General features: G+C 38.1%; 3 protein-coding genes and 1 long non-coding RNA gene across 4 annotated transcripts in view; 3 read left to right on the top strand and 1 right to left on the bottom strand.

Moving 5' to 3' along the window:
• Positions 1-4,943: 4,943 nt before the first annotated feature.
• On the bottom strand, positions 4,944-14,122 carry LOC117304492 (mitochondrial enolase superfamily member 1-like). Its single transcript, XM_033788990.1, has 14 exons — positions 13,978-14,122; positions 11,658-11,798; positions 10,958-11,066; positions 10,251-10,366; positions 9,926-10,039; positions 9,628-9,668; positions 9,436-9,506; positions 9,182-9,264; positions 8,396-8,518; positions 7,934-8,068; positions 7,246-7,417; positions 6,687-6,786; positions 6,083-6,164; positions 4,944-5,664 (listed from the first exon to the last, which is right to left on the bottom strand). The coding sequence occupies exons 2-14, from the start codon at positions 11,742-11,744 to the stop codon at positions 5,557-5,559; spliced, it is 1,341 nt and encodes a 446-aa protein (XP_033644881.1). The 5' UTR covers positions 11,745-11,798; positions 13,978-14,122; the 3' UTR covers positions 4,944-5,556.
• A 12,412-nt stretch (positions 14,123-26,534) lies between these two features.
• LOC117304857 (thiopurine S-methyltransferase-like) lies at positions 26,535-36,449 on the top strand. The gene is made up of 7 exons (XM_033789479.1): positions 26,535-26,770; positions 31,640-32,013; positions 32,548-32,640; positions 33,203-33,332; positions 33,708-33,835; positions 34,507-34,637; positions 35,161-36,449. The coding sequence occupies exons 2-7, from the start codon at positions 31,679-31,681 to the stop codon at positions 35,274-35,276; spliced, it is 933 nt and encodes a 310-aa protein (XP_033645370.1). The 5' UTR covers positions 26,535-26,770; positions 31,640-31,678; the 3' UTR covers positions 35,277-36,449.
• A 10,150-nt stretch (positions 36,450-46,599) lies between these two features.
• On the top strand, positions 46,600-48,733 carry LOC117304646 (class E basic helix-loop-helix protein 23-like). Its single transcript, XM_033789204.1, has one exon. The coding sequence runs from the start codon at positions 47,344-47,346 to the stop codon at positions 48,190-48,192; it is 849 nt and encodes a 282-aa protein (XP_033645095.1). The 5' UTR covers positions 46,600-47,343; the 3' UTR covers positions 48,193-48,733.
• Positions 48,734-64,067: 15,334 nt separating this feature from the next.
• Positions 64,068-72,089, top strand: part of LOC117304290 — a 17,721-nt gene continuing 9,699 nt past the window's right edge. Inside the window, exons 1-2 of the long non-coding RNA XR_004520581.1 lie at positions 64,068-64,317; positions 69,800-69,804. This is a non-coding gene — a long non-coding RNA (uncharacterized LOC117304290). The remainder of the gene's footprint in view (positions 64,318-69,799; positions 69,805-72,089) is intronic.

Raw genomic sequence — 72,089 nt, 5'->3', positions numbered from 1 at the left:
GTCCCGATGCCGCTGACTACCGTGGAAAGGTTCACGTTACGGTGAACATTTATACCTGTCAGCATTGGGACTCTGATTCGCCTCATGAGGTCGACCCAACCTACAGGTAAAATAGTCTAAAAATAGTGGCTATTTATAATGCGCCATGTCTTTCTAAAGACACTCCTGGCGCACGGGAGATGCAGAAGCAACTATAGGCATTGAGTTACACAGATTTAAAAAGACAGTGGACACCTTTGGTAATATTGTCAAAGACCAGTCTCCTCAACAAAATTATGCATAAAATACTAAACCCGTGAAAAGTGAACTCAATTGGTCGTCGAAATGCGAGATTGTCTGTGTGCTTTCAGATGCTTGATTTCGAGACCTCAAAATAAAATTCTGAGGTCTCAAAATCAAAGTCAAATATTTTTTGTGAGAAATAACTTCTTTCTCGAGAGCCGTTTCTTACAGTGTTGTATACTACCAACAGCTCTCCATTGATCGTTAACTAAGTTTTTATGCTAACACTGATTACCAATAGTGTCCGGTACCTTAAAAATGTGAATACATTATGAGGGACTACGGTTTTTTTTTTTCGTACAGAGAGAAGTTCGGTCAGGATTCGAACTTCTGTCGTAACATCCCGGGGTCGGGAGAGGGCGCTTGGTGCTACACTACCAACCCAAACGTGGAGTGGGAATATTGTGACGTAGGAGAGTTCAATGATGAATGTGTGGCAAAACCAGACATTCCAGATTTAGGTAATATTTATTGCAATGATTATTAATGTTAGCCCTACAAACATAATCGCTTTATGAATATTTACAACATTTATTTGATATCACCTTTTGTCATACGAGTAAAATTCTGCTTTGAAATTCAATTATTTTGTAACTACGGTACTTCTTAATTGTTAAGATTTTAAAATAAGTAGGCATTTTATTCATAATTTGTTCGAATTATTTGAGGTCAAAGAAAACATTTCTAGAGTGGGATTTGAGCCAACAACCTCTGGTTGATAGGGCCGAAATGCTCAGTTGCTATGAACGCCGGCATGTGACCAGAGGTCGTTGGTTCAAATCCTGCTACAGTCATTATTTTTGTCTTTGTTCAACCCCAAATTATTTGAAAATTTACCCTGTCCGCTCCCCTTGTGGTTTATAAAGTTGAATGTTGTTTTATTCATACCAAACTTTTGTTTAAAGATGATCATTTTCTTCAATTAACAACCTTGGTCTTGATCCCATTAACGAATACTTACCCAGGTGAGAATGTCTGCGACGGACAGGTTCCGGAGTGTTACACAGACCGCTATGGCAGTGACTACTTGGGCCATGTCAGCGTGACCGAGAACGGGCGCACGTGCCAAATGTGGAACATCGACTATCCGCACAAGCGGAAGAATAAGTACAGGCCGGCTAGCGATTCCCAGCGATTTGGTGATCACAACTACTGCCGGAATCTCGGTTATTCGACGGGTGATGGCATGCAGTGAGTATGGCACTCAAAAAGTTGATCGTAGAGTATTTCTTGTTTTGCCCCAATAGCTTATTTCCTGAAGGGTCTGTATGCTTCGTTTTTGAAAAAGGAAGGGCACCAAGACATTTACTCCTAGGTAAGGGCACCCTATAAGGAAAATTGTAAATTTCTACTGGAGCATTTCAAAGGCACCATAAGGGGGCATTGAGGCAATCGCCTTCGCTGCCACTGTGGGGTATCAGTGGCAAGACGTTTTGACCATAGCAGAGTCTTGCAAATTTACATATGAGACTTTCTTATCTACCAACCCACACCCTATATAAGAATCATACACTACTTTTGATTGGTTCACTTGCTTGCTAATTTACATATTACTAGGCTTTCCAACCGACGCCGTCCATGGTGTTACACAACTGACCCAGATGTATTGTGGGAGTACTGTGATGTTCAGTTGCCCTGTGACGTATGCGAAGGGAGGGATTTCGATGAGAATGCAGGTCGGTATTGTAGATCTTTAAACTTAATATAAACAAAAAATTAATTAGTGATCTCTGTCCTTACTCTATGGTGAAACTAGTTTCGAAATCGTGTACCTTCAATTCATTTTGCTGGATTGTTTGTTAAGATGATCTTCCCTGCCAATGGAACTAAGCAAACTCACACAAGGGGATATAAACGCCAAGCGGACAACAGCCAATCTCTCTCTTACAAACATTGGTTTAACGTCTATATTGCAAATCAAGAAATTGTGATTGAATAAATTTATAGACGACACATCCCTGCGATGCCCGGCCCTGTCAAGTACAACCAGAACCCAGTGGAATCGGGACAATGGACGTGCGCCGGCGATATCCGTGGGGTTAAAAAAGTCGCGGATACTTGGCCCCTGGCACAGCCCTGTTTTCAACAACTGTCATAATTCCCGACAACGGCAATCTTTGTTCAATTAAACTATTATTTACGCTCCTTATTTCGGCAGATGTGCTGTACGCAGGCTCGTACCCAGAGTGTTATCTCCGAGCTGATGCAAGTGACTACCGTGGATATGTCAACCACACCCGGTCCGGTAAATAAAACTGCATCCAGGTGCGGCTAGGTTGGCGAAGTGGTGTCTTGCGATGTATTCCACCTCTGGAACCCCGTTTAAAATCGCACTGCATGTTTGTGGGGTTTCCCTGGGATAATTCTCTTGGGTTTTCCTACCAAATCTAATCTAATTGAAACTTCCCTCCCTGTCTTCTCTGAGTCTCTCCATTTTGGTTATTGTCTATACAATTTTAAGGATGAAGTTCGCTTTTCTGAGAATCCTGTCTTAAAAACAAGAATGAATAAAATTATTATTAACTTAAGATAATAATATTTCTAGGTATTCCATGCCAACGCTGGCTCGACCAGGTGCCACACCCTGTTGCTAAGGGCAACGTAAAGTTGTTTGGTCACCATGACAACTTCTGTCGCATCAAGAGACACGCCTACCGCACCGGGAAGAAGCCATTTTGTTTTACGACGGACCCGGATGTTGAGTGGGAGTACTGCGAAGTAGGAGACAGACACGAGATCTGCCTGAACAAACAATTGAAACCCGTTGGTAGGTACATGTATATGGAATTTATATGCATTGCATGGTGAGGTATCAATAAATACTTAGTGTGCAGTAACTCTACTTGTTGCCTGGTAGATAGGTTCTTTTCTTTTGAGAACTTGTCTTGCTTTATATTCTACTACCGCGGAGTAGATTTTTGGAATTCGGGAGACTTCTCAGTTCTGAAAAGAAAAGTTTTCGGGAGACTACTCAGAACTGAAAAGAAAAGTTGTTTCACTTTTTTGTAAAAAACCCACCCGGTTGCCTTTCAAAAATGTGTCAGGCGGCCATTTTGAAAAAAAAAAAAAAATAAATAAAAATAAATAAATAAATAAAAACAACTCCTCCCCCCCCCCCTTTTTTTTTTAGAAAGACAGAAGGCTTAACATGTTTTTCTTATTTGGTGCTTATGAATCCTTAATTATTTTAAATCATGTGATACGTTCCATGAGCAGATTGGCTTTTTTCCAGGGCTTATTTGAGTGCGTAAAAAGGTTGACACCATAAGTATCCTAGCCTCTTGAAAACGAATCAGACATCATTCGGACAACTAAACTTGTTATTTTATATTTCTAAATTCTTTCTAGCCCCCAAGATGGGTTTGAACCCCGAATGCTACACCGAGAAGGACGGCATTGACTACAAGGGTTTCGTCAGCACTACGGTGTCTGGGTACACGTGTGAATTTTGGCGGGATCGAGTCAACAACAAACGATTCCAGTAAGTTCACTCTCTCCTTGTATTTGGGTTTTTGGTTATGTTAATGAGAATGGACGATGAAGTGTATATTCATGGATCAAGCCGAAGGCGAGCCGACGGCGAGTACATTCTTGAAACGAATCTACACCTTCGAGTCTATTCTCTGACTTGAACTATTTTACCCAAAACTTTGACCTTTGGTTTAGTGCTTGCAACATCATCGAGTACCATATTTTAATCAGATTACAATAATTATGTTTTTACTAAAGTAAGTTAGTTAACACCTTTGAGCTGTGGAGCGGGGAACGGCAAGGGTATATCCAAGTCTTTCGGCTGGATTAAAGGTTCTATTCTTTGATTGTTACTCTGAGGATTTGTCTTTTTGATGTGCAGGAAAGCCTTCCGCAACGAGGAGAACTACTGCCGTTCATTGGGGATACTAGCTTCCCCTTACGGTAAACCTTGGTGCTTCATCGAAGGTCACCCAACCCTTGCCTGGGAGTACTGCGATGTAGGACCTCGGTACCGGACCTGCCGTGATGACGATGAACCATAAACTCCGCATGCAAACAGCTACCATCGCTTCCACATTCCAGATGTTGCAACTATTTCGTAACATTATTAGTTTAGTTTATCTGTACGTTTGGTAATGACTCTGGAAATTTATGGCAATACATGTACAAACTTTCTTGGAAAGAAGTACATCAGCATTGGATAATGTTATGCATGTTGAGAAACTTTGTCATCCCAAACTAATCAAGGTGTGTTTGACCATCTTAATTAAAATGTTTTGCCTCAAAATTGCTTCTGACAAAAAGCAAGATGACTTGGCAAATGCACTGAGTACAATGAAAGGGTCAGTTAAAAAAAATCGATTTGTCAACAAAAAATTGAAAGCTGATTGAGGATTTCTTTTACATGGTGAACAATGTGTATTACTTTTTCTTCCTGATCAGGATAGGCCATTATTTTCACAGGCTTCTCATTTCATGGTTGATCACACAAAACATGAACGCTGTTAGCAACTACTGTGTCAGCTACACTCAATCCTGTATATTACCTTTTAGCAGCTGCAGAAGTCAATGATTAACAACATTTATTTGCTAAGCGAAACACTTGGAACCAATGGTAGTGCATAGAGTCAATATGTATTGTTTAAAAACTAGTGTGCAATAAATGATTAGTACCTTTTTGCCTGAAATAAGTTTCAATATTGTTCTCTTTATTATAAAATTCATCTTTTCAACAGAAAAATACATAAAGTTACTACACAAATTGAGTATCAACAAATATATATAATTTCATTTTCTCATAATTTACAAACAGCACCATAAAGAATTACATTTTATTTTCAAGTTGTAACAACAATCTTAAATAGCGCCATCAACCGTAGCATGAGGCCAGTCATCAAACTCAAAACATCAGACTCAAAACATTTTGATTTTAACTTCTGTTAAAATTCTCTTGAAGACGATTAGATCATACTGACCGAAACGGCAGCATAACCAGGTTCCTTGGTCGAGTCATTTCACACGGTCGATCAGTGCGATTATAACGCAGTTGCAATTTTCTGAGGTAGGTCTCGATCAAGGTTATTTTTTAGTCAGGGTCCTTTGCTTTTTTTATATCTAGGATACCTTTCACACGAGTGGGTTTTGCTAATTTTTTATCCTGGATGCGAAAAATCGCAAAACACATTGGTTAAAAAACTCGCGTGTGAAATGGGCTTAAGGTTACCACGTATTTTTTGGTTTGAGATTTTCTAAAGGATTATCTTGAAATCCTCTCATGAAGATTATCCTAAAAAGGTCACCTTATAGACTTATCTTGCCCTCTCTGATGAGATCCTGCCATACTTGTCCATTTGGATATTCATAATCCCTCAGTGTTTCCGCTTTTAGCTCAGTGTTGTAGCCTGGCTCCTGTAGATAGATAACCATGGAAAGGTACAAGGAATAAGTTTTGGAACTAGAGTTCTTTGTTAGAAACAATGCTGAGCAAATTTGAGTTATCATATGTTATGACTTGACATGGCTCAAAAGTTGTGAAAGTAGAAACACCAAGAAATTCAATGAGAAAACATCGACACGTTTTTTTTTTTCAATACTAATTTTAACCCCTCTCTGATTTAAAAAAACTATTTCCAAAAATTTCACCTCTCCTGTTGGCCTATTTTGGCTTGTTTCTGCAAACTGATACTTCCGACAAACGGCTCAATAAGCTTGGTCGCATCACATAATGTTGGGATACACCAAGTGATAATACTGGTCTTTGACACTTACCAAAGGTGTCCAGTGTCTTATAAGCATGCTCTTTGAAATTGAGCCTAGCTGCACTTACCTTAGGTGGTATGTAGCATGTGTTCTTCATGATGACTGGGTACTTGGCATGCTCATGAAGATGGTCCACATACTCTATCACTCTAAACAGAAATAATGATTATACAATCAAATTCATCATAATTTTACAAAGTTTTTTTAAACTGAGTGTTTTGTTTCATCTGGGCCCAATTTCATACGGCTGTTACGCAGAAAAAAACTTATTGAGCAATTTCTGTGCTAAGCAAATATTGAGTTGGGCACCAGTCACCCAATGCACACTTAGGTTGGTAACCTCATTCTGGTAAGCATAATTTTGTTGTGCTTAGCTACTTTTTGTGCTAAGCAGTTCTATGGAATCGAGCAAGTCATATATATTCATACATTCATTAATAAATTGAATGGACCTTATGCATTGACATCCTCCCGCCGCAATCTTAGAGGTAAACCGGTGAAAAACATTGGAAAACGTACATATTTGTACACGAAGTGCACAGGATTGGCATTTGTACAACCTTTTTCGGTTTTTTTTACCTCTAGGTGAGTGCAGTCCTTATCAAACTATGACATGTGCGTAAGGTTTATTATAACAACATTCCAAAAAAATAATGTTTTGTTGTTGTCACCTGTTTTCCTTGGTTGCTGACACACACAGATAGTCAAACATACTGATGTGTTGAACTAACTCGCACAGAGACACGCCCCCAGCGTGGGGACAAACAGGAACTGCGCAAAATAAACAAAGTTTTCAATTAGTACAAAATAATATGAGACACTTTAAACTTGTTTTTAACCATCTGGTAATTTAAAACAATTTGTAGTATTCGTCAAATCTGCAGAGTTGCAAGTAAGTTTGCATCTATAGGTATTTTACAGTTTCAAGGAAGCTCAATCACAATGAAACATTAAAGAGTTTAAAACAAAAACAAAGCAAACAAAAATTGCACAAGGAAATATACTTTTATTAAAGCATAAAATAAATGCATTAATTAGAAGCATAATCAACTACTGTTAAAATTACGGACAAGGGAAGGCAAGGAACTGTTTTTCTGTCTTTCAGTTTCAGTTTAACTCAGGAATTTTGATTTTCCGCCTAAGCGTTTTTGAGTAATGGGTTGCTGGCAAGTATCGTAGAAAGGATTGAAGCAGGCATTGTCGGAAAAAGAAAAGATACCTCGGACTCACCATCAAATTTCTTGGCCATTAGTATGATTGACAGAAGCTCATTAACACTGCCAACTCGGCAACTATCAATCTGGCAGTACTGAAGCGCTGAGGCCTGCAGGAACTGCTTGAACATCACACGATTCTGACAATGTTCACCAGTAGCTACTCCGATACCAAACGGCTTCATGGCCTGGGGTGCAAAAATAGACAAAAAAGAGGAAACTCTTATCAAGAGTTGTTGTCATTAGTTGAAACGCCACTTTTGGAAGATATTAGTAATAATAATCATAAAGACTTGTAATGCGCACGTCTCCACCCTGCTGGGTGTTCAAGCTGCAGCAAAAACAAAAACAAACTAAAGATAACAGACACAACTAAATTAGTCCTTGAAAACCTGTGACATAATATAAGTTTTGAGATAAAATTTGAATAATGTTGTAGAAAGACATGATCTAATATAAGTAGTAGAGAGTTCAAGATGCATGAAGTAGTTCTGAGATATATGATTCAATGAGCATCAGCTTGAAGATGATTCGTTGAGAGATAGGGAGCCAGCGAGGTTGTTTGAAAATGGAGGTGATAGAACAAGATTTCCAAGACAGTGTCAAGATGCAGGCTGGATAATCAGGCAGAAGTACCCTGGAGTGAAGCTAGCAAGGGTAGCAAAATTATGATGGCTGAGTTGTGAGAGTATTTTCAGACTAACCTTCGAGATTGTAGCATGACCTAAGACGTCGTCTGGGGAGGTTGGCTCCTCAATCCATAGAGGTTTGAATCTTGCTAGATGAGACATCCACTGGATGGTCTCCTCAACTCCCCATCGCTGATTGGCATCCATCATCTTTAGATTGAAAAGAAGTGAAAGTTTTCTTTAGTTTATATATCAAAAATTATAAACCACAATTCCGCTATTCTTTAGTTTTAGCTTAGTTTAGTTTATTGCGTAGAAGCGCAAAAGGGATTAACGTGCTGGCACTGGTACCTCCGAAAAAAGACATTGACAAAGTAGGGAGACCGCCAACAAAGGGCTAGATAGCTCAGTTGGTAGAGCGCCGGCACGTTAACCCAATGGTTGCAAATTTACGTCATGCTTGAGTAAATTTTCCTGTTGTTCTAACAAAAAGAAATGTATCATAGCACACAAACTTAAAAGGGAACTGTTACACACCAATGTCTTATCGTAGCCAATTTCCTTACGAAGAAGTTCCGCTCTGTGAATATCATCTTGAAGATCTGCTCCCACTTTCATCTTGAATTTAGTCCAGCCCTCCGACAGTGCTTTACGGCATCGCTACAAACCAAGAAAATATGAAAAACAATCAGTTTATAAATATTTTTTTTTTCACATAAAGCTCGTTCAAGGTATTAAAGGGAAGGTCTACATTTGGTTATCACTTTTAAAATTAATGGCAATAAAAACTGTTGTTTAGAACCTTTGTATTCAAGATGTTTCACAATGAGGTGTTATCTATTGTCTGTACTTGAATTTTTACCTGTGAAATTAATAAATGAAAATGAAATGAAATTCTTGGTTATTCAAGTTGAAAACACCAGACCGCCGAACTTGTCCAGTCAAAAGTTTACTGGCCCGGCATTAAAGCTACTGGGCTTGGGCCTTTGTAAAAGTCAAGCCGTGCTGTTTCCGAGTTGGAGGCAAGGGCTACAGCTTCGACTGTTGCTAAGAGTGTTGCTAAGGCAACCTAATACTTTAAATTGTGATGACGTGGGATACTTGCTGTAGCCGCCAATTCGGACTTGGGCCTAACTTCATAGAGCTGCTTAAGCACAAAAAGAAGCTAAGCAAAACAAAGCTAACCAGAGTAAGGTCACCAGCCGAAATACCATATCATATTTACAATTTGTTACTGGTATCCTGCTCATTATAGCTAAGCAGGGATTTTTCAAGCAGTATTTTCTGCTTAAGCAGCTCTATGAAACTGGGCCGAACACGTACCTGAAGTAATACTTCATCAGTGTACCCAAGCCAGGCTGTGGACGTGGTATACGCTTGGTAGCCATCTTGAAGTAAATTCTTCTCTAGGATGAAAATCAAAATCAAAATCAAAATCAAAATTAAAATCAAAATCAAAAATAAAATAAAAATAAAACAATCAAAATTAAAATCATGATGCAACAATATTCCTGCAGCAAATCTATTAATTGTTTTACTTCAATTATAAGAAATGTCGTGTATTTTTTCAGGCATACCTCTTTCTGACTTTGTGGCTTGGTTGTTCTGAAGTATTTCAAGAGCCTCCTTCTTTGTCAAGGCATCTGTGCTGAGATTTTATTAAGAAAAATAAAAATTGAAAAGTTAAAATAAAATCGTTCAAAACCAACTAAAAAGATGAAATAGCCATTTAAAGTCTTCTGAGAATGAAAGGAAGAAGTTATACTTACATATATCTAAAATCGATGCAGTTGACTAATTGTTGAGGTTCCTGAAAAAGAGAAGTTTGAAAGAAAATAAAAACCACACTTACAGAAAATGTTACTACTGTATTGTGAATAGAACTTATTTAATCAACCCGAAAAACCAATAGGAGACTTTCCAACGCTAGGCGGCAGCAGACATACCGGGTAAATTCCCATTGTTTACGTAGTTCTGAACATGCGCATAATTCTGAGAACAATGGATTTACCCGGTAAGTCTGCTGCCCTCTATCGTCCCAGAAAGTCTCTCATTGGGTCAACTTACCATGTCAGCGAGAAGTTTCCATAATGGTTTCCCTTCACGCTTTGCCCACAAGTCCCATAATGCATTGAGGATGGCTGCTGTTGCTAGTTGTATGACGCCCTTCTCTGGACCAATCTGGAATATAAACCCAATTTGGAATATTTAAAACAAAAGCTGTCGCAAGATGAATGTCACATTTACTTAGACCATTCCTGAATGAAATCTCCCAATCTAGAATGTTTACCCAATAAGTTTTGCAAGATAAAACAGCTTTCAGAAATGAAAATCCAGGCCTGGCTTGTTATAAAACATACAAAAGAGTTGAATGAGTCACACATTTACTTACCCATCTCAGCTGTGGTTCGCTCGTCAGTTGACGGTAGAAGTCGGCAAAGTTATCAAAGATATCGGAGAGTTTCTTTTCAACAACAAACTGCGCCAATGCCTTGACTGCTGCAACAACTGCACAAATGAAGAAGAAAATGACTGAAAATCACATACATTGAATTATTGTAAAAAATGAATAGCAAAAATATCAATAATATTGAGTTCTTTTATCACACCCGATGGGCGAAAGCACTCAGTATTTTTTCCTGCAAGGTTTTTGGAGCTATGTCTTGAAGTATGAGACCTATTGATAGCAGCATGTTAATGGAAACAAGGTGCTGTGGTTAATATGCTGCTGATCAGACAGCGGGGCGAAACCCTTCTCTTACCGATATTTTAGCAATGGATTCTTGTAATATGCATTACACAACACAAGGGACCTATGGCTTTACGCACATCCGAAGGACAATGCATAAATGATTTTGCCAAGGACACAAGTGCCACGACCGGGACTCAAACTCACACTCTGCTGATCAGAGGTGTTCTTATCTTACAGAAAGTCGACAATTGAGAAAACAACAAAGACCGCCGGACTTGTCCTGTCTTTAGTTTACTGGCCCGACACTGAAATCACTAGCCTCGGGCCGCTGGTCCAGTGCAAAATTTGAGCCCTGTGGCACTGGTAATGTATTGCTAAAATACTGTTAGGCCCTATATTTATTTTACCAATCTCAGTGCCTCGTCCGATGGTGAAGGTCAGACCATGACCACAGATACCATCTTCAGCATTTGTTGTGATGATGATGTATGCACAAGAATAATCTGGATCTGTGTGCTGAATTGTAATCAAAATATTACATACACAACTTTTTATTTTAACTAAAATAAACTACTCTCTACAAAAAGTACAAAGCGAACGTATACCCTTTTGGGGTTTGGAACCATTTACGTTTAAAAAGACTATATTTTTAATATTTTTAATATATAGATATAAACTACTCCTAGTCATGCTAGACGTAGTCCTATTTTACGATTTCGGTTTCATTCGGCTATCGTCTCCAAGTTACGGGAGACGATAGCCGGACGAAACCGAAATAGGAGTACGTCCGTATACAGTTATAAATATCTCGATTTATGAATAACTTATAAAACTAAACACATGAGCTAAAAGTTACAATACAAGTAGCCCCACTTGTGTCGCCAAGGCTCTGATTCAGCTAGCCTTGGCCACACAAGTGGGGCTAAAACAATACAAACAAGTCACTTGGAAAGTTTCCGTATGGCGCCACCACTTTATTTTTCATTCGATATGAAATCATTATAGTCCTATCTAATTTACCTCGATGAGATATCCCTGTTGTAAAAAATGAGTGAAAAAGTGGTGGCGCCATTCGAAAAATTAGGAATCCAAAAATTATCCTCTCACCATTGCATCAGACCCATGTTGCTCTAAAGATGTTGGAAACCGGATGTCCTTTACTTCAACTTTTGCAACACTTATGGAGGCTGCCATCTTGGATGTCGTCCTCAAAACACTCACGCCCCTTTTTGATCTCACAAGAGGGCGCTATTCAAGCATTTACCAGGGCCAAATTTCATTTCAGAAAAGAAAAAAGAAAAAGAAAAAAAGCAATTCAACAAATTTCTCAACCATTCATGTGAAAGTCATTTTTTCTTTCCTGTTTTTCAAATAAACGACATCGGCTTCGGCTATGGCCTTATTTTAAGTTTTACCAACGATTTACCAAAAAAGCTACAAATATAGAAGCCGATTACAATCCATTCATTCAGATTATGGAACCTCGGGTTGTGGATAAGAGGAAATTCTACTAAAAGTCCATGTAGGTGTTCAACATCATAAAACATGGTCCAGTTCTAAATGAAAATAATTATAGTACAGTAAACTTTAGGCTGTCGGTTTAAACTCCACAGACGAGTGGAAACATTTTCATAAATAGAGTGCATCCTCTCGTCCAATTACTTCTACCCACGCATTGGCAAAAAGATATTAAACCAATGTCAATTGTTGTTAAATTGAGACATGTAACATGGAAGGATGGATCCATAATGGCTGTACATCTTAAACACAGACCCTTGGTTAATGAAATTGAACTTTCAAATGCGTGGGCCCGTTTGGTTCATACTGAATAATTAAATTGTAATTAAACATTGGCTCACATGTGACTTTTTAATGTAAAGCAATGGGGATGTGCTCCTTTTCCAGGTACTTTTAATATGGGTACCAAGGACTAAACAAAAATACGAAAACAAGAGGACTCCTTTTAGGCACTGGACACGTCTTGGAGACCCAACAAAGCATAAAAACGTACTTGGTATAGAGCAAAATAATGTCAGTCCGTTCGTTCTTGTCCCCGTTTATTGTCTGTCCCCAGGCATCCCTATAAGTCTCGGCTTCCAGATGATGCCCCCATACTCTATTTACCTTTTTTTCTAACCCTCATTAAATAGCTTTGTTTATTGGTTATTCCTTAAAAATATTGTTTGTACTCTATTTTCATGAAGTATGGACATAAATATCAGTTTGAATGAATGAATGAATGGAGATCTAATGATGGGATTCTTTGTGATAAATGGCTCCCTCTGAAGAACGTATAGTTTTTGAGAAAGGGGTTTGGCATCTTAACAATATTGTCACAATATTGTGCAACAAGGCCATTTTTTTTTCAGCCTTGCAACTTCGATGGCCAAGAGTCCAAATCATTTCACAGATTTGTTATAGGTTTTCTTGGTCAAATTCGACAAATGAGCAGACAATTTTCGTTTTCATGCGATCGAATTAAAGTTGTTTTGCCTTTCGTTTTGAGTCGAGTCAAATTCCTTTAGAACTCTGTTCAATTGGCGTATCGTCATTCTTTTCCGTGCCTTAAGAAGCGTCTGCGAATTTGAATGCTGCTTTAATGAATTGCTAATTGAATGGTTATTTTGTTAAATTGAATGACGCAACATTACATTTTGACTAATCATAAAACGAAATCGAATGACCCTTTCAGTAGCATTCAATTTCGCGCGAATTAAAATAGGTTGGTGGTGAAATTTGCCGAAATTGACAGAGAATACCCATATTTTGTGCATTATGTTGGGACACCAAGGCGTGAGAATAGGCTTGAAATCTTTTAATATTATCATTTTGAGTGAGAAAATACCACTTTCAAAAAACCTCTGTTGTTTGGTCCAGAAACTATCAATAATGGTGACCAATGGTATTGCCCTTAATATATTTCAAAATAAATGAGTCAGTTAGCAAAGAAGCTAGCAAATACATGTACAAGTTTTTGACTTCAAGGCACTGGACATCTTCGGTAAAAGACCAGTGTTCTCTGATCACTTGGTGTATCCCAGCTTAGAACATAGGTCGTGAAATTTTTTAATAAACATTGCTCATCGAAGTTGCAAGCGATCAGAGAGTAAAAGAATACAAGACAAAATTCACTTGTTGCATACTATAATATGGGCTTTTAGATGCCTAATGAAAGGCTTCGGGCCTAATAGAACAAATATTTTGGTGAGAAATTACCCCTTTCTAAAAAACTACGTTTCTTCAGAGGGAGCCGTTCTCACGATGTTTTACCTTATTATCATCAACTCTCCGTTGCTCGTTACCAAGTAATTGTGCTAACAATTATTGTCTGGAGTAAAATACTAACATATTACAGTGGATGACCATTATGTAAAAGACACGAATAGAAATTGAAAAAAAACCCCCTCTTTTTGGACATGACACTTACCGTGTTTACAGGTAAACTACCATCACCCCAGGTTCATTTTTGGGCTGTACTCTTCAAAATCGTGTATAAATCTGGCGACGTGACTCGGCCGACCTCGCTTTTGTTGGTGCTAAACCTATAGTGTACCCCACTATACACAAAGAAAGTTTACGGGACAAACCCCTCTAATCGCACCTCATAGGAGCAGTTAGGTGCCGTCCAAACACAACAATGCACCCTTGCTCTCCCCGGCACGTACGCAGTGTTTTGTTTGGGTAAAAAGCGATTTACCGCCAAGGTGAAACGATGTTTTGACAATGGTAGACCGGAAGTTGTTTATGTAATCGGTCGCAAACAACTTTTGTTCAGGGATGAAATCTGGAATGTCTTAATACACAACTTGTTTACGATTTTTTAAGATGATTACAACTACAAGGGGCGGAATTGAATGTGTTTTTTAAAGAGGGGATGATATAAGACTGTACTAAGGGACCTTCAGGTTTGTGTTGTTGCAAGTTATATCATTTCGGTTAAGCATTATACACTCAGATTCCTTGAGGAAGCAATTTGTTCACCGAGGGAGAGAGACAGAGCAAGATTGGGGGGGGGGGCACGGATCATGAAGGATCACTGTTGTCACAGTGATAGATTTATAAACAATGTTCACAAAATAAACTCGTAAAATATGTTTTGGTTAGTTTGTTAAATTGATGATGTTTTCCGGAGAGGCTGGGATGAATGTGCCGGAAACTAGGCAAGAACCCCCCCCCCTCCCCCCACCACCAAGCCGAACCTTAAGCCCTCGAACAACTTGACAGTGACACCCTAATAATATCTATCACGACCTTCGGCCTTATGCAATAGCCCTGGTACCCAAAATAAACACATTCATCAAGTACAATTTTTGGATTGGTCTTCATTTTGACCACGAGTAGAATCCGGATACGGTTGTGTCTCTCATGGGTGAGCCCTTGAAAGCTCCTTGTGTGAACACTGACGCATAAAATTAAGGATATCTCGATAACTAATTAGTGTTAGAGGCCCATTAGGTATGGGGGGAGGGCATGGATCCTTCTTCTCTCGAAAGTTATCCACAACATCACAAACCGGATTTTCAATTGTAATTGCAAGGACACCGTTACGAGCTCACGTTTCATTCATAAATTTCAACAGTGTTGGCGAGATGTGGATTATGACGGCCAGTGTATACAAACATTACGTTTTACCCAAGGCCATCCACTATCATTCAATCACGGCTCACGTCAAAAACACATCCCTGTTGTTAATTACATAAGCCTTGTAGATGTGAGTCCGCTCACGTACACATTTCCACTCAGGTGTATTCAAACTTCGGACAAATCATTGACCCCTGGGGAACCTGCTTGTTGTCACCTTTTTGTCGAGATCTTGAGAGCGAAATTCAGACAATATTATCCTATTTTTGACAGTCTGGTATTAAATTCTTCCGTTTAGACTGCTCAAGTCTCGTGTGTTTTAAAATTACTTGGTGTGTCTCATGCATTGCTCCTTTCTTCCTATGCTTCAACGTGTGCAAGTAAATCACACAATGTAACGAATGTACATAAGGTTAGCCTGGTTGACAAGTCGATGTTTGTCACGTTAACGGCTCTCGTGTGATTATACCGTTCTCGCGAGTTTGAATTGCAGCAGTAGCCGCGAAAGAAGAAGTCTCGATCGAATCCGGATTTTCGGCGTTATTCTCCAAAAACGCGAAGTTGATTGTGATTATATCTTTATTAACATAGGATCGAAACAATCAAACGGTTCCAATATGGATACTTGCCCTTTAAGGCATCCAGTGCGAGATGGGAGGGGAAATATGGTTCCTATTTAAGGCAGTGGACACTATTGGTAATTGTCAAAGTCTAGCCTTTACAGTTGGTGTATCTCAACATATGCATAAAATAACTAACCTGTGAAAATTTGAGCTCAATCGGTAATCAAACTTGCGAGATAATAATGAAAGAAAAAACACCCTTGTCACACGAAGTTGTGTGCTTTTAGATGGTTGATTTCGAGACCTCAAATTCTAAACTTGAGGTCTCGAAATCAAATTCGTTAAAAAATACTTCTTTCTCGAAAACCATGTCACTTCAGAGGAAGCCGTTTCTCACAATGTTTTATACCATCAACCTCTCCCCATTACTCATTACTAAGAAAGGTTTTACGTTAATAATTATTTTGAGTAATTACCAATAGTGTCCACTGCCCTTAAATACTGCATTAATTACTGCTATTGCACTACAGGGTACATGACACAAAATTGTGGCGACAGAATGATGTATTTTTGGAAATTGTGTGTACTCAAGGGTGTCACTCGGCAGTCACACCGACTAATTTTTACAGACCAAACATTTGACTTCATTTTCAGCTTAAAGGGGAAGTATATCATTGGGTTTGCATGAGTACTAATATATGGTTTATATTTTTTTTATATAATACAAAAATGTCATCGCTGAATTGTCACATAATACACAATCGTAAAAACATTACAATATTATTGTTTAAACATCTACCTGAGCGGAAGGTTTTTAACGGAAATGGTATTTAGACTTGTTTATAATGCACTTGTTGACCATTTTAATGTAATTTTGATATGTTTACACTTCTGAGTTTTTCGTAATTATCGATTAAAAAATCAGGCCCCAACCTAAAGGTTTTGAAAAACTAAAAACACTTCTGCCGTTGAGAGCGCGCGCCAAAGGACAATGCCGCTGACGTCATTTGTGGGAGTTTGCTTTGTTATACCTCCACGCTGCAACAAAGCGGCTTTACAAATTGGAGCTCCCAACTATGATGTTTTAAGAGTGATTACGTAACGGGGCTTTTCGAAAATCTCTCAGAAAAGCACTGGATAAGGGTATTCAAAATGATTGTTTTTTTACACAATCAAAATCTATTTATAATCATATGACTCGATTTCCTTATTCATTGAAAACATTTTAAATGGAATTCAGCAAAGTTCACGACATGACATTTTCGTTCAAGCAGGTCTTTAAAACATTTCACTTAGAAAACACACTGCGAAAGCACGATGAAAACCCAATACAAAGGCCTGGCAGAAATGCAAACAGAGTATCTACAATTATCGGCAGATCACCGATCTATAATTATTCAATTCTTTATTCTTTATTCCCCTGAAGACGAGCAGAGTGTACTGTTCGATACCTCACGTAGACCTCACCGGCTTTCTTCAGAGCCAACACCCCCTCAAAATAGATCTTTTACTATTTTAGAGACACTGGACACTAATGGTTATTGTCAAAGACCATTCACTTCAGAGGGAGCAGTTTCTCACAATGTTGTATACTATCAACCTCTCACAATTACTCGTTACCAAGTAAAATTTTATGCTAATAATTATTTTGAGTAATTACCAATAGTGTCCACTGCCTTAAGTTCTTTATACATTGACTTTAATATTCAATGACTAATATCATGAGGGTTATGGTTGCCTGGAATTGCAATTAAGTCCATTCTACCCACATACCCTCGCTGTTGTTCCTCTCGCTCCGGATGAACCCAAAAAAGATAACATTATTCGTGGAAACCATAACAGTGACCTTTGAAGAAGATCGAGGTTGAGCTATTATTAAAGATGACGCTTTGTATGCAACGGAGTAAGGCGGGGTCGATGGGGCGAATCATTAAAACAACGTGTTTGTTTAGAATTAGGATTTAAAGCGATGGACACATATTGTATATTCAAAATAACTGTTGGGATATACAACTTTCTTGGTAGGGAGCAATTGAGATTTGTTTATAGTATAACACATTGTGAGAAACAGCTCCCTCTGAAGATTTAAAAAAAAAAAAAGAGGTAACTTCCCACTCAAAACCTCAGGCCTGATTGGGAAGCCTTTTATTAGGAATCTGAAAGCACAGTGTGCAACTATTTTTGTTTGCTTTCATTGTTCTCTTGCTACTTCGATGACCCAAAACTTTCCACAGGTTTGTTGTTATTTTGCATGTTATGTTGGGATACGCCGAGTGTGAATACTGGTCTTTGACAATAATTATTATCAAACGTGCCCGGTGCCTTAAAGGCACTTGTCAACTCAATTAGTTCTAAATTTTGCTGACTAGTAACCTTTCACAATTCCCTATGATAGTTACAATATGAGACATCGCACTTGTGGTTCAACCAACTGAGTGAAATACCGGAAACAATTTATACTGGGCTTTAAAAAACCAACACACACAAGACGATAAATTAGGAGCACCAACAATGTCCGAGTACCGGTAAGGTTATTACAAAGTTAATAAATAACCGAATTCCAACTTTGAGGGACACCAGGATTTTCGGCAAGGTTGAGTTGGACGTGGGTGGCGAGAAGTACTGTCCTTGAACTCATCATGATCTGACCACTGGTCACTCTGCTGACTATCATGGTACAATTTCACAAAGCCTCTAAGTAAGCACTGACTTGCTAAGCATGGAAAAGTATCGCTTAACAGAAACTGGTTTCCAGCCAAAATTACACGAATGGCAATATTTCATGTAGGCTTTTGAGCACATAACGTGCAAAGCACAGACAACGCTTAACAAAAACAAGGTTCCCAGCCAAAATTACATTAAGTTAAAAAAAATTATGACTGGTGACACACTCATTATTCGCTTAGCAAAAATATTTGCTCAGCAATATTTTTCTGCTAAACAGCTCTGTGAAATTGGACCATGCAGCCGATTTCACGAAACACGATCTCGAGTTTTAGGACGATAACTCGTCCTAACTTAATTCAATGCGTCCCAACATCTATGGATATGGAATTAAACTCGTTCTAAGTCCTAAGATTAATCCTAAGTTAGGATGATTCGGGTAAAGTCGACGACTGGATCCTTGTGACACGCAATGTTCGCCTCCGTGTTGAGCATTATAGCACCAGACTGTTCTTTTCAGCCTTGCTGAAGGTGGAATTCGTCTTGTGTAAATTTTTTTTGGGGCGTCCCAAATAGGGTCACTGACTAATACAACACCGAGAAATAGTTTCTAAGTTGGGCGGGGATTTCTGAAAGGGAAGCTACGGACTAGAGGGACAGGGGTGCGACTTGTTTCGGGGACGTTTACTGATTAGTCGATTTCCTGTGGTTTTTAACTGAAATGCCAGCGGATATTAGGTTACGCTGATTGCTTTTTGGATTGAGGTTGAAACTAAATACAATTAAATAAATACATTAAAGACGTTTGTAAAAGTGATAATGTCTTTATACATCATCATGCACCATCCCTTCCCTATCATCCTCGACATTTCATCTTCCTTTTCAGGCTGTGTCTCATCCCTTCTCGGATGAAGCCCTCCTCCATCAATGTCCTTTCTCTTCTGTCACTTATCTTGTCCAGTGTTGCCATGGTTATCATCTCTCCATCTCCCTTTTTGTCTTCCTTGTCAAATAGCAGTATTCTCATTTGGTGTATCCCAGCATATGCATAAATAAATCCAAAACTGGGAAAGTCTTCGGATTCAATTGGTCATTGAAGTTGCAAGGAAAAACAAACTACCCCTGTTGCACCAAATTTGTGTGTTTTCAGATGTTAAAAAGGCTATAGGGCCCAAAGTCTTTTAATAATTAAGTGAGAAATTACCATTTTATCAAAAACTACACTCAAAACTTCTCCACTGTTTTTATTTGGGTGAGAAATTACCTCTTTCTCGAAAACTACGTAACTTCAGAGGGAGCCGTTTCTCACAATGTTTGAAACTATCAACAGCTCTTCAATGCTCATTACCAAGTAAGTGTTTATGCTAACAATTATTTGGAGTAACTTACCAATAGTATACAGTGCCTGTAATACTAATTATGTCGTCACGACTGACACAACGGTCTAAGCTGGGACTCGAACCTACATCCCGATGACTGACCCTGACGAGTGAAGCTTCACTTAAATTAAAAACAATTAAATACATACTTTCTGTCTGGTAAGATTTTGATTATTTTGGAAAAACCACATACACGCTAAAAAAGGAAGAAATTAAAAAGGTTTAGGCAAGCGGAAAATGTTGACCGAACATGACCCGACAAATTAAAGCTGAAGATTTTACCCGCGTCAACCACCCCCCCCCCCCCCTCTCCGATCCCCCGTGTAGAACATCACACGGACGGCAACTGGGGTCACAATGCACTGTTGCGGGTTTTCCAACTTGCAGTAAGTAAATAAATTCATAAATACAAGCATAATCGTATACCCTAATCAGTCCTAATCCAACAAATTACCAGAGGTCAACTAAGGGTCAGCTGGAGGTCACTATCTGGGTCACTCTCCAACCACAACCCCCTTTATTAGAAGTGGAAATATTAATTAAATCAAAAGGAGCTGATATCGTCTGAGAGGACGTCTTGGATAATTAAATGTTGACATTGCACGGAATTCAACGAGCCACAATATCGATACAAGTCGAGACGTCTACGTTCGACGGAAGTATTAATAATAATTTTGGTATTTTAACATTATTTTAAAGGCACTGGACACTATCGGAAACTCATAAAACATTGTGAGAAACGGCTCCCTCTGAAGTAACGTAGTTTTTGAAAAAGAGGTAATTTCACACTCAAATATTAAAAGACTTCAGTCATGAAGCCTTTTATTATGCATCTGAGAGCACATACAGTAATGTAATGCAACAAAGCATTTTTTTTCTTTCATTATTCTCTTGCAACTTCGATGACCAATTGAGCCCATATGTTCACAGGTTTGTTGTTTTCTGCATGTTGTTTTGGGATACACCAAGTGAGAACACTGGTCTTTGACAATTACCAAAGTGTATATAGTGCCTTTAATGATTGACGGAGCACACACCAAACTGATCAATTTTCGTCTCTTAGGCTGTGGGTTTACGATCGCGTGTTGTTTATGTGGAAAACACCATTAGTTAATAGAGACTAATCAATGTGGTTGGGAGGGCTGAGGGATTTGAAACTCACCACAGTGGCGGATATAGGGATCATGGTAGAGTTCATTTGGGAAGTTTTTTTTGGGGGGCCGCAAATGAATATGACTTTTCCTGGAATGTTTTAAGAGGACGTAGGTCTACACACGAGAAAGCTTTGATAGTGACCTCATAAATTTGCAATGATGGGTGCCAAGATTTGACTAACTTGTAATTCTTGTAAATCTTTCTGCTGAATGTTTAAAGGCGCTGGACACCTTTGGTAGTTGTCAAAGACTGGTGTTCTCACTTGGTGTGCACAAGTAACACACCTGTGAAAATTTACCAAACATAAAATACCTGTCCTTTAAAGGCAGTGGACACTATTAGTAATTGTCAAAGACTAGCCTTCACAGTTGGTGTATCTCAACATATGCATAAAATAACTAACCTGTGAAAATTTGAGCTCAATCGGTCATCGAAGTTGCGAGATAATAATGAAAGACAAAACACCCTTGTCACGCGAAGTTGTGTGCTTTCTGATGCTTGATTTCGAGACCTCAAATTCTAAACTTGAGGTCTCGAAATCAAATTCGTGGAAAATTACTTCTTTCTCGAAAACTACATCACTTCAGAGAGAGCTGTTTCTCACAATGTTTTATTCTATCAACCTCTCCCCATTACTTTTAATCAAGAAAGGTTTTATGATGATAATTATTTTGAGTAATTACCAATAGTGTCCACTGCCTTTTAAGGCGCTGGACACATTTGGTAATTGTCAAGGACTGGTATTCTCACTTGGTGTGCACAAGTATTAACAAACCTGTCAAAAGTTACCAAACATAAAATGCCTGTCCTTTAAGGCCTTTACAGATGATAGCAAATTAGCTTTGGTCCCGTGCTTAATTGAAGCACAGTTATGAAATTTTACAAAAATGCACCCTCGTGTAACTGTCCACACAGGACGGCACATTTCAGAAGATTTCACCGGGGACCATTGACGGTCCAAATTTATAAAAAAAATCACAACCATGCTCAAATTATGCAAGGGACCCCAGCTAAAATTCTCGTGTGAAAAGAGCTTTAGGTTTTCACAGATCATACGATTTGATCCCCACGAGCTGATCATGAGTAACAAATTCTGTTTGATCATCTTACAAAATTGTCTACCTCACAATTGCTTCTGACAAAAAGTAAGATGACTTGGCGAAATGTAAAATTGAAATGTTAAAGGAACATTACAGAATTGCTAAGAATAAACTCGTCCAAGATCACATACTTACACAAAACTTACACTGTCTAATGATGATGATTGTAGAAAATCTCCCTTGAAATATTTATGTCTGAAATGTCATAATTTGATAAAACTAAATTCCCGGTTGGAGTTTATCGCCCAGTGAGCCTTTTATTCAATTTCAGTTTAATAAAAATGTGTAATCGGTCTTTCACTATTTTCAAACGTCTATAGTTTTTTCAGTATATGTTAATATGGTGGATTACTAGAGTGCTGTTAACAAAACTAATTCTGTAATGTTTCTTTAAACTATTGCCACATTAGTAAATCGCTTGTGACTTATTCCCTGCTATTTTGCTGAGCCGAAAAAAAAATCACCTAGCATTGCTAATTATTTTATGACCTTTAATGTAACTGCAGCTTGGGGAGATTGCTTGGTTCACCTTGAAAAAAAAAAAAAAAAACAGAAAAAAATCCCGGAATTTAAAAACTGAAATATTAGGGAAACATCGTTAGCCTTTTCACCCGCACGTTTTGCCATAATAACCTGTGACGTAGTTTGACCTGAACGACCAAAAGTGCAAATCGTTTCAATACCTATCTTTTTATTGGTATTTATATTTTAGATAAAAACCATACAAATTTCAACACAAAAGTGTCTTTTAAGAAGTTTGTCGGCTGCCTCTAACAACTAAATAGCACATTTTCAGAAATAGCATTTTTAATTCTTGTCCCTCGGACTCCGTAAACAAATTCATATAAATTTAAATTTATGTAAAATTCACTTAAAATGTTACACTGTTGGGTAAGACTTTTACAACGGACCCTGGACTCTCCAAAAATTAATGTCCTTTCACACGAGGATATTATTTGTGTATATATATACATACTACCTTGCTAAATTGCTCTCGTGTGAAAGGGGCTTTATTCGCAGACATCGCAAACCGATTCAGTTCGTGTATTTACGTCACATTACAACCTCCAGACATCTGACAAATCTATTTCGTTGAAAAACTATTCAATGCTTTATAGTTTTTACAAAATAAATATGTAAGCTGTTTTGATGAGTACATGACTTCAGGTGAAGTTGTAGGGGGATCGGCTCGTGTATTTCCTGTGCAAACATAACTGCAGGGTGAGCAAGTATATAGGTTTTATTACAATTCAATTTCGAAATGCCGATTATTGTTTGGCCTACAATAACCTGGGCCTAATTTCATAGAGCTGCTAAGCACCAAAATTTGCTTAGCATGAAATGTCTTCCTTCATACAAACAGGATTATCGGCTAAATTTCCATTTGTTGCATATTGCTTGTTACTGGTATTCAGCTGTTGTTTGCTTATCCTGAAAATCACGTGGAAATTTGGCTGGTTATCCTGTTTTTATCAAGGAAGAAATTTCATGCTTAGCAAATTGTTGTGCTTAGCAGCTCTATAAAACTGGGCCCTGGTCTGAGTTCATCAAAGCTCTAAGTGTAGCTGAAACCAAAACTTCCGTGTCAAAATTTACATTTCGTGACTGGTATCCTGCTCATTTTTGCGTAGCAAACAAATGTGTATACCACGATTTTCTGCTTATAAGTAGCTCTTCGAAATTGGTCAATTAAATAAATTATTTCGTCAACAAAGCTTTTATTTTTTGAGGTCGTTTTGACTCTTTTCATGTTCTGCTCCGTATACAAGTCCACAACTACATAGTAAACACATCAGCCTGTTGTTCCCATTTGTCAAGTACCCTGTATACACTACTTTTCACTCAAGGTAGAATGCTGACTCTCGATGTACCAAAATGGGGGCTCAGACTATTTTGCTTTCACCTAGACTCGATTTTGCTACATTGTTTTTAATTGCCAGGACTTTAAGATGGTCACACAATGCTAAGGGCTTTGAGCATTGACGGAAATCCAACATTTAACAATATGGATTTATAAAGTACTGCATGTTATATCAATATAATCCTTTAATTTCTGATAATAACTGGCATCTGACATTTGGAATTTCTGAAAAAAAGAATTATCAATTGATGACTAATTCTCAACTCTTTGTTGTCGAGCTCTTATACAGCCCGAACACGGAAAGGCTATTTTTTAATAATCTTCGGACAGGTGTTTTGCAGAATTGGAATTGTCAATATAAATTAGAAAAAAGAGAAATGGTGAACAGTTGTCTCAGAAATGGTTAAGTCCTACTGGTTTTCAGAATTTAGCTCTTAAAATATTGACGTAATATTGTTACGCATAATTTCAAGATAGAAGTATAATGGGTCTTTTTCTAAGAGCTAACAGAAAAAGACTCTGCTAGGACCGAGACGAAAACTATTTTGAATAATTATTTTATCTTTATTCTTATTTTTTGTTATTAATCGGTTTATTTTACAAATAAAAGCTTCCCAGCCTTAAGGAAGCTGAATTGAGTTTTTTTTTTACAACATTAAGAAAAGTGAAAAAAAACCTCAAAAACTAGGGTAGAGGTCGGGACCAAAAACCGAAACACAACCAGTAAGGATGCCGTACCCCAAGGAATTACTTTAATCATTGGAAGTGCAAGCATCTGTGTCTAGGTTATGTGCTATAGGGTGAATTTAAAAGCATCTCACATTTCCCCCAGACGCCCAAAAGAAGAAAAAAAAATCAAGCTAAACAAACCCTGCCATAGTTTATAAATAAATCATTGCACACTAGTGAAGTTATTACATAATTTCCCCGACTTTGGCTCCAGACTAAAACTAATTAAATTTTCTCCACAATTAGGTTATCACCATGGCAACACAGATGTTACCCCAAGACACATGCCGAAATTCCATCAACTCCGGATATTGGAGTTTCCCTCGGTGTAGCCGCGTGATCCCTGATGCGATGGCTGCCGAGGGGCTGTATCGATCAATTTGGCCATGAGACATTGACTGTTCCAAGGTTGGCGTAGACCCTCTCCAAGGCCGTTGCTGATGCGCAATGACCTCGACCATGACGCGCATGACGTCACATCCCCCAGTTCCAGCCGCCTCCCTTTACTCCTCCAGTACACTCAGAGTGACACTGACTTCGACAGTACACTATTGTAACACTTCAGAGTTGAGCATTACAACGCGTAAGATTACTTTGTAAACGTATACTTTTTTTTCACTGGACAAATTTTGCCTCCATTCACACTTCAAGAGACGGCTGATCCTGCAAGCTTTTCTTAAAGCCCATCGGATTATAGTAAGTGTTGCCTTTTCTGAGAGAATCTTGTTATTTATATTTTCTTGTATAGAGTAAAGCTAGTATAATTCTCACACGCGGAAGTGGCTAATAATTTAACTGACAAACAAATTATGATTGAAGTGCATTAATTTCTTTCGAAATATTATAATATCTATGAGAATGTTTTATCGTGTGGTCGTATTCAGCAACACATACAAAGTTTTCCATTATTCTGAATAAGTATCCATCGCGATTAAGAACTTCTTTCACTGCTGATTTGAGTTTTCTGTCCCCACTGTGATCTGAAAAGGGGTGAAAATATCAACTGATGACAACCCTTTACTCACAACAGCACATAGACTGAGGTTTCCACAATGTGCATCAAGTTTCGAGAAAGATAGTTCGCATCTTTTTGACTATCCTGGACAAATGTTGTTTGTAGATGCTGGGCACCTCTGAAAAACAGTGTTTGACTGAGAGGTTTTTCCCAGGGTAAATAAGAAATAAATAAATAAACAAATAAATCACCTATGAACTAACTTAATTTGCTCCGATGCAATTAAAATAACTATGTTAGTATTAAAGTTTGTTGTTTAAAACCTTTTCACAAATGAGTTGCTTTGGGTGAAGTGATCTTGAATAAACCAAACGTATTCCACGTGATGTTTTCATTCATAAATTAGTCTTACAATTATATTTTTTATTGCATCAGATGAAATTCAATTAACGTTATTGTTGTTCTAAAAAGTTAATGTACAGTAAATGTACACGAAATTCAGCCAGATGTCTCTACGTCTTTGTAAAGAAGATGTAAGCGAATATCGAAATAATAATATTTTTTTCATTTCTGAACTACCTTCCTAAAGAATGAGAATATCAAAAACACCTTGTTGTTTTACTTTCATGCCAAGAGTAAGTATTGCGGGCAAACACTTCGCCAAATTAAACGCCAGCAACTCATGTATAAGTGCCCATGACGTAATTTCCTGAAAACTGGTTCGCGAAGCACTTTGCCATTCTCCAACACGCAACCAAGCCTGCAGCATCGCTCTTTAGTAAAGCAGACGACCTAAAGTTTGGCGCTCGGTCATTCCATTCCATTCCAATTCCCAGCTGCCACCCGGCTTGTTGACACCCCACCATGTGACGTCATAATTTGTTGACATCATGATTCGTTAACAGCCAATCCACGTGTGTGTGAGCATCAAGACACACGCGTGCGAATCACACACCCAGCGATCCGCATCACTGCGTACTACAGAGACATCCCGAGTACTGCTAAACCAACTTTGCTTTAAAACCGGTGACTGGGGTCCTTGGATGTCCCAAACGTCATTTTGTGATCACTGGTTTTACTGTCTCTCTCTCTCTCTCTCGTGGTAAGGGCCATAGGAGACTATCATTTAGTCACCGCATCAGAGGAGTCAACAAGAAATAGCTGCTCAAGTTTGGACCGTACTGAAGACGTTTTAACAGTTCATAGTTACAAGGAGACTATACACAACACACGGTGAGTTTTATTGCTCTATTTTTTAAGAAGAAGATGAAGAAAAAAAAAACAATTTCTTGGCGTGACTTGTGATCATGATTACAACTCACTGTTTGATATCGCGATAGTTTAGAGTGGTACTCATTGTATGACATTCTACATGTTGTTAATTTGATCACTGAAGTAACAATTAAAACACAGACGACTGAAGATAATACAATGAGAGTCGAGTTGACTCAGGTGACGAGAAGATGGGGAAGTTTTCACAACAAAACATAATGGTGCATTTGGTAAATATAATGGTGCAAATGCATTCTGTATAAAATAAGAATTGAGAGCAAACTCAACTTCAAACTACACCGTTACACTTCATTCTCCAATTATATGGATCCATGACAAGCTATGAGATATGTTGGTATAATGTAGAATATTGTGTGGTGAGAAAACAGTTTTGAAACTGTGGTTTGCAACTAAAAGACACTATGGGATGACATACCTTAAGAAGCGGTCACTTTGGTGATTGTTAAACTGATGATGTAACACACAGGGGCACAAAATCACCCGACGAGTCAATTTCGAGTTGCAGCAACGGTAACATGACAACACAACAATCGGACGAGGTAGAGTCTGGTTAAATTTAACTGTGTGTAAATAATACAATCATTTGTTTTGTCTTTCTTATTGAACCAACTTCATTTAGACCATATTTTGGGGGTCTCAATGTTTAATATTTCGCGTTTGTAACAACAACATGAACCAAGACAAAACTCCGTCGAGGCAGTCTTGTTAAGTTTAATTGTCTGTAATTAATACACTCAATTGTGTTGTCGTTCTTATTGCATAATGCTATTGCTGAACCATGGTTGAACACACACTGTAATCCTTTATGATACTGAATAAAGGCTACCTACACGGTCAGTCATTTTAACTGTCTGAGTATTTTCCTCGTCGGGGGGGGGGGTCTACTCAGCAAAGTTCCACTTCATAGAGTTCGTGTAATAAGCTCTATACTGCGTCAGTCTGGCCGTCAGTCAGGCCATGGAGATAGAAATAGATTTTTACTTCCATGGTCAGATCTGGTACTTTAATAGTTGTCTAGGTTTATATTAGGGTTTTGTATTGTGATTCGATGGAAAGAATCACCAAATATAATATTAACAGGGTCTGTCGAGTCGATGGAGTATTGGCCAGTCAATGAAGTATTGGCCAGTCAATGGAGTATTGGCCAGTCAATGGAGTATTGGCCAGTCAATGGAGTATTGGCCAGTCAATGGAGTATTGGCCAGTCAATGGACGGAGTGTTGAATCCCCAGTGGTCAGTCTGGCAGCTGAATACGATGATTTAATAGGTCAATGAATCTCCACCTTCACACTGGGTAGAAATAGCAGGCATCATCGGCTATCTTGTCACATGCATGTCAAAAATCCCCAGTGGTCAGTCTGGCAGCTGTGCAGTCAGAATGGGATCAAATAATTTAAAATAGGTCAATGAATCCCCACCTTCACACGTGGTCAAAATAGCAGGCCTCATAGGCTATCTCGTCACATGCATGTCAAAAAATGTACTCATGTGAAAGGTGTATAAAATGCTGGTCATTTGATTCCTCAGTAAATTTTGACCGACGTAGGTAACTTTTTTTTGTAAGTCTGAAAATGAGAAAATAAAATAAATGTCAGTACATGTTTACCAGGTTTCAGCAAGGGTGTTTTTTTCTTTCATTATTCTCTTGCAATATGTTAGAGTACACCGATTGAGAATACACTGGTCTTTGACATTTACCCCAAAAATGTGTCCATGCATTTAAGTTTTTTCCGCTACCAGGTATACAAATATTAAATAAAGCAACACAAAATATTGTTACAAATGAGGAAAAATAGTTTTATTTTGACGGAAGGATTTAGAGTGTTATTTTGATGATGTGCCCCAGGCAAGGCGGATCTGAGTAGGATAACATCGTAGGCACTTACACAAGAAATAAATTGTCCCACCTACGTCATACAGTCCATTCCAATCACATATCCATTAGTTTAAGAATAAGAGCTTTAAGCAAAATCTCAGGACTGGAAGGTTTTGTCTTTATTCAGTACTTTCATATTAATTATCCTCAAGTAAAAGCACCTCAACAAACGGAACGAACCAACAAACAAACAAACAAACAAACAAACACCCCAATACCCACCTCCTAAAAAAATATAAAAAAAATATGATAATAATAATAATAATAATGCCGTGTTTAACTATTTTCCCTAATGAATGACAGCGCAGGTGGTATGGTATATTACCACGTCATCTCGATAACGTGTAGCCTGTAAAATGACACCACAACTCACCACCAAAAACTGGAAAGATGTCATTTATTCCGGACAAATAAAAAAATAAATTTTAAGAGGCGTTCATAACCCAGCGGCAGGTGGTAATCCAAACACGTGACCTGTGACGTACTCTTTTCTTTATCCTTTATATCCGTTAACACCACTTAATGTATGAGCTGGAGCGACCTTTCTTCCTAGAAGTGACTGCAGAGCATTGGAAAATATTAATAAAAAATTCAAGGTAGATACATGTAATTATATGATGTGAACATTGAAAGCAAATCTGTATACCTATGTATTACATCTTGACTTACTTCTTTGTTTTACGCATAGACAACGATGTTTGTAAGCACAGTACTTTCCCGAGCTCTGTGAAAAAAAAAATCACAAGCATATTACTCGGGTGGGATTCGAACCAACAACCTTTGCTATTCCAGAGCAGTATCATACCAACTAGACAAAATCCCATGTAATCAATCTTGACTGATGATAAATATTAATATTGTTATTTGTATTTTGTTTTCAGTCAACCTTTGGTGTTCATTTACAGTGACCAGAATAATTTTCCTTCAAACCTCGGTTCGGTTACATTAAACCTAATGCAACAGGTCTATTGCTATAATAGATGTTAAATTTGCATCGGGGATAAAGAATATTAATTTTGGTTTTTACCCATACTCCGATGTGTGTTAGCACTGTATACTCAGTACTTTCCCGAGTCCTGTGAAAAAAATATCACAGGCATGTTACTCGGGTGGGATTCGAACCCACGACCCTTGCAATTCTAGAGCAGTGTCTTACCAACTAGACTACCGAGATTGCCCGGCAGCTAGAGGCAGTTCGAATCCTATGTTTTTGGTAGCGGGTACCGCAACGATATTGCTGTTGTCCGACCCACCCCCCCCCCCCCCCCCCAAAAAAAAAAAAAAAAAAAAAAAAAAAAAGAGAAAAAAAGACTTAAATGTCACACTTATTAAATGGAGATCATTACTAATACGATAATGCATCCAGTAGTTCCGGCAAGGCTTAATGCGGTAAAAAGGTTGTTGCCCAAACCTTATGCTTACGGTACGTCATCGGTAATGTTGACCAAACCTTAGCAACTAGAATGCTATGGGGCTGTTGTTTAGGTTAGGAATGGCTCAATAGCCACGTGGAGAAGAATCTTCATAAATTTTGTGTAGGGTCTTTTTGAAAATAGATGCCGAAAGAATTAATTGAGTTGAATAAATGGACAAGTACTGTACTCACTTTAATTACTGCAACAAGCTCTTGGTTTTGGAGTGAATTATAGAGTAGATCTGACACCACTAGCCCCCCCCCCCCCCTCCTGCCAACAGCTGTAACATTCAGGAACAAAAAAGCCACTCCTGAGGAACAATCAGAAACAAAAGGCCACCTTACGACAAGGCGTCTTGCAGACTGAGTGTGGTGTCCATTTCCTCAACAACTATTGATTTTGTGGTTTGGTTATTGTACGGGCAAAATTGAAAAGAAAGATGAAATTAATTGTAAGTCATTCATTGTTGTGTATGGAGTTAACACTCGCGGTGGCGGGCTTACCACAGAGTGAATGTTGTGTTGTTGCAGTCGAGGCTTGCTTTAATATTCTCGATACTCGATACTTCTTGTGTTGTGACAACTGCTGGAAAAAAAATCAGTGTTTTATTATTTTTATTGTCGACTCCGAAATGTCATTATTGCTTGGTGGCTTTATCGTTTAACGCTAGAAGTGAAGCGAATAACTTAAAACAAAAATTAACAGGGACTTCCCACCTGTTCCTTTTTATAGTGTGATGTGCCGTTGTCGTGGTCGTCTTTGGCGTCGCACATACTAATTCCCACCCTCAAAAATGTTCCTGAGGTTTCGGTTAAAGATTCCCTTTTTGAATCTATTTAGAAGAAGAAAAAAATGTTCCCATTGAAAAGCACTTCGACAGTGGACGATTCTTATGCGAAGAAAGAAATTGTTTCCCGAACATTAAAGGCAGGGCACTTGTTGGTAACGGACGTCTTTAAATAATGTCAACTATAATAAAGCGAGTCCAGACTGGTTCAGTCAACTGAAAAGAACTCTTTTACATAAGAAGTGGATTCATACAATGAAGTCCTTTTCAGCAAAGAAAACAGTATTTCACGCAGCATTGCGTCGTTTGTATAAAAGTAATCCCCACTTATGCAAGGAGTGAAACTGACCAGACGTGATGAGTTTGTATGAAAAGACATCAGACCTTGGGGGGAAATATGCTCGCACCAGTTGGAGATGTCATGATATAAAATCATTCCTTTTGGTTTAAACACAGATGTGTGTTTTACTGTATTTATTACTCAGTGGCTCTCACGAGTTCTATTGGAAAACAATTATAGGCATATAACATGAATGTGATTGGAACTCACAACCTTTGTAATGCTAGAGCAGCGTCATAGCTACGTCTAGATCAGCGCGTCTACCAGTGTTGAAGAATAGCAGACGCGCGCGATGTAGCCGTAGCTGTAGCCGAAGTCGCCGTTTCGGACACGGCCTAATATACAGTAGGCCTAATGATTATTGTTTTGTTTGTGTTAAATTTCTTGTAGGTTTGAAACCATCACAGGTTTGAGTTGTTTTGGATCGCCATGAGCAAGACGGCAGCCAAGGAAAACGGAATCTGCAATGGTGGCGGAGAGGGCGCCACCTGCGCCAAGAGAATGAAATTAACAGACACACACATCAAGGCCATCTCGAAGAACAACGGCCACTCTAAGGTGAAGCAGAACAGCGCCGCCATCGTCCAGAGTGAAACAGTGAAGGTGGTTGAGAATGGACATCAGAATAATGGCTCGGATTGCGAGAAAGTCACGGTGAAGAAAAACCAAGACGGGGATATATCGACTGGTTACGTCACGGCGCAAGATTGGAAGAAGAAATGGGAGAGCGGGAAGACGAGGTTTCATAATCAAAAAGTTCACAGGTGAGAATGATGTCAGCCAAAGACGAACCAACAACAGCATTAATAATAACTTAATTTCCTTGTTTAGGCACAGGAAACCTTTGGTAATTTTCTCACTTGGTGGTGTTTCCCAACTTATGCATAAAACAACGAATCTGTGAACAATTGGGCTCAATTGGTCGTTGAAGTTGCAAGAAAATAATGAAAGGAAAAATTGTCCATAATGCAAAAACATGTGTGTGCTTTCAGATGCGCGAGAAAGGCCTGAAGTCTCCAGGCCTGTAGTCTTTCTCAGATTCAAACATTAAAGTAAAAATACTCCACTTCATGGGGAGTCGTTTCTCACAATATATACTATCAGCAGCTCTCCATTGCTCGTTACTAAGTAAGTTTTATGCTAAATATATATTTTAATCAATGGCCAAAAGTGTCCAGTGCATTTAAACAAAAATCATAAGCAAAGTAATTAGTCATATACAGTTTTGAACCTATAGCTCATGTTAGTCCCCCCCCCCAGTCACTAACCGAGTTAGCTTTTTGTTTCATTTCTTGCAGAATGCTCACAAAGCACATCCATAGACTCGTAGAAGGAATGAACGAACCGAGAATGCTCATACCACTTTGCGGAAAGACTTTGGATATGGTGTGGTAAGTTTCGTTATAGTTTTAACCTACCAATTTCAACAATAGTATACCATTAATTTTAGCACTAGACTCAATCCATTTGGTTTGGAAATGAATGTCCCCGTTGACTCAGCTTTCATCAGTCAAAAGGAGTTATTCAATTTCACCAGTTTAGCTTTCACTGGTCGAATAAGCTAATTCAAAAACTCAAAATGTTTGTTTTGTTATTCGCAATTTAAGTAGATATCACTTGGAGCACAAATAATATAAATGAGGGGGTTCGCAATTAATATTTGCTTCTTGCAAATCCCATCTTCATCTTTGTTTAGTCTTATCTATTTGTGTATGTATTAAAAGAATGTAACCCTGCTTCTTATTTCCTCCGCTGATGTGGAAATAAAATGAATGAATGAAATGCATTAGGCCGTAAGACACCTTTAACGTTTCTGCCACTTTAAATTGACACACTATTCTTATAATACTAATAGCACCATTGTAACTTTAATAATTTTGAATCGTTTGATTCTTTCTATTTGGTCATTATTGGTATTTCAGTAAAATGTGTTTTATGTTTGTTTATCATTAGGTTTTTGGATAGAGGATACAGCGTCGTGGGATGTGAAATCGCTGAACTTGGAGTCAAACAATTCTTCACAGAGAACGAAATTGAGTACACGACGGAAACACTTAAGGACACAGACGGGCTTGTATACAAAGTAATTATTTACATCAGTCTATACCGTAAAATTTTATTGATGAATAAATTATAAAATTGTAACGTGAAAATGTTCGCAAAAGGTGAACCTTTTCTATCCGTTATGGATAAGCATAATGTATGTGCCCACGTTCGTCCTGGAAAAAGAAGAAAAAAGAAAGAAAAAAAAAAAAACGCCACATCGGTGTTGACCCAGGGTAGCTAATCGAATGCACCCATTGTCTCACGTACTTCTGAGCATGCGCACATTATTAAGAATCGTTGCTTTGACCAGGTAAATCTGCTGACCCCATTGTCCCAAAAGTCCCCCATTGTCACAGAAGTTTTCATTATAAACAAGTTTAAAAGTATATCGGAATTTGTTCCATTTGTTTAGGGAAAGGACAAGGATGTCACAATCTATGTGACGGATTTCTTCACACTGACAAGCGCCCTCATCGGTCAGTTTGACTGCATATGGGACCGAGGCTCATTGGCCGCAATCAACCCAGACGACAGAAAAAGGTAAACGCAAGCGCACTCTGTAAAACAGTGTTCAGAAATTCAACATTATGTCTAAGCATAAGTTTTGTACTCACATTTTTCACATTTATACCCTCAAAAAATAATGTGGAGATTATGGTGTGTGTTTGAATGCTACAAATCATTTGAGCACTGGGTGTCAAAATGATAAGTATACAATTTAAACGTGCTTTAAAAGTGGGTACAACATTAATTTAGTTTGTGTTAAAACTCAAAACAGATTTCATACAGTGATTTAATGATAAAGTTACTACTACGAATGACGGCAACAACAGACACAAGAACACAAGTTTTTCCCATCTACGTAACTATCTATAAACTTTAAAACGTCCAAGGAAAACAAACAAATTCTAGATTTGATGTTGAACTTCAGCTATAAGTTGTACCATGGATAAAATCTTTTGTACGGTATTAATACATGATGGGTGTTTCTCGTCCTCCCCAAACTATTTCTAAAGCGAGTCTCATTTTTGGCTGGTTTTGGAGTCAGTCATTTCCAGTTCATCCAAACTCTGACAATGCCTTATTGTGATGAAAGTGAAAGTCTACAAAGTGGAAACGCGTCATATTTAGGGAACGTTACACCCTGGCACTGACAGTTAAACTTAAAGCCTGTTTTTAACATTAGTTTGTTAAATTCTTTGTCCATTTAGATATCGTGACGTCATATGTGACGTATTGAAGCCCAGCGGTCGTTATCTTCTAGATATATTTGAAATCCCGCACGATGTCTTTTGTGGTCCGCCACACAACCTCGACCCCGAAGAACTCAAACTGCTCTACGGTAAGAGATCGATCAGATCCAGAATAATTTTTTTGAAATTTTGTGCAATAATCTAGGTTTTCCACATTTTATTTAAAATTTCGTGAACACGCGTCCAAATTATGAAGCTAACCTTTTAATTATGATTAAGTACATTTCATTGTTATCTTATATGTATTTACTAGTAACAATGGCAAATGAATGTTAATTTTTTTTTTTTTTTCTTGTAACTTTTTTTTTTTTTTTTTTTTTTTTTTTTTTTTGGGGGGGGGGGGCTTTGTCCAGTCTCTTGCCCTAGTAAGGCTTGCCAAACCCAAGTAACTACTTACCGGGATTTGCCTCAATATCTTTAATCGGTTATCTGTTATTACTCGATTTATTGTTAATGACGTTGTTTATTGTGTACCAGTGAAATGGAAATGGAAAATATGCCTTAAAAAATTCTCCGAATTGAATTAAATTGAGATTAAATACCACAGCGCCCTCTTGTGTACTCTTTTTGGCCTAATGAATATTCATTCTGATTGTTTTATAATATTTGCAGGCGAATCGTTTGAAATTGAGCAACTTGAACACGTGGACGCCATGAACCCTTGGTCTAAATCATGGGGTGTTGCTTATTTCTACGAAAATGACTTCCTTCTCACCTGGAAGAAGTAGACAGAAGAAGAAAAAGAAGGGGGAGTAGCTGTATAGTGAACAACTGAATATGACTTAAAAATCATGTCTTGTTTTGAGAGAGAGATGGTTGTTAACTCAAAACTTGGCACTGGTCACTTTGGAGTCTGCAGCTTCTTGCGATGTCACGTTCCCAATGGACAAGTTCAAGGTCACTATGGGTGGATCACCAAACCACTTGGCACCAGACGAGTTAGAGACAAGTGCCTCATTATGATTCTCGTATAGATTGATATATCAAATCCAAAATGGCCGCCGTGCTGTGTGAACTTTGTTTATAAAAATGTAATTATTGATAACAGCATAGTTAATGAATTTGATGTTTTACTTTTTAACTAAAGTACGGCTTTTTGGCATAAGCAAATACATATATGGACCGACTCTGTAAATTGAGCTCAGCTTTTACCACGCCTGCGGACCCAAGTTTTATGTTGATTCTAACAAACAGCAAGATATTATTTAACCAATCTTAGTGTCACCAGGTAGGGACTGAAAACCCAGTCCAAGGCTCCGTTCTGAGGTGGGATTCGAACCGAGGTCTTTAGAAATGCAGCGAAAGAAACCGCTCAGCAAGCCTCGATCCCCGATCCCCTTATTCACAATGTCGTGATTTCTCGATCAAGCCAGTGAGGATGGAGGGTTGAGACGGAGGTTTCGACGTTTCGAGCAGTGAGCAGTATATTCTGCTGATCTTCAGTAGACTCTCCTCGATATGGGCATCCGAGCGTTCATTTGGGTAATTATAGCTTTTAAGCAAGAATTTAAAACAAACTTCTGTGAGTGGGATTCAACTGATAGAAATAACCATCGATATTAAAGCTATTTTTAACATTGTTAATAAAGATTTAAATATATGATATTGTACCTATTAGGCCTTTACCAACAAATATGTAAGTTGTACGACGCGCGTGCGCACCATAATTACTCATGGTTGGCAATTAATGAGATAATGCAAGTTGTGTCAATCAATTGTATCTGGACGCATTCGTGAACGAAAAATTAATATAAATTCGTGGGAAAAAATGTAATTAGCGAAACCTGTTTGAAAGAAAAGCTTTAGGACACGAATAGTGACATTTTTTTGTAGAAAAACATTTTAAGAAGAAACTATAAATAAATAGTAAACTTGCTGGTACAACCATGAGTAAATCTCTTAGGGTGAGTGTTGGCTCTGAAAAGAGCCGGTTGGGTCTCGACGTTTCGAACAGTATACTCTGCTCGTCTTCAGAAACATTTTGTTTTGTTTATATCAACGGGAAACAAAAATGGTGCCCACCTAGTGTTAAACTTCATACAACCTGACATAGAATTAAAAATTTCTTATTTGAGAATTAGCCCTTTTTGTTAACGGAATCTTGTCCATCTCATTTTAAACAATCCTTTTTTTCTCTCTCTCGTGGCTAAAATGTAAATAATTGCATATCTTTCAGCAAGTTGGACAATCTAATTCACGTGTCATGGACGCGTGACCCGATTGGTCACAATGGGGTTGTGACGTATTACTTTTCGAACACATGTGACTTTGCTCAAGGGCCTGGCATGCCGTGTCTACTGTAACATAGAAATATATATAAATCAGAATAAAGCTGACGTATTCAATGGAATGACACTGAAGTTGTTTTGGAGTTCTTAGGGTTTGTAAAATGTATATTATTATAATTTCATTTGTTTTCTTATGTGAGTGTCTTGAATATTTTCGTAAAGTATACCTTTTTCTTGATTGGAATTTCCTCATTATTGATGCCACACCAGACTTGTGAAGGCGGAGTGACTTTGTCAATGGTCGGATGATTTTTAAGTACATAACAAAAAGGTAACGTGGGACTACGTTTAATTAGGAGAACTACTCCGCTTACATAGCGTCATGTAATGATGTACAATGTTTTGTGGCGCAATATGCTGCCAATCAAACCAGGAAAAAAACGGTTGAACCTCTTCTCTTTTCGAAGTGCACTGGTTTATTTTATGTGCATTGCACAGCACACGGGACCAACGGTTTTACGTCCTACCCGAAGGACGATGGTTAAATGTCTAGCTTAATGACCAGCGTCACGACTTACAATACTCTGCTGTTAAGAAACATCAGAGATTGGTACGTATCGACTATAAGATGAGTTCATGTCCATCCAACTTTTTGGAACAGTAACAGGAATCATACTATGACAAACGCATGAAACATCAGTAGGATGATACTATTACACACACACATGGAACGTACGTTCATCACTTCGTAAGCGTTAGATCGAATCCACCTCGTATCCAGAGTCACGGTATACACCCCCCAGGGGCGAACAAGGAGCGCTGCGCCAACGCAATGACTGGGCTCACAACACACCCCTGGAGCGGGACTATAGACCTACATACCTTGCAGTCTTTACAGGTGTGAGAAATCCAAGGTAAAAGTTAAGATTCCTCAAAACAAATATTGAAATATTCCAGATTGTTTCGGTTCAGACTATTGTTTTTTTGGATTACATTATGTTGGTCCGTCTTAAACCGTGGCCTGGAGCGTAAATTTAAGAGGCCTTGTTGATTGATAGATGTTTTCTGTCTTACATTGTTGACCTGTTTTTGCTAGTTCTTGTCAATCATTGATCATTTGTCTAGGTAACTACTTTCATTGTTAGTAGCTTTTGCATTGAGCCTTCTTGAATACACCTTACCTTTCAGGAAAATGTTTCATACCTGGAGTGGTGTCTTCCACAAGACATTAAAAACCATTGACTGCTTAATGCAAACGTTTGCTGATGGACCATAACCGTATACAAGCTTTCCTTCTTTACGGGCCCCTCCACAGTTTCATGAAATTCATTGCTTTTTTTTAATTTAAAATCTTATCATACAACTACGTAATTAACTTCAAACTTAAATTGTCTTGTTGTTATGATACTTTGGAGAAATAATTTGTATATAAGACACTACTCTAGAATTGCAAGGGTCGTGGGTTCGAATCCCACCCGAGTAATATGCCTGTGATATTTTTCACAGGACTCGGGGAAGTACTGAGTATACAATGCTAACACACATCGGTGTATGGGTAAAAACCAAAATTAATTTGTATACTGATTGAATGGCAACGTTCCAGACACTGCGCTTTTAACAGAGGCTTCAAAATGGCAGACGTAAGCCACAGCCAAGCTCACAGCCAAAGTCGCAGCCAACCATCAGAAAAATCTTACAAAATGTTACTATGGAAACTTGTTTCGTCTTTCGCCGGTCACCAATTTCGAGTAAAGTGTTTTACTGCTGACACGACTGTTCATAACTTTGTGCAACCGACGACACGTCACACGAGAAGGCCCGTCACCAACTATCGTCTCAACGACCAGCGTTCTCATTATGCATAAATAACAAACCTGTGTAAATTTGGAATCAATTGGCCATCGAAGTTGCAGTTGGAGCATTATGAAAGAAAAAAACACTATTGTTGCATATCTTTGTGTGCTTTAAGATGCATGATAAGTGGTTTCAGCTGAAGTCTTTAATTAATATTTTAGTGAGAGATTACCTCTTTCTCAAAAACTACGTTACTTCAGAGGGAGCCGTTTCTCACAAAATTGTTTATACTTCCAACAGCTCTCCATTGCTCGTTACCAAGTATGTGCTTATGAATTATGTTGAGTAATTACCAATAGTGTCCTGCCAGTGCCTTTAAGTATGATTTGAAACTTCGAGTTTCTTATTTTCACCATAAAGATCCCACATTTTTTTCTTCTGATGAAACTAATAATTTTTATATTTTACAGTTTGCTTATACAACATTACAATATGATTTTTTTTAATTCCTGAATATTCATTACAAACGGTTAATAATAATAATAATAATAAAATAATAATAAGGTTTACTATTCTCCATGATTACAATAAATTAGTTATATTCCTGAATATTCATTACATACGCTTGATTGCTAGTAGGTTTACTATTCTCTATGATTACAATAAATTAGTTATATTCCTGAATATTAATTACATACGCTTGATTGCTAACAGGTTAACTATTCTCTAAGCATAAAACACGGGTAAGTAGATTCGAAGGGGGGAGGAGAGAGAGGGAGAGGGAGGGGCGTGACCCACCTCCTATACTGATCAATCACTCGTCAAAGCCAACCGCATTACTCCATTTTCTCGTTCACCATTCTGAGTTAAATACAGAGCACAGGAAAACGTCTCAAAGAAGGGCTTGGGAGAACACCATGATTATCAAGTTGAGAGATCGCTGGCAGACGACACGACAATATGCCATCGTTTAATGCATATGTGATTTGCGCGCTTTCTGAAGGCGATCTGTTTTTTGGGCGCGATTCAATTAGTGAAATTACTTTTCGTTGTGCATCAGACACGTATCATTGACGGCATAAGGCTTCAATCTGGGGGATTTAGGGGAACCGGATTGGTAGCGTTGAACCGTGGATGATTTTCTTGTTTATAAAATGTCCAGGGTTTTTCTCTACCCCTCAGATTGGATTACTGATGAAAGTTTAAGCGATGAGAGGCACTTGATTGGTATTTTTAAGGCAAGCGCTGCGTAGACGCCTTCAACCGGATGGGTTCTGTGTTTTGGGATGTCTTCCGGATTAAGGATCTGTTGATAGGTTCTTGACCGATCCAGTGAGTAATCTGACTGCTGATGAAACAAATGAAAATTACAATTGTTGTCAGTAAACAAAAAGGAGGATAACCCTAGGAACTGGAAATTCAACAAGCTTGAAGGTAAAAATAGAAATTGTACACAAATGGTGCAAAAGTTTCTGTATTCAGCGTCGGATATGATCCGTGTAACATTTCTAATTCCTTTAACCGTTGTTTTTTGAAAACATTTCAGAGTAATCCGACTGCAGATAAAACAATGACAATTACAATTGATGTCAATGAGAAAGGAAGACAACCCCTAAAAAAACTAGAAACTCAAACAGCTGGGAAGACTAGCAGTTTTACACAAATGGTGCAAAAGTAGTTTCTGTATTTAGCGTTAGATGTGATCAATGTTATTAGTTAAAGATCCTTTACCCAATGTTTTGAATGAATTTCAGACTAATATGGCTATAGATGAATCAATTACAGTTGTTGTCAATGAGAAAGGAGACAACTAAAAAAACCTGAAAACTAGAACATCAACAAGCTTGGAAGATCAAAGTATAATTTTTACACAAAATGGTGCAAAAATAGTTTCTGTATTCAGCGTCGGGTGGGATCCGTGTTATATAATATTTCACATTTCTTATTTACCTGTTCGTGCCTGTTGTGTTGTCATTAAGCCTTCGAGAAAGAATCTTCTAGGGTCGAAACGTCAGGCCATAAACTATTTTGTTTGCATATTTTGGGTTCCTTTACCCATTTTTAGTTTTTGAAAGAATTTCTCTTTCATGAGGCAAACCGTCCTCCACTACCAAGTGATGCGAAAGACTTATGGATACTTACACTGGAACAGATGGAGGTATGACAAAGCGATTAAATGTAAATAGACCCATGCATCTCGTCTTCAGCTCCCCCGTGTTTACTTTATTTTGGCGCGCTTTCTAGAAAGTGATGTTTGACAAGCGCGCGTCTTTTTGTATACGTTGTGGCATGGTGAGCGATGTATCAACGGTTTAGGCAATTTTGTTTCTGTACATCAAAATGGCCACTGTCGTAGTGCTTTACAATGGGGGAATTTCTTTTATTTAAAATCGATTCAAAAAAGGGAATCCTTAAACAAAAAAAATTAGGACAATTTTGAGGATCGTAATTCTAACGTACAAAACAGAATTTCTATCGGGTGAAGATAGCGCTTGGTTCCTCCACGCGCACCTGGTGTATAGGACAGCGTAGGTGCCAGCTACGCACAGTCTCATGTGTGTTTATAATCGCTCCAATTACGAAAGCACAAGGGGTTATGGCTTGAGTGTCTATATTGACATGAAGTGTAAGTTGTTTTGTTGTGGCGAGCAGCTAAGCCTGCTGCAATGGAGTACGGTATAAAATAAACTTTAGGAATATGAAAACTCCCTGTTTTTTTCACAACGGAATCTGGGGTGTGTCGATTTGAGATGTAATTAAAAACAGGAAGATGTTGAGTGCGTATTGGTTTATGTATTAGTCAAAGCATGAAATACCGACTATGCACATCTTTCTTTTGAGTTTGTGCACGTTTATAATGTGTTTTCAATCACGCTATAACGCCAATCAGGCAAACTCAATAATAAATCCACAACTCGAAATATTGTTAATTGACAAAGGAATGCTTACATCAGTTTTAATATCGCGATTTTAAACGCAGATATAAATTCCACTTTGGTGTGGGTGTGTTGTGTTCGCAAGACATTTCTAACTCACACTGAACCCATCACTGTAATTGATGCGTTCTCGATCTCCAGTGGACTGCGTGGCTACAGCAGAGAGACCAATACCATGGTAATTTCCCCTTCCTTGTAATTCAGTTAAACTATAAGCTGGGGTGCTTGGGACATATATTATTTGGGCTTAATTTACCCCGTAACTCACTGGGGACTGGAGCAACATCTGCTCACCTAAAATGTTTTGGCGGTCATGCTAAATTAAGATTTGTCTCTGTCGCGGCATGGAGAGAATGGGACGGGAAGCTTATACGAGTGGATAGGAGAGTAGGGTTCGCGGGAGGATGACATTGTTGTCAGTTCATGTCAACATTTGTTTTATACTACTCTTCTCAACGCATTATATTCCACAGATAAGCAGAGTAATAAGCACAGAAGATTGAGGGAAAGGAGTCAACTCGAAATCATTGCCAGTCACAATAAAGCCAGAGTAAAAGATTTATCATAATGAGAACAAGTATTAATTAATTTAGAAAATTAAATTTTAGAGACATTTTCGTAAACTTTAAAGCCATTGGAACCTTTCGGTACAGAAAAAAAAAGTTCACAGATTTTACAAATAATTTAAAGGGTTTACAGAAGGTAGTGGTGAAACACTTCTCTTGAAATATTATTCCATGAGAAAACAGTAAAACAATATCAATTATCGATATCGAGAATTAAACACATGTAATGACACGGCGAAGCTTGTAGATAAAAGGGTGGGTTTTCCCGTTATTTTCTCCCGACTCCGATGACCGATTGAGCCTAAATTATTACAGGTTTGTTATTTTATATAGAAGTTGTAATACACGACAATACTGTTTACCGAAAGGGTCCAATGGCTTTAAATAGTGAACAATGTACAGTCTTGAAGGCAATGAAGTGCATTGAATTCAATGTCACCTAGACTATAGCCAGCACAAATCCTGTACTTATGTACCAATTTTACTAATCAATGGGACAAAGTTATTCAGGCGGTCTCAGGTTCAAACCCCGTCCTTACAAAGTCAGTACCCACTATGGTTGTTTTACTTATTCGAAGTAGTATTATAAAGATACATGAGTTTTATTACTTATTCGAAGCTTTCTAACAGAACACCGGGTTTTATTACTTATTCGAAGTATTTGTACAGACAGCCCATGGTTGTGTTACTTATTCAATGTACTTTTACAGACGAACTGGAATAAAAATACAAGAGTTGAATTACTTATTCGAAGTATTTGTACAGACAGCCTTGTGGTTGTATTACTTATTCGATGTACTTTGACAATAGTCTCCTGAGTTGCATTTACATTATCATATCCCGTTAATGGGTCAACGAGCTTATCGCATCCCAATAAATAAATATTCCCTTCATAAACACAATATTTGATATTTTTAAGCCGTGCTCAGACTGGGAGAAGGATTCGGGTTTTTGACGGATTGACCTCTCCCGAATAACCTATCCATCAAAACCCCGCTTCGTTTATGTTCCTCGACACCGAAGAATCACCGAACAGATGTTCCCATCTTTGCTGGGATATCCCCCCGTAATGGGTCTCAGTCTCCGGGGGGCTAACTCACTCGCACTCGCAAAGGCAAAAACCTCGTACATCGGTCCGGAGAAAACTTATAAAAAAGAGAGTATTTTCCAAGACGAGTCTTATTATTACAGCTCTGTATGTTTATTATTCAGAATGATGTCCCAGTAGGGTTTGCCATGATATTTCTCTTGTCCATGCCAGTTTCTGCTTGTCTGCAGTGCGGCAGCTCTCAGCAGCCGAGAGACATATGGTGCGAGAAGAAAAAAAAAACGCATTTTACTGGCAGCCCTGTTATGAGAAGGCATCCGGCTATGCCTAATCTAGTGTAGGGTATGATTGGGCCTCAGTCAAGCGCAACGAGCCTTTATGGTTATTGGATGATGTGCGGCAATCAGGGCGGGGTATAAGAACAAAGAATTTGAGATGGGGCTACTTCAGTTTGGAGATCCCGGGATGTTTTCAGAAAAAGAAGTAAGCCGATTATACCCACTCGTAATTTCCGTCTTTTTTCCTTCAAGGCTTCTTAAATTCTTATACTGTATATCTATGTATAAATGTAAGTCCCACCTCTTAATCTCTATAGAGCATCGGGGAATAATAGTGACAAGAAAACGGCTGAAGCCCCCCCCCCCCCCCCACCAAGAACACAAAAACAAAATTCACACTAAGCAATTTAAAGGCACTGGACACTATAGGTAATTATTCAAATTAATTTTTAGCATAAATAAAAGCTTAATACTTATAGTAACGAGCAATGAATTTTCATTAGGCATCTGAAAGCACACAGAAGTTGTGCCAAAAGGGTGTCTTTTCTTGCCTTATTTCCAATCAACTTCGTTGACCAATTTAGTCAAAATTTTCACCTATTTGTTATTTTATGCATAATGGTGGGATACACCAAGTGAAAACACTGGTCTTTGACAATTACCAAATGTGTCCAGTGCCTTTAAATTCAAAGCACACGACATGCTATATCCATGACTTCATCAACATGTAACGTAGATCCGGTTTATAAGAACTTCAATGTCCTGCCATTTTATTTTTGTCTCACTTTACTTGCACTATTGTACTATTCAAACCGAGGCAAGAAAGGTGATTAGCCGGGTCCCTGTTTTGTCCCATAATGCGATCCAATAGTCATGATTACTGTTACAATAAGGGAACGTGACCGTGTCGAGAGTTACACGATAAAGCTCTGTTCTAAAACCGTGGAAGCTTTTAAACTGTGTCTGTTGCAGTTTCCAAACGGTAAAAAGAAAACAATGGCCCCTCGAGCAAGTTGAAGTGCTCTAACTTGAGACAGAAAACCCCGCAGGTCTTGCTGTGTCTAAAGCAAAGCCACTCCAGCAGCTGACGATAAAATGCCGCGCGAACTATTGCAATTCCCGTGAGAGGCAGTGAGAAATGGCGGAAAAAGGTCCGACGGCACTGTGTCTTTTGTTCGTCTGTTTCGGCTCCATATCGCTGGTTCCCCGCGGCGTTGATTATAACATCACTTTATTGGTAAATAATTTAAGTGGTAATGGGCCGTTCTGTATGGACAAAAGCGCTAAAGGAGGGAGGGTTTTGCGATTTAAAACGAAAACAAAATAAATAAAGGAAAACAAAAAAGAGGGAAAAAGAAACGTTGGCTAAAAGGACATAATTGTATGCATGAGTTATGGTTTATATCAGTTTAAAACCAATCTGCATGTAATAAAGGCAGTGGACACTAGTAATTACTCAGAATAATTATTAGCATAACCTTACTTGGTAACGAGTAATGGGAGCTATTGATAGTAAAAACCATTATGAGAAACGGCTCCCTCTGAAGTAACGTAGTTTTCGAGAAAGAATTAATTTTTCACGAATTTGATTTCGAGACCTCAAAATTAGATTTTGATGTCTCGAAATTAAGCATCTGAAAGCACACAACTTCGTGTGACAAGGATGTTTTTTCAAGTATGTCCTGTTTTGTCATTTCGCCTTTGAAAAAGACTCAGGCCATTTCCCGTTTTTTATTTTATTTTTTAGGTTACTGCATAATTAAACCCATTGCTGGTCCATCAAAACCCAAAAGACACGTTTTTTTTTCTCAGAAGATGTGTAAATTGTGACGAAGTGACTTAACTCGACATGTAAGCGAGAAACACCCAGCGATGTGTCAGACACGCTGGGTTCGTACGTGGATCCACAGACAGCAAAATAAAAAGCCATCATTTATTTAAGTGCGGCGATGTTCAAGTCAACCAGATGTGACAAAATGCTGTGTCTGTCGATGCTTATCCGGTTACTGTTTCATGTTGCCTTTTTTTTAAATAAAAATGGAAACCACTGAGCATTACCAGGGGTCGGTTTCACAAAGAGCTAAGATTGATCTTAAAGACACTGGACACTATTGGTAATTGTCAAAGACCAGTCTTCTCACTTGGTGTATCTCAACATGTGCATAAAATTACAAACCTGTGAACATTTGAGCTCAATCGGTCATCGAACTTGCGAGATAATAATGAAACAAAAAACACCCTTGTCACACAAAGTTGTGTGCTTTTTTAGATGGTTGATTTCGAGACCTCAAGTTCTAAATCTGAGGTCTCGAAATCAAATTTGTGGAAAATTACTTCTTTCTCGAAAACTATGGCACTTCAGAGGGAGCCATTTCTCACGATGTTTTGTACCATCAACCTCTCCCCATTGGTCGTCACTTAGTAAGGTTTTATGCTAATAATTATTTTGAGTACTTACCAATAGTGTCCACTGCCTTTAAATGCAAATCAATCGTAGTTGCTAACTAAAGTTTGATGTCACAGTACAACTCACTATATAATATATACTGGCAATTTGTCTTGCTTTGAGTGAGAAATCGGCCCCTGGGCCACATTTCATAATTTCTTAGGGGTATTGAAATACTGAGAGAGCGCTTACAAATTGATATGTGGCCAAAAAACATCAACAAACATTTTTGTTTAAAATGTGCATGGTGGAAGTACGATGTGGTAAGGTTTGTGGAAACACCATGAAATAATAATCTTCAATTGAGTTGGAATGGTTGCAAGTTTGGGTTATTCTGAATTTTTGTTTTAAGTATTTGAAATTAAATTATTTGGAGCAAAAGATAATCACAACTAAAATATTTCGGCTAAGTCCCCAAAGTGCACGATAGATTACTTAGTTGAATGATTTTTTCATCAAACGATTTTAATATGGTTAATGTTGCTCTCCGTTGACCCAACTCAAGTTACGGTCGGTCGTGTCCCTTTCACGAATACAGTCATGCAAGAGCCGTCTGCTCCCAAAATTTGAGGTTTTTGATCTTGCGTTGCCTCTTTCCCAACATCGCATACGTCTGAGGGATACGGCTGTCATATTGCGATCTGATTAATTAATTAGGTAATACCATTGGCCCTGGCTTTATTTGAACTGACATATCAACCAACATACTGGAGAGATACGGTCACGACAACGCCTGGGCGGTGCTTAACAATTCAAGGGACTACCCCCTGTCTGAAAGCCCCTCTGATTCGAAAGGCTGTGCTCGGGCTTTCGAGGGGACGAGGAAGAAATCTAAACGGCGTCAGTGCACTGGGCCTCAGCTGGCCAGGACGTAGTGAAGAGATTTTGATAGTAAAACCAATACGATTTGTTCTCATGTTCGGGTGGTAGCCACTGTTTGGGCTCTCGGGCGATACTCGAGTGTTGGAGAGTGTTGGTTTCACTCTCTTGCAAACCCGCTTCGACATAACTGGCTTTCAGACGAAGGAGGAAAAGCACGGCTGTTCCTCTCTGTCAACTTTGTCACTGGTCGTTGAAAGCTGATTTCTTTATTCAAACGGTGTGTTTGTGTTTAACCGTTGTTACAGTTTGTGCATGGTGCCATGTTCACGTGTGATTGTTGGCTGGGATGACTTTTTCATGAGGTAGCAACGTAATTACCGCTCTTCAAATCAAAGTGGAACCACACCCGGTTATGTTCTACCAGTGTGCCACTTTTAAATCAGCAAGACTGTGAGAGTGTTTTCTTTCCCTTTGGAGTTTGTGTGTGTCAAGTTAACAGCTAAACGGGAAGTACTTGACACGAAGAGCAGATGACAAATAATGACTGGTTTGAGGGCTCGGCTCTTGAGTGATCCAACTTCAACTTAAACGGTTTGGTGGTGCCATACAAATCACAAGTGACTACTTGATTATGTGCTAACCGATTTCCTCAGGATTAAACAGATCAAATTCTCATCATGTCTTGGGAGGAACGTTTCAATCTTAGAGGCCAGGAGACGTCCCAGATGAACTCGTCCGAACCCCCGGACACAACCCGTCACACCACCATGGCGTCTACCTTGGATAAGATGGTTGACACGGCGGTGAAGTTGGACGAGACACGGTGGTGCTTCGCCGGGGTGGAACGCTCTTCGTGCCGCATCGGCTACCGAGAAAGTTGCTCCGATTCGAACTCATCCACTGACTCTGACGAGAGTAAGACTTCAAGAGAGCTCGGAGCAACACACGAGGGACCCTCTTCAGAAAGCAACACCAAATCAGGAGACGAGACCGGGCCGCATTCACGGAGGCAAGCAGGCGGTAAAGGGGGCTTGGGGATTAAATCCACCGGGAAGAACTTGAAACACAACAGGTTGAGTATCAACTCACGGGAGAGGCGACGAATGCATGATTTGAACGATGCACTGGATGAACTTCGCTCAGTCATTCCTTACGCGCACAGTCCCTCCGTGAGGAAACTCTCTAAGATTGCTACACTCCTCTTAGCAAAGAACTACATCCTGATGCAGGCAAATGCACTGGAGGAGATGAAGAGGATGGTGAGCTACGTGAATCAATCCCAGCTTCACATCTCGCCTCCTCCTCCCTACTTCAGTGGCTACCCTTTCCCAAGCTATCTGTCGCAGGACAAGAGTCCGAACATTGCACCGTCATCCGCGTCGGCAGGCACGCCGGCCATCGTGCCGTCGTTCCCGGCGAGACAAGTGCCATCGGCCGTGTCGCCTCCCGGACTTCTGCAACCTCATTCGGTCACGCAAACCACGTACGCAACTCCGTCGTGTCAACAGTGTGTGGACAAACCTTGAAACAACTTAAAACACTTTCTCGAGTGACTGAGTCTAAGACTTGTTCCTTGCGTGATGTGACTACTCAATTAGAAGTTTTATTTATAACCGTCTTCAAGTTATTTGTTAGAACGCACACGTTGCAAGTGTATAACCCAGGGTATTCAGACGCATTGTTATCAATGGTTTTGATGAAGATAAACAATGACAATATTAAAGACATATATTTTCATTCCTTTTTCATATCATCACTCGCTCTAATATAGATGTTAATTTTGCATTGGGGCAAATAATATGTGTTTACCTTCACACCCATGTGCATTATGAAACTCGGTGGTTTCCGGAGTTCTTTAAAAACGCCAAATCACTCGAAGGTGGGATTTTTATTGCTAGGAAGAGCAATTTCTTACCCTAGACACCACCGAGCTAGCCCAGTGGCTTAAGGCAGTTCGAACCCTATGCGTTTTAGCAGCGTGCACCGCCACGATAACGCGCTCTATTTTTATAGGCACTGGACACTATTGGTAATTACTCAAAATAATTGATAGCATAACAATTTACTAACGAGCAATGGAGAGCTATTGATAGTATAAAATACTGTGATAAACGGCTCTCTCTGAAGTAACTTAGCTTTCGAGAAAGAGGTAATCTTTCACTCAAACAATAAAACACTTCATTTATTGGGCATGTCGAAGCACACCAAATTGTGCACCGATGGTGTTTTTTTTTTATTATTCTCTTGCCACTTCGATGACCAATTGAGTCAAATTTTTCACAGGTTTGTTATTTTGTGCAAAACATTGAGATACAAAAATTGAAAAAAATGGGCTCTGAAAAAAATGTGGTAAGTACAGACCCATTTTATTATTGGCAGCCACTGACGTCAAGATTACCAACTAAAATAAAGATTTACACTTTTCAGCGTGAGATTAAAGACTTGCGTTTATTTTTCATTTTCTTGCACAAGATCTGTTGGACACGGAGTGTATTGACCTTTGACCTTTAAAGGGGAGGTATACCTTCAGTAATCACTCTTAAAACTAATTGGAATAAAATATGTGGCTACAGAGGCCAACAGGTGCGTTGGAAAGCCTTTTTCAGTAATATTTCACTTCGAAGTAAAGTGGTTACGTAAAAAGGTATCAGTTTTTATGCCCCAAAATTTGAATCTGAGAAGCGTTACCGCGGTAACGGTGACTAGAGGTATTTCGAATCCTAAGCAGCGAGTACTGCAGATTTTTAATATGGGAATAAAAAGGTAGCGACGAGTTCTTAAACGGCCGTTTAAAACCGGCAGGGTCGTTGCCGTGTGATCAAGGCTCGAGCCGAAGGCGAGTGCCTATATCGCACGGCAACGACCGTGCAAGGTTTTAAACGGTCGTTTAAGAACGAGTCACTACTCTTTTATTCCCATTCATAAATGTTGGTTAAAAGGCGTAATAAAGTAAGAAACTCTGCAAAACGTATACGTTTCCCGACGTGCTTGAGCTCTGTACGTCAGTGTGCTGCATTGTTATGACTGAGACGACAGTTTCCAGATCCGTTCGTGCGCGTATAGTCTTGGTGCAAGACGTTCTCGTTTTCCTTACACACACAACGCTGCCAACTCACCGACAGCGCCCGCATCGCCCATAACAAGAAACGTCTTGCACAAAGACTAGCGCGTAGTATCCGAAGACAACCGGCTATAAACAGAGCTCCAGCTGGTCATTATCAACCGTTTAAACACCCTCACGTGACGCGCTCTCCACCAATAGGAATAGCGAAACTGTCTGAGGTATTTACGAATTGATGATACCTTTTGTATTGCGGGATAACAAACATAATTGTTTTTTTACTGATGTGTAAAGGCATATTAATGCAAATGTTTTTTGTGACCCGTATGTGTTAAAAACAAAATCTTCTTTTGGTCCCAACTTCCGTACTCTTACATTCTGTTTTTGTTTCTTTTTTTTCTTCTTTAAAGTTTGTTTTCATAACTTGTTTACCTGTCATAATAATGTTTGTTTGATTGATAGGAACATGGAAGTCTGCATCATCATTATGCAATACTTGTATATTAAATATGCTTTTATGAAATGAATACTTTCTTTCGTTTTGTCATTTACATCTTCAACTTGTAATCCTTTGTGTATCTCTTTGTTGTAGACCCAATATTGACATTGGCAATGTGGGCGGCATTGTGTATAAGTCGTGAATATTGGCGTCAATATGTGTTTGCGATGTCCCTTTAAACCACCAATACATATAACATTCAAGGCAAAGTGTTTTAGATCCGTTCGAAGCCAGGGCCCACTTTCAAGCTGCTAAGCAGAAACAAACTGCTGAGAGTGGGCACAAGCTACAACAATGTGAAGAATTTAGACTGGTAATCATTTTTGGTTAAGCAAAACTTGCCTGTGCCTAGCAAGATTTTATTCTCAAATGATTATGAAATTGGGCTCAATTTCATGGAGCTGCTTAAAGCCATTGTACACTTTCAGAAAAGAAAACAAAATAAAAGTTCACAGAGTTACAGATAACTTACTGGGTTTACAGAATGTTATGGTAAAAGACTTCCCTTGAAATATTATTCCATGCAATGCTTTACTTTTTGAGAAAACATTAAAACAATTATCAATTCTCGATATCGAGAATTACGGATTCATTTTAAACACATGTCATGACACGGCGAAACTTGCGGAAACAAGGGTGGGTTTTCCCGTTATTTTCTCCCGACTCCGATGACCAATTGAGCCTAAATTTTCACAGGTTTGTTATTTTATATGTATTCGTTGTGATCCACGAAGTGTGGGCCTTGGACAATACTGTTTACCGAAAGTGTCCAATGACTTTAAGCACAAAAAGTATCTAAGCACAACAAAATTATGCGCACCAAATTATGGTTACCAGCCAAAATGTCAAATCTTATATACAATCTGTGACTGTAACCTGCTAAATTATGCTGAGCAATTTTTGGGGGGTATAGGCGTCATTTCCTGGACAAGCAACTACATGGAATTTCAAAAAGCTGTTGCTGAGCAAACTTCTTTGTTAAGCAAACAATTGGTGGGGCACCAGTTGCAACAATGCAAACTTCATGGAATTTTGGTTGGTAACACTATCATTACGCAAGATTGTTCTGTGCTTAGCACGTTTTTATGTATACAGGCTTTATGAAATTAGGCCCTGGTGATTTATGAGACGTCATGCGCTACGCGAAATTGAGAATGTTTGTCATCGCTGGGGAATAGTTCATGACAGAATGTTTTTATCTCTAGAGAATGATTCGTTATGGGTTCGATTCCCTGTCCAGTCATCAGGAAGTTTACCCCCCGTACAAATCGGAAACTGTCTAATTATGTTACAACCTCAGTAGCTACATTTTACGAGACAAGTGTAAATGAATCACAGCACATCCCCCTTGCAAGATATTCTTGTGTAAAAAAACCTTATCCCCGATGAAAAAACACAATCTTGTAAAATGATCGACTCGAACTTTAACAGTGGCTCGACGTGGTCCTCTGTGTCAAAGTTTCTTCCGAAATGATAGCCATGGTTAATCGTGTACACCATAATTAGCAATAAGTTACATTGTTTTGATTGACAACAGATTCTTCGATTATGTGAAGATATAGTTAAAGTTGTAATATAAAAAAAAAACATACTCTTTTAAGTGCAAGTTTGCCCCAAACAAGATTAAAAGCCATTCTTGGTAAGGGGCTACAAGAAGGAAAATACAAAAGTTGAAAATAACTCAGGGGACTGATATAGCCACCGTAGTGAGGCGACAGCATCATGACCCCCCCCCCCCCCCTCCCTCACTGATTGTCCCAGCATCGTGGTGTCCATTGCTCGTCACAATAGACAAATCATTAGACAGCGTGCCATCACTCATTAGCGAAGTAATTTGAATTTATTACAAGGAATATTGGAACTTGGTCGTGTGTATAATGTTTCTTCCAAGCCACCGTAGAGAGGCGACAGCTTCTTGACCCCCCATTGGTTACCTGACAACTCGGTGTCCATTGCTCGACCAATCATTAGACAGTATGTCATCAGTAATTAGCGAACATAATTTGAATTTATTACAAGGAATATTGGAAGTCAGTCAAGCGATGACTGGACGGCAAATCGCGTACAGCACCAACGTCAAAGGCAACCACTGGGGGTAATCAGTGTATAATAGACTTCCACTGGTGTTTTCTCATAATCATTAGAGCAGTGTCTTAAAGGCATGGACACCAGTCCTATTGTCAAAGACCAGTATTCTAAATTGATGTATCCCAACATATGCATAAAATATTAAACCTGTGGAAATTTGGGCTCAATTGGTCATCGAAGTTGAAAGAGAATATTGAAAGAAAACACACATTTGTTGCATTACATTGCTTTCAGATGCATAATAAAAGGCTTCAGCTGAAGTATTTCATGATTTCTCAAAAAAGCTACGTTACTTCAGAGGGGGAGCCATTTCTCACATCGTGTTGTACTATTTACAGCTCCCCATTGCTCATTACCAGCAAAGTATTTATGCCGGCAATTATTTGAGTAGTTACCAATAGTGTCCAGTGCCTTTAAATGTCAGGTTTGTCAATTTCCTGTCAGCATCAAACCCTGTTTTTCTGTTATTTTGGTCTCACTTTATTTGTCCTCAATCACGCTGTTTCGGAAAAAGAAATCTATTATCGGAGTCATATACCACGCAGGGGTCACAACATGGGGTTATATTATGGGTATTATTAAAAATTGCCGACTTTCTTCCTAAACGCTTCGATGACTTCACTCCAAGTGACATGATCTGACGTAAGGCACTGAATCACGACGGAGTGGTGAGTGGTTAATGATGGAGTAATAGAACTGGGCTCCAAACACAGAATGGCGTCAATTGGTAATCAACGAATCACAAATTAACTTAAGCAACACTCGACCAGGACATGAGAATACAAACTAAATATCTTCTTGTCCTGATCGTGAATTTTGGCTCTTTGTGACTGTGATCTTTGTGTGATCTCCAAACACAGTATAGGGAGTAATTGTTAATCAACGAATCTCAAAGTAACTAAATTAAGCAATACTTGCACACCAGGACATGAAAATACAAACTAAATATCTTCTTGTTCTTTAGTGAATTTTGGTTCTTTGTGTAATTTTTGTGTGGTCTTCAAACACACAATTGATTAATTTGTAATCAACGAATCACAAATTAACTAATAAGCAATGCTTCCACCAGGACATGAAAATACAAACTAAGTATCTCCTTTTCTTCGGTGAATGTTATTTCTTGGGGTGCTCTTCCGGATACACAATGGGTGTGACGTCACCGTACCCATACTCAACATTCCTCATACGGAATGCCAACTCATTAATGGCAGGATTCGAACCGGGTTCCCTTTGGGTCTATTGTAGTCGTTGTTTGCTTGGTATGTGGGTCAAATTTCATTGAGTCGCTTGAGTGGAAAACATTGCTCAACAATATTGTCTGCAAGGCAGAAATAAGCATGATACCAGTTGCAAATTGTACACAATGACATGGTATTTTGGCTGGTGTTCTGGTAAGCATAGTTTTGTTGTGCTAAAGCTCCTTTCTGTGATTAGCAGCTCTATGAAATTGGACACTGATCGGAAGTTATTTTGTCACTGTACAGACAAGCCGTTAAAGTCTGGCTATTGGCCGTACCGGGGTACATCTGCTTGGTGTTGTATCAGAGCGTACAGTTCGTGAAATGATGGTGACAGAACACACTTCACTGCACTCACTGACATCCCTCGTATCATTGAACATTAATTTTGCCTCAACGTTTTTAGCACGTTGTACTGTATTTTTGGGACTAACTTTTATTTAGTGCATACAGAACGCATGGAAATTGTTTAGCCCAGGTTGGACTCCTCCTTTGCATGCAGTGGCACTGACTGACGGCCTACCAGGGCTAGGGAGTTGTAAGACTGTGATGCAGAAGTTATCATTTCTTAAAAGAAAACAAAATTAAGAAACTGTCCGACTCAAATGTCGAGGATATTGGAAAGTAAAGTGGCTTCGACAAAAGCTTCGGTTTGGGAATTTTACTTGGTGATTTTACTCGGTGACGTGAGAAATTATTTGCCAGGGAGTGACAACAGAGGGCGCTCTAACGACTTGTGATGAAGGCGGCTGAATCGACATTTTTATGAGGTAGGACTTTTTCTTTTACACGCAATTCACTCGGTTGAACTCAAAATTATTGCATTATTTTATACAATTCCAGGAAAAGTTTCCGTATGGCGCCACCACTTTTTCATTCGAAATGAAATAACATAGTATCCAATTTACCTCAATGAGATATCCCCCATTTTTTTGTTAAATGAGTGAAAAAGTGGTGGCGCCATACGGAAAGTTATCCCGATTCCATTACCAGTTTTCTATGCGATTATCATCATTATTACTCGTGTATTTATAAACAGGAGTAAAAGCGATGATTTTGAATGTGTCAGTTTCTTATAATACAATATAATGTACAGGTATAATTTTCCACAGGTCCCTCATACCTTTTTTTTAAAATCATCATACCTTTGATCTTGCTATTCTTATTAATTGACCATTGTTAGTTGCATCATGATGCAACTTGCTCTCTAATCCTACCCTTTCATGTCTCCCTGCATTGTTGTCGAACAATACTTTTACCACTTTTATGGTCCAGTAACCCTTCCTTTCATTCTAAACATCCTTTGTCCTCGCCACTTCACTCCTATTGGTTCATAGCCACCAATATTGTTTCTGAAATAGGAACTTTTGGCTGTTATTTTCCCGCTTCTTTCTGGATCCTTTCCTTAATCCCTTTCCCCCTCTCTTTTTCTATAAATGGATATGTATTTGTTTGTACTTGTTTTATGCCTCTGAAGAAGGTCCGGATTGGATCGAAAGCTAAGGCTATCTACCCTATTCATTATATAATGTACAGTAAAATATAACAAATGCTATCACTTTGTTGAGTGTCACGTTTTCCCAAAGCAAACTTGTTGTTATCTTGGATATAATTATACACAAAGTCCACTTTCCAACTGTTTTTGCCTCGAGATATTCATTCATTCATTCTTTCATTATTGGTTTATTATTTTAAAAACAAATTCCCATGGCGACCGGAGGTCGAATTACATGAAAATATACAGAGATTAAAAATAAGAAAAAATCACACTATTTAAGAAATATTTAAGAAATAATTGATTAAGGAGAGACAAATAATTATTTACAATGTATAAAACAAATTGTTCTAAAACTTGCGGAAAAAAAACCTGGATAAAACATTATGCCGGCACAGTCAAAGGTCGCATAAAAAGCTGCATTCTATTGCAATTGAGTTGTTAAAAAGGCGTGTGGAGAGGTGAGGGAGAGGGCTCTTTCTATAGCGCTTTGTTCGGCATTTAAACTGACCCAGATGTCCGGAGTTCCTAAGTTGGTATCGAGATCATGACCTTAATGTTGTTCCTGTGGGACGTGACGCAAGAACTGACATAGAGGGCGGTATATCACTTAGACGTGCATCTCAAGGAATATGCAAGGGAGAAAGTCAAGGGTTGAGAAAATACACTCTGTAAGTCTTTTATTTTTTGCCCCTCACACAAAAAATCCAAAATCAGCAACTACATACAAATAGAAAACACTCATAAAAATCGTACATTAAGCAGAGTCAAGCAATACAATTCGCACCAATTAAATACTTATAGGAATTTTAAAAGAGTCGATAAAAACACAAATGAAACTAAATGAATATATTAAGGAAACATTATGTCTAGATAATGTCTAAACTAATAAGCACGGTCTGAGTTTTAACGCATCTCTATGAACAGTAACTCAATGTCAAAATACAGAGAAAAATAGCAAGTGAAAAACAGCGGACAGGCGACTCCAAACAAAAAATACCCAAAGGCCGTCAATATTCGGAGAAACATTTCATCTTCCAATAATCGCCACTTTGTCTGAAACTTGAGGCGCTTCATGGATTCCAAATAAACCCATACATAAAAAGGACTAAAATTAGAGAGTAGTCATTTTCCTACAGTGATGAAAGTAGTAATCTGGAATGACAAACTGGTCGTTCTATTTTTCATGAATTTTTGTGAAGGGGTACCAGACCATTAATTTAAAGGCAGTGGACACTATTGGTAATTACTCAAAATTATCGTTAGCGTAGACACTCAGTCGGTAACGAGCAACGGAGAGCTGTTGATAGTATACAACATTGTGAGAAACGACTCCCTCTGAAAAACGTAGTTTTTGAGGAATAGGTAATTTCTCACTCAAGTATTAAAAGACTTAATCAGGTCTTAAACCCTTTATCATGCATCTGAAATCACACAAATTTTCAGCAACATGAGTGTTTTTTTTCTTTTCATTATTCTTTTGCAATTTCGATGACCAATGGGAGACTTTCTGGGACGATAGAGGGCAGCAGACTTACCGGGTCAATCCATTGTTCTCAGAATTATGCGCATGTTCAGAACTACGTAAACAATGGAAATTTACCCGGTATGTCTGCTGCCGCCTAGCGTTGGAAAGTCTCCTATTGAGTCAAACTTTTCACAGTTTTGTATATGCATAATGTCGTGATACACCAAGTGAGAATACTGGTTATTGTTTTACCGAAGATGTCCAGTATCTTTAATGAAGGCTTGCCTGGGTCGACAATCAATGTCTCGGATGGGGACTAATTATTATAAGAAAACAACCGCGCAGACTCCCTGGAGCCCTCAACGGTGATGGGACAGAGGTTTTGAAGTCTGAAGGGTAGGATGTTATCTTCTTATTAGTGGATCGAGTTAAAGTTTAATTGAAGTTAATACTAATGCGTCCGAATGTCAGAATTCATCCGTGGTGATGTAATTTTTCACGTGAGGGCGGGCTTTAAGATGCCATTCGAAACTTATTTTGTGCAGGGCTAGACTGGCAACCTAGTCTGTGGGTTTCAATTGGCAATCAAAGCGCGCACACCTATGTGATGGTTTTGATGACTTTAGCCTTAGTTAATGGACGAGCCCGCACTGTACAATAACTGTACATGATCGGATTTGTTATAAGGGTTATTTCGTGAAGATACAATTAATGGGTTTGAGCCTCGCCACTGGAATTTGATAACAGGCAGCTTTTTATCAATATAAATAAAAAAAGGATTTCCCTTTTAACTTTTTTTTGTCTACAAATAATAATTGTAGGCCTAATCCAAAGACTTGTGATAATGTTCATTTGACCTTTTTTTATTTATTTTATATCTAACTTACTTTAAGTTGTTATATGTTAAATCATAATAGAATGTAAAAAGTAAAAATACATTTAGAAACGTAAACAAATGATACATGTAAATTCACGGACTGTTTTAAATAGTGCAGACAGGTTACATAGAGTATTAAAAAATATCTTTTTGTAATCGTGATTTGAATTGGCTCTCAATGTTTGGTTACAATCAATTTTAATTCTAGACGTTAATCTGTACTTTCCTTGGCACCATTCAAGGGGTTAATTAACCCAAATTATCCAACCTAGATCTAGCACTTAAGTCCCACTCCCTTATGACCGAAACATGTAAACAAAACAACGCTCGCCACAATCGGGTAGTAGGAATTTAAAAACAAAGAAGGGAAAATGGGAAGCCAAGAAGGCTTCACGCGTCAAAGTTCAGCCGGCCAAAAATCAATACAGAATTCACATCAGCTTCGCGAAGCGTGCCCAGTGCACCAAGACGCTAATTCAATTGCTGGTGGTCCCCACCTGCCTTGGTCTCTGCTATGATTAAATCACCGGGAGGAGGGCGACCCTCCGTGAAATGCCGGCAGCCACTGCTGGGGCCGAACGCTCTGAAGGTCCCTGCAACCCTATTCCCTCTTGCCTGGTCAGCTCTTGGGATTATGTTTATTCTCATGATCACTATTGGATTTTTAGATTAAGCTGCTTTGGTGTTGACGCAGAAAGATTCTGCGAATTTGAGAGAATCCAACATTTTAAATCAAATATTAGTCTGTTTAAGGGGTCCCTAGGTATATGGCACTATGCATTAAAGGGCTGTTATACCTTTTGCATATCAATTTTGTTCCCTAACCCTAATTCCTACTCATTGTCAATTAATTTTTTTCTGTAGAAGTTTCAGCTTCAAATATTTGTCCAGTTCTTGAGAAAAACAAGTGAAACACCACAGAGCGATTTTTTTCAGGAGAGTCGCGTAAACACCAATACTGGTAACACGTCGTACAAAGCTAGAATAATTGTTGTCTTCTGAGACGCACAGCACCTCAGCAAGTAATATTTTTAAGGAAGCTTTCTACCATCATTATCTTCAAATCGTATACTGTAAATCTGTGGACATTGTGTTTCGTGGCGTACAAAACAAGTAGCCAGCCTATGGTGTTCTAAAGACGACACGACGCGACGCACATCTCTCGTCTTTAGAACACAATACCAACCCCTTTAATGCTGAACCTTACTGCTTCTGTAAACACATTTTGCGAGTGGCATCAATATTTGTAGAAGCACACTAGGTTAAGTTTATGTCTCTAGTTTGTGCCACACAAAATAGCACTGCTCCAGGAGCAACGACTGTAGACCACGTACGAGTTGTGGAATACCAAAGGTTAAGAAAGGAGAGTGGACGAGAAAGTGTAGATTCGCGGATTTGTACGAGCTTGATGCGAGTACATTATAATCTGCACTCTAAGAGTATATTTACTAACTTAAAACGATTTTCCCTAAACTTTGTACTTTGGCAAAATGATGCTTGAAATTGAGATTCAAAGGTGGTTTACCCCCTTATTTAGTTTTCAGCGTACGTGTTGAAAAAAACCATAACCATAACAATATTTTTGTATAATAGTTAGATATGCCAGGGTGGAAACCAATGATGCTAATTGAGAATTACTGGGTACGATCACGTTCGAATGCCACGGAATCGTATACCATTGCACAGTCCATAACGTGCCCAAGGGTACATCATACTGATTTTATGTTCGACAACATCAAACTGAATACGCCCTTTCGAAATTTGGGGCATAAAAATTGATATCTTTTTACATAACCGCATTAATTCGAAATGAAATGTTTCTAAAAGAAAAAATTCCTTTATACTATCAAACGCTGCTGTGGGCCTTTGACCAAAGTTTTTTTTATAGCATTAATTTCAAAATTGATTGGCAACCGTAAACCTTCACTTATTACTAAACTCTATTCAGAAATGCATTCAAAAAAATCCGATGACGCTTTTTGGCAATTTCATCTTTTCAACTGCGCGGTTGTATAACATGCCAATGTGTCTTACCGGGGAGAAGGCAGACTTTCTACCGGGGAGAATGCAGACTTTCTCCCCACGAATGTTTACCACAATAGAAGCGAAAACAATGCTGAACCACGGAGTGCCTTTCAAATCTCCAGCCTCTTGCAGGTGGCTATTATGGAATCGATTTATACGCTTAACTTGGCTTACAAATTCGATTTCCTCCTCAAGATTAGTATGAAAACTTTGTGCCGCTGGCTGATGGTGGGGAGTATGCTCGAGCAAGATGTCTCGGCCATCATGGAGGAACCATGGCATACAGTTCCGCATGCTGGGGAAAAATATATCCAACCGTACTTTAGAACAACTAGAAATAAAAATATGTTTAGCATCCTCGCCCGCTACCTTTTTAAAGCTCGGTTTTCCCCCGCTTTCTTATGATTAAAAAACAAACAAAAAGAAAAACCCAACAAAAACAAATACACAAACAAGGATTTTGTTTTACTCTCTCAGCAAAAAAAATCATTTTGAAAATAGCCCAGCCATTTGTATTAAAAACTGTATCGGGCGGCCATTAAACAAAAACAAACACTCCTTTTGTTTCTAAAAGGGAGGACGCTAAACTGTTTTTTTTTCCTTTCCTTTTTTGTATGCCTAATGAATGTTTGATTATCTCAAAATGTGCACTGAAGACAGTTTGTGACAGTTTAGAGGATTTCTGGGAATGGATTTGTCATGAGTTGTTAGAATGAGTCCATAGTTGTATCTTGCTGGAAGGAATTTAGATTTTCAAATATTGATAGAGTGGTCTCTTCGATGGATTGGAATAACAGCGTTTTGATATAGTTTTCAATACTTGATCTCTTGTTTATATTTCCCCTTAGGATTGGGTTGTTTCAATGTGTGGATAGATACAAAACCGATTTTAATCCAATAGTATTTCTCGGTTAGAGATAACAGACTTTGTGCTTCTTGAATAGATTCAGAAATAATGTTTAATTGAAACTTATTTATAAGTAAATATGTTAATTTTTTTATGAAGCTAGTAGTGTAATGGAGAAAAACGTCACTGAAAAATGTATGAGTTTGTTTTCCATTTTTCATCCTTATAATATTGGATTTGGTAAAGAACATCTTTACTGAAGACTTTTGTTAATTTTTATTTTATTGTTGTCTGTTATCTACGTAGAGGCCTACATGTATGACTATGAAACTTCGCTTCGTTTAAGATAATTATGTTCAAGTACAATTCTAAACGCCATCACAATAACAACCAGATTGTGTAAACAATTTTCATCCGAACTCGGTGCTAGCGCCACCAACCGGTGCAATGTGACCATTTTCTAAAACACATTGACGTTTCTCGTGTTGATCGGTCAATGATTAAAGTCAGTCTTCCACCGAGGGAGGAAGTCTGCGAGAGAAGAGTGCTCGTGATTGTTTTAGGCGGGAAAATAACGTCAAGATTGGCTCTCGATGAACGCACAAAAACACTACACACGATGAACAATCCAAACCCGCTCTGATCTAATAACTAGAACTTGAACAAAATGCCAATAAAAGTCACTTGAAGGGGAGGGGTGGGGGGGGGGTAGCCAGGATGCCATACAGCACAGAGTACCGCCAGTCAATCATTAGCTTTGGTTATTTATTTATTTGTTTATTTATTTAGACAGGGCAGTTTTACAACTGCTATCCCTAAAGGGTCCGTCTGTAAACAGTTCAAATTAAGACAGTGAATAATAGTAAATTACATAGCAAAAAGAAGAAACATGAATTATACCAAGAGTACCTCCATCATGCATTTAAATGAAATAAGATTGACTTAAATGGCAGTAAGGTGCAAGTATACTCAAGAGAAGGTTTCAAAACACCGGAAGATTTGAAAAGGCGAACATGTTTCTTATAACATTTGGTTATAAGCGTTTATTTTATAACAAGTTAAGATTTCATTACATTTATAAATTTTGACCGCGCACCCCATTCAAAGGATCATCCTTGCGTTAACATTGTTTTTGTAACTTCTCGACTCACAAACTCTCCTTGTATTATAACACATCCCTCAGTTTGTGAAGAAGGCCCACTTAGTCCGAAACGTAAGTAGTAAGGTTTGAATTACCCGCGTTGAAAATCGTGGAAAGCCAAGTTGTACAGAAATACTAAAACTAACATCCAATTTAATATGAAAACTTCACACAATGCTTGTTGTGAACGCCACAATGGGGTTAAACGCTGGTAGGTTACTAGCTCCCCTTTCAGCAAGAATTCACCTCTGAATAAAACAGAAAACTGACAGCATTTTGTGTTTTTGAGCATCATGTTTGACGCGCACAAAGCGGGGGCGTACTTTTTTTCTGATTAGAGTTTATAAACACACGGAGTTACTCCGAGTAGCAGAGACCATGGCCAGGGAACGATGAAGAACGCCGTGGGTCAATCGCGTTGGCGTACGGGGGTATCATTCATTGCTACGTGCTTCGCAAGGTGTCATCGGCAACGAGTAATCAAGATTCACATAAAGAAAGAGAAAAAATACAGTTATTTTTCTTTTTCTTCCTTGAAGTTGGCATTAGCATTTCCCCCCTGCCTTACATATAGGTTGAAGTGACGGCAAGGTTTTGTGCAGTCTGAGCGAAGGCTATCCTGGCTATAGAAAACATATTTCATTATTTTGTCGAAATTTTTTGTTGCTTTTTAAATGACGTGTCATAAAATAGAAAGAGAAAAATAATCCTTTGGACCCTCTCACGCCCCCACGAAAAGATAACAATGTTATTGTTAAATGCCCGTTATTAAGTGATACAATTATTATATAGATGATGAAGACTAGCATTTTTACCTTTAATGGAGGCCGCCATCTTTGTCTGACTGCCCGACTACTAGTGAGATAATTGTATTGATATAAATCACGTCTGCAAAGGGGACAGTCTTTAAACTTTGGTCACTGGCAGGCAATATAGAAAATGTAGTTTTACATCCAAAATTTATTCTACTGTTCAATTTAAAACACACCTTTAATTTTTTGGGGTGAAACAAAAAATGTCCTCCTCTAGTCCTCGAGTAAACACATCCACAGGAGCAATCTATTTTCAGCAGATTCGTTGGTCATGTTTTTAATTATAACAACACGAAAAACAGTTGCTTATGTTCCCATAGATTTTGTGTATGTTTTTTATTACTATTGGTTAGCCTTTATATATTGCTGTTATCAAAATGAACAACATTGGCTAACTATTTAATAATTTTCTTTCCCGGACGATTCGCTTTGGAAGAAACTTTATAAGCAATGAGCTTTCAAATCTAAAACGATCAATTTTGTTTTCAATAATGATCAATGTATTTTTGTCCTTAAAAAACCTGTTTGTTAACCATTGGTGTCATGTAAGTAACAAACAATTTATCTAAATATTATGAGCCAATATAATTTATTTTTCGGGTCTGCTAAATTACCAAAACATCATTTACATGAACTACAACATCACTCCACTATTTTCTGACATCTCTTTAAATTCCTGCAAAAGAGGTCGGTGGCCTGAGCACCTCTTTCTTGTGCAATATTGTGTTTATCCTAGCTCCTACAAATTAATTTCTCCATGTATAAATTGTATTGTGTTTCGTATACTGAATGAGTATGTCACGAGATAACCGCGTGCCGTGGCGATTTTGTCTACTCTCAGAAAGCCCTCTGGCGGTTGAGTTTATCTATGGCGTGTGTTTTTAAACGTATTGTGTTTCACGGCCTTCAACATTTTCACCTGAATGCTTGGGTTCAGTTTTTTTTACGGGGAAAGCCGCGCTCCCTTTTCAAAATAATAAGAATTGTTTTTTTTAGAATCATTCCTCGTCCATACATGACACTGATTACAACATTTTTTTTTGCAGAATGGTGAAGAGTGATCGAGAAACCAAATAGGTAAACAGTTTTTTTATGTGACAGCACAGTTTTGTTATTTTAGTTATTTTAGATTTTGAAAGTACTTTGGAGTCGTGTGTTGTGAAGACTGTTAGGGTCGGGTCACTGAAAAGATTGAATAAACTCTTGAATGGCTTTTCATGTTCGTTTCAACAAACGACTTGAAAAATTTCATGTGTTGTTTTTCAAAAGAAATGTTTAAAATGTTTAAAATAATATACGTCAGGTTGAAGCAGCGACCATTGAAATTAGTACTTACAACTATTTTTACTATTTTTGAGATTTGCCACTTAATAAATATTATTGTACTACAAGCAATAGCCGGCAATTTTATTTACTAACAAAAACGCCCTCGTACTGATAAAAATACAAATTTTGCAATGTTAAAATGGTTTTTATTCAGAAAATGTAATAAACGTTTGTCGGTCTGTCCGTTTCTATTGATTGTATATACTGAATACTGATTTACCTTGTTATTCGTTTGTTTATTTATTTATTTGCTCATTTTTTATACTCGTGCATTATACCTATTATTTATTTATTTACTTATCTATTTATTTCTCCATGATGTTTTTTTTCATCCATCACGGAAATAACCTCCCATGTTGATAATTAAAGGCAGTGGACACTATTGGTAATTATTACCACATACGACACAGAAACACTTTGGTTTGATCAACAGAGTGGCCTGAGCAGCCTTTTATTTGTTTATGCTGCAATGAGCTAAGCCATAACAAAATGCTTGTATTTTATAGAACTAAACCATTCGAAAATTGATGACTGAAAAATTGTCAACTCAACTCAAAGGCTGCTCAGACAAAAGTGATCAAGCCAGCACAGACCGGCTATCAAGGAATGCAAGGCACCGTCCAAGGGGGTCAATTGGCCGAAAGGCGAGGCAATAAACCAAATGCCCGGTCCAGACTGGTGACAGATTGAGCACACAGGTCCCGCGACAAGCCCGCCTGACTGTCTAGCGGTAATAAAATATTTGAAGCACAAAGTTTTGGCCTCAAATTGATTGTCACAAACTAGCCTTCACAGTTGGTGTATCTCAACATATGCATAAAACAACAAACCTGTGAAAATTTGAGCTCAATCGGTCATCGAACTTGCGAGATAACAATGAAAGAAAGAAAAAAAAACCTTGTCACACGAAGTTGTGTGCGTTTAGATGGTTGATTTCAAGACCTCAAGTTCTAAATATGAGGTCTCGAAATCAAATTCGTGGAAAATTTCTTCTTTCTCGAAAACTATGGCACTTCAGAGGGAGCCGTTTCTCACAATGTTTTATACCACCAGCCTCTCCCCATTACTTGTCACCTAGAAAGGTTTTATGCTAATAAATATTTTGAGTAATTACCAATAGTGTCCGCTGCCTTTAAGTGGCTACATATTTTACAAGGACTGCGAGTTGAGCCCAGGGACTGATGAATACATCGTTAGGAATTTCGTCTTTCTGAATTTTACATCATGCCCGAGTAAGTGCCACGTCATTGCGAAGGGCATGGGATGGCACTTCCCATAATTACTAATTAATTGAATGAAAATGGCGCCCTGTCTGCCTCTCCCGCCCTTCTCTGTCTCTCTCTCTGATTCTCCCACGCCTTTTGTATTATTCCCGCCTTTTCCTCAAGGTGCGTCTCCAAATAAGGTCACGCGATTGGTCACGTGACACGCACTCATTGACAATTCAAGTCGTGTGCGCAATCGCAGAGCGAGAAACGGTGAGTGTGTCGTGTACGCTTAAACCCGCCTCCCCTTACCTTAATAATTATCCATTTTGATTTTTTCTTTACACAGTCACTGTAGGTTTGCTGTAATTATTTGTAGTAGATCATTCCGTTCCAGAATGAAACAAATAAATTGTTCGTTTGGTTTTTAACTACACTCTAAAAACAGTGTTTTGAGTTTAAACACAATTTGTACCCACTTTTTAAGCACGTTTACAAAATGATGAACGTGATTATTATTTGGACACCAGCCTCAACATTCATACACGCACACTATTCTTAACATGTCTTAGGTTAAGCATGTAAAAAAAGTCGGTACAAAAAATTATGCTTAGGTTTGATTGGAAATTCTATAAAATGTTCTTACACTGTATTCACCTTCAAATTAACCATCTCTTAGGACTTGTGTATTAATAAAATACAATAACATCTTCTCGAACAACCCAAAGCGTCGTATAAGGAACATTACATAATTGGTTTTTGCTAAGAAAACAGTTGCTGGCAGTGTAAGAACTTTATGTAATATACCTCATACATAAACTGACAAACCTGTAGAAGTTTGAGATCGATCTGCCTTCTGGGTCATGAGGAAATAGTTAACAATCGATTTGCATAACACCGATGAAAAAAAAACTTGAATAAAACGCGCACTGAGCGCTAGCGATAAACTCCAAACGCGAAATTTAAATATTTATTTCTCATGAAATAAGACATTTCAGACAGAAACATTTCAAGGATGATGTTTCATCATCATTAGACCGTGTAAGTTTTATGTAAATCTGTGATCATTACATTGTTTCCCTTTGCCAATTCTGTAATGTTCCTTTATAACATTCAGTTGGTTGAAATGACAATCCGTTTCCCCACGAAGTGTGATTTCTGCGCTCAGGACAGTGAGCAATTCTTATTTCCAGCTCTTAATTCATGTTTACACATATATCCCCCAAGGTGACTCTCTGTGATTTATTTCAGACTACCTCCTCGTCAGTTTGTAACTTAGCAACCAAATAAATCGTCATATTGTAATCTAGTAAACATATTTATCATGAAGAACCAACGACCATGAGGATTTGTAGTCCAATCATTTGGGGATCCGAGTTTAAATAACAGAGATACATCTTCATTCCTTTCCTCCCCGAAGTAATGTTTGTGAAAACACAATATGGCCGACAACGATCTAAAATACAATATTTTACACGCATGTTTGATTGTTGTGGTGTTGGGGTGTTTGTTCGTTGGGATGTTTGGGTTTGTTTGTTTGTTTGTTTGTTTGTTTGTTTGTTTGTTTGTTTGTTTGTTTGTTTGTTTGTTTGTTTGTTTGTTTGTTTGTTTGTTTGTTTGTTTGTTTGTTTGTTTGTTTGTTTGTTTGTTTGTTTGTTTGTTTGTTTGTTTGTTTGTTTGTTTGTTTGTTTGTTTGTTTGTTTGTTTGTTTGTTTGTTTGTTTGTTTGTTTGTTAGTCTATTATGGTGTTTTGATCCGAGCTTCATTCAAACACTGGACTACAAGTTGAAAAAAAAACATCAAATTGTCGGCTTGTACAAAAATAAACCACTACGTTCGAATGACACCTAGCTGGTTCTTGATGTGATTTAAATAGGGTTTTATAAGCCACAGATTACAATACAATGCCTTCAGCATTCACAACTCACGCGAGAGGTAAACCCTACGTGGTTTCAAAACACCGCCTTTGATTTCACGAAATCCCGTCTGTAATTAATGAATAACTTATAACAGAACACATCATTGCTTTCAAATCGATCGTCAAAATATTAATGATCCGTGAAGACATTATAACGTGTGATGATTGTTATTTAAATACATCGCGTGGGGGATGAGCCAACGTGGGGATAAGGTTGATTCACCCCCGGGGTGGTGACATTCAGCGCATGAGTGGTTGACGCTTGAGGGCGCCCTTTTTGCTCGCAAAATATTGCAGAAATCACAGATACTAAAAACGAATAAGGAAATAAATACAAAATGTTATAATATAGTAGAAATGACATGTACATTTTTAGTCATTCGAAAATTAACTATAACACAACTGTTTTAAATACCGTGTGTAGGCCTATACACTTTCTTTTGTTCGGGGCCCCAGTAGCTTGTTCAATAAACCCACTCGACAATACATTTTAGCCGGTTTTTTTTATTCACCTTTTATTACCAATAAATCTGACTTCAGTTTCTTTCATTATTGCCTTTTTATTATTGCAAGCCACCGCCATTGCCCCCAAACCATTAATAGCCGGCTCTTATTGCTGTTTTAAAGCACTGTTCACTGTGCAGTATATTATTATCAACACAGGCTCTATTATAGGACAGTTTAGATTACAATGTAGGGACAGTTTAATGTCCACAGATTTAAACTTACACAGTTTGAAGATTATGATAGTAGAAAGCTTCCCTTGAAATTTTACTTACTGAGGTGCTGTAGTTTTTGAGAAATGAGTAAAAGTAATAATTTTCGTCTCAGTTTTAGCATGTAAAAACGTATTAACCAGTTATGCTATGGTTTTGGTATAATATCATAAGTGGTTAAGGGGATTTTACATGCTAAAATAATTTTGGTCTTATGTGACCAAATTTATTTTGTGACTTGTTTTACACATTTCTCAAAAACTACACAACCTTAGTTAGTAATATTTGAAGGGAAGCTTTCCGCTACCATTATCTGCAAACCCTGTAAGTTTAATGTAAATCTGTGGACATTTTGAAAAGTACCCGAATCCTTTAAAACAAATAAAAAAAACGCTAGATTTTAAGACTTTATGATAGTTGTAATAAAAACTATAACATCCGTAGCACTGAATACGATCTGACCGTTGAATGGTTTGGGTACTTTTCGTAGGACACAAAACACAATATCCACAGATTTACTTTACACGGTTTGAATGTAATGATGGTGAGAAAGCTTCCATTAAAATAATTAGCTGCTGAGGTCCTGTAGTTTTCGGAAATAAATGTAAAATAAAATTTCACGAACATAATGTTTGTCTCACTAAAAAAATAATTTAAGCATGTAGAAACTTATTTAATCATGTGTAACGGATTTTGACGCGACTCTCCTGAAAATACTGCTCTGTGATTTTCACCTTTTTTCCTCAAAAACGTGATGACTAATCAAGCTGAAACTTCTACAGATAAACTATATTACACACATCTTCATAAGTTTACAGTGAGCAGGATTCACAAGCCAAAAACTTGATCTACAAAAAGGTATCAAAATGTCCATCACAACGAAAGCTGCAACGAAAAGCTTCACCAGCTAATGCCCACTCTCTATCCTGATGACGTCATTCGGTTCATTCCCAGGGGGTGCTCCCCCATATAGAACAAGTGACGTAAAGGAGTGCTGGTTTTTGTGTGGTTGAGTGATGAATGAAATTCATGAGAACCTCTCTTTAACACGTCGGTATACGTCCGTAGTCCTTGTGTATTTTGTACAATGATCTCAGTATATACTTCCCTTTTGGTTTGTGTCAGGGTAGTTTTGTCGTCCTCCCACTCGAGTTTTTATAAGACGTCGTCTTATTTCTGACACTTACCCCTCATATAATATTTTACTTGCAGATGTAAAAAATAGTAATTAAACATATGTATTCGTTTTCTCAATGAGAAACCGAAACCAACTTAATTTCAATTTACCAAATGAAAATAGATCTGCATTAGGCGTTCTCATTATTCAAGTTTAAGTTAATTTTGTTCAAATGGTTTGCTAGTATTATGGTTGGACACAATCACAGTGTCCACAGATTTACGTTAAACTGACACAGCTTAAAGATAATGATGGTAGAATAGAAATCTTCCATTTAAATAATATAACGTGCTGAGGTGCTGTAGTTTTTGAGAATCTAGTGGTACTATTGAGTCACGATTTCTTTAGCATGGATACGACGTATTTACCCAATGTTGGTGAAATAACTGGCTGGTAATTCGTCTCTATGAAGCAATTATGAAAATGGGCTACTGGTGAAAATTGTTGAACGGTGTCTTGCAAATGACTTTAATAAACCGTTTAAGAAACATTATAATACCTTTGCTGGATCCTGATGACAAATCTCTCCAATTAGAAAGATTCAACATTCAAACAAAAATCAATCGTCTTACTTATAAATACTTTCCATTTTTTTTTTATACAAGGCATCCCACCCAACAAGTGTTTGCTTTGTAATGGGCCATGCCTACATACAGTTTCAGTTTTGGAAAATAATTTTTTATTTTTCATTTGTAAAGGCCCTATGTTTGTATGGAAATAAAATTTCTGATTGATTTGATTTGATTTGATTTGATTTGATTTGAAAGAAAAAAAAACATATTTTCACGCTAACTGATTTCAACAATTATGTATGCAGTTAATTAAACCATAAAAAATGATCACAACTATTTTGTAATAAACTTCAAAGACTGATTACATGAATGAGATTCTTTCCAAAAATAAAGGTATAGACAATCTCACATAGCTATTTTATGATTTCTCACACGTTTTCCATCGCTCTCCAAAACGGAAGAAGAAAACACACCCCATACAAAAATTGACATCCCCTTAAACAATCTAGAAAAAAACCTCTCACACTTTCCCCTTCGAGCGTCTGCCATTTTAATTGTTCATTTCACAGTTAATTTATTCCCTCAATCCCTCACTGCCATTTTACGGAAGGGTGTCGAATTCTGATGACGTAGATGCGAGCTAGTATGCTTTATTTATTATGGGTAACTCGATCTTCAAGAAAGGAAGGGAAAAAAAGATGCGTAAGGAATTGTGGCAAAATCTTAAGAGTGGGTTCGACACTTGACGGAAAAGTGCAGTTATTCTGTTGTTGTGGGGGTCAAATAATGTGCTTTTAATATAAGGACGAGGCCAATGATGTAAGGTTTAAGTGATAGGAGAGGGCGACTCGACTTAAATGCACTGAATAATGGACATGCTTGGTACGTCAAACACCAGTATTCTCTCTTGGTGTGTCTCAACATAATGCTTTAAAGCCATCGGACACTCTTGTTTCCGCACGTTTTGCCGTGTCATGACATGTGTTTAAAATAAATCCGTAATTCTCGCTATCGAGAATTGATATTGTTTTAATGGTTTCTCAAAAAGTAAAGCATTTCATGGAATAATATTTCAAGGGAAGTCTTTCACCATTACCAGACGTATACCTTCTTCCCTTTAAAATAAATGTTTTTTTTTTTTAATGCAAACTTACCTTTTTGATGATTCTTAGGACTACTTGATAATTTGATCTGACAGCTCACGTGGTATAAATTCACGAGCGTTCCCTTTCAATAATCCCACTCTATTCTTTTTTTTTAATCAAATCTCCACTCTTGAGAGAAATCATTCACAAACGTCCCAAACGTGAACACTCTAAGAATAATTATTCCCATCTCAAATGACAATCAGAACAACCACTTATCAGGAAATAAAATGATTATATTGTGTTTGTTTGTCATTGTTATTTATTTGACCAACATAGGCCCTAGAAACGTATATTTAAGTAAAACAAGAAGACAAATGAAAGAAGAAATAAACAATTAAAAAGTGTAACACTGAAGTTCTCCAAAAAAATTTCGCCTAGAATGATAGTCGATAGTTTTTGTTTTTTTCAGTGGAAAGTTGAAGTAGATTGTTGTTTTCACCGAATTTTACATCATTTTAATTTCTTGGTTTCTTTGGCTGTTTATTTCAAACAAGAGGATGTGAATGGATTTGAGTATAATATTGTAGCATACAGGGTGAGTGTATTTCCCCTTTAGTTTTACAGTGGGTTGGTGCTCAAATTATAATGACATGGAATTATGAGATTATGAGGTAAGACTCGATCACGTTGAATGTGCAGACAAACACTGTGAGTGTGAACTCATTATTCATGTGTGGTGCCAGGTGTGCGTGTGTGGGGGAGGGGGTCAGTCAAGGGGGTGGGGGTTACCACATTGCGGGGTGTGACTGTGTTCTCGTTGTATGTATTTGAAATTTGAATTTTATTAAAGTTGACAAACTTCATGACCAAAGGTCAAATTACAGAGTCATTATACCATAGCTACAAATGCATTACAAATGACATAATAAAGTGTCATGTGCACATGGTGTAACCATGGAAACAAATAATGTATTGATACCTCACCATGGAATGCCTCAGAATCCCGTACTGCCATTTTTTGTTAGTTACAAAAATGACAATGAAATTTACAGGAAACCAGTTCCAGCCAATCTACAAGAAGGAAAGAGATTCACAGTTTTAAATGTTCACATTTTGTTCCTATGATATTCGTTTGCCTTCAAGTTGTGATAAGGCCTTTTAACACTGTATAATTTAAAGAAACAATAATTTGACATATTCATTTCACAATAATGGCGCCATAAAAGATCCTATTTTGCAGTAATTATTTTGCAGACTATCTTTTAATAGCTTCACGTTGTGAATCGGTGCTGGAACTCCACGGTCTCTATGCATCGCGTGATCTTCAAATAAAGGCGCGAACGAGCAGGCGTTAACATGTAAACTGATCCTGTCTGTAATAAAAACACAGCACCGTAGTCGTAAGTCAAGCCGTCTATAACCAACATCTTGCAAGGACAGCTGCATATCAGGTTGTTATCCTCCACAGTTTTAAAAAGAAAATCAAGACATTTTTGAGTAGTTAACAAGAAACTCGCCTTGAGTAGACTGTGGGCAAGTCTCGCGCGTGTTTGAGCATTAGGGCCGAGAGAGAAGTTGCGAGATTTTGTCCCACCAGATGTTAAAGCAATGTATTATGATTTAATAATAACCACTATTTCAATAATAAACATATAAACAGTAAATAACAAGCATTGAAAAGAAGCCTAAACGTACTTTGAATACTATGTTTAAGACCGACATTTCAAATGAATAGTTTAAAATCTGCCGTCTATAAGATAACAATATTGTTTATGAACAATATTGAAGATTTCCATTTTCGCTTCTTCTTGCATGTTATCATTTCCCACAGCCCTGGGGATAATTTTATGTTTCATTCCATCCCTATTGAAAACGCACTTGACGTTCAGCCGAGGTTGCACTGAAAAACCGTCGCACTCAACCTTACACA

This window comes from Asterias rubens, chromosome 21 (assembly GCF_902459465.1).
Source record: "Asterias rubens chromosome 21, eAstRub1.3, whole genome shotgun sequence".
Lineage (NCBI taxonomy): Eukaryota > Metazoa > Echinodermata > Asteroidea > Forcipulatida > Asteriidae > Asterias > Asterias rubens.
Note: the sequence above shows the minus strand (reverse complement) of the source record. Positions and strands in the feature narration are given on the sequence as shown.

Coding starts and splice junctions, on each gene's coding strand:
- LOC117304492 (XM_033788990.1), bottom strand. CDS start 11,744: ATGGCAGCCTCCATAAGTGTTGCAAAAGTTGAAGTAAAGGACATCCGG. Junction 9,669..9,925: donor GGAAACTTCTCGCTGACATG/GTAAGTTGACCC, acceptor TCTCTTTTTCAG/GAACCTCAACAATTAGTCAA. Junction 8,069..8,395: donor TTGGCTACGATAAGACATTG/GTGTGTAACAGT, acceptor TTCAATCTAAAG/ATGATGGATGCCAATCAGCG.
- LOC117304857 (XM_033789479.1), top strand. CDS start 31,679: ATGAGCAAGACGGCAGCCAAGGAAAACGGAATCTGCAATGGTGGCGGA. Junction 32,014..32,547: donor CATAATCAAAAAGTTCACAG/GTGAGAATGATG, acceptor CATTTCTTGCAG/AATGCTCACAAAGCACATCC. Junction 32,641..33,202: donor AAGACTTTGGATATGGTGTG/GTAAGTTTCGTT, acceptor GTTTATCATTAG/GTTTTTGGATAGAGGATACA.
- LOC117304646 (XM_033789204.1), top strand. CDS start 47,344: ATGTCTTGGGAGGAACGTTTCAATCTTAGAGGCCAGGAGACGTCCCAG.